Genomic DNA, 71,877 nt, shown 5'->3' on the forward strand with positions numbered 1-71,877 from the left:
CTATGAGATGCTATGACAGGATGGTGTGAGGGTATTGACCCTGCTTTCTTCTGAAACTAGGGGAAAGAATTTCATCACCTGTGTGAAATTTAGGAGAACACTTGAGGAACAGACCCCAGCTGTACTGTCCAAGGAATTGTATTGTAATATTAAGGTACATCTCCATTAGGAGGGTTGATGCTGTAGCTCTTCAAATATATGAAAGTGCTCCCACAATGGCATCCTCTTGAACTGAATACATTGCCATTCAGCACAGGAAAATGAAGAGTAGCAACAGAAAGTGCCTTCTTACACCCATCAACAAGCAGGGCATTCAAAAAGCTCTTGCCAAATCCCTCCTTCTGCTTTCACAGACAGGCCTCAGAATTCCTACACTAGAAGAAGAAGAAGAAAAAAAATGGATCAGGACCTAAAGAATTGTGAATATCTCATTCACATAAATTCCTCCAGCCCAGTTTTTAACAGCAACATATATCAAACTAGCACAAAAAAAAATTTCTTATGTTGACTAAAGACACTCTAAACATACCAGCATGAGTCAAGCAGAGGATCCAAGCATTGCCACAGCAGACAATGCTGGAAGTAAGCCTATTGGCACTGCCCGAATGAAGCTCCTGGTGTCTGCATCCAGCGGGTGTTTTAAATCACACACTGATGCATTCTGTTCTTCCCAACCAAATGCACCTGCCCTGATGAGGAAGCATGGCTGTGCTGCAGAGGAGAAAATCTTAGCTCTGGCATTCCCCAGCTCAGCTTGCCCAGCACAGCAGCCTGACTTTGACCTGCATGGCACATCTGGTTTCCTAGGCTTTGAAAGAGCAAACAGAAGGACAAGGGAGTTCACAGAATCGCAGAAGGGTGGAGGGTGGAAGGGACCCTTAGAGACCATGTGGTCCTACTGCCCTGCTCAAGCAGGCTCACCTAGAGCACATTGTCCAGGACCATCTCCAAGGATGGAGACTGCACAACCTCTCCGGGCAACCTGTGCCAGTGCTCAGTCACCCTCACCACAAAAAAGTTTGTCTTAGATTCAGACGGAATTGCCTGTGTTTCAGTTTGTGCTCCTCGCCTCTCTCGGCCTGTCACTGGGCACCACTGCAAAGAGCCTGGCTCCATCTTCTTTATGCCCTCCCTTCAGATATGTACGTGCATTGCTAAGATCCCCCTGCAGGCTTCTCTTCTCCAGGCTGAACACCCCCAGCTCCAGTCCCTTCAGCATCTTTGTAGCCCTTTGCTGGACTCGGTCCAGTAGCTCCACATCTCTCTTGTCCCAGGCAGCTCAGCACTGGAGCCAGCACTGCAGCTGTAGCCTCACCAGGGCTGAGTAGAGGGGCAGGATCACCTCCTTCGGCCTGCAGGCAATGCTCTTCCAAACGCAGCCCAGGGAACCTGTGGCCTTCTTGGCCATAAGGCTGCGTTGCAGGCTCCTGGTCAACCTATTGCCCACCAGCACCCCCAGGGCCTTCCTGCAGAGCTGCCTTCCAGTTGGTCAGTGCCCAGCCTCAACTGGGGCCACCCCAGGGGCAGGGGCTGGCATTTCCTGTTGTTGAACTTCCTCTCTGCCCATTTCTGCAGCTCGTCAATGTCCCTCTGAATGGCAACACAGGCCCCTGGTGGGTCAGCCACTCCTCCCAGTTGTGTATCATCAGCAAACTTGCTGGGGGTGTGCTCTGCCCCATCATCCAAGTCACTGATGAATAAGTGGAACAGCACTGGACCCAGCCTGGCCCCCTGGGCTACATCGCTAGCTACAGGCCTCCAACTAGACTTGGCACCACTGAGTACAACCCTCAGAGTGGAGCTCTGCTGCTCAGCCACTTTTCAGTCCACCCCACTGTCTGCTCATGTAGCCCCGACTTCCTCAGCTCTCCCCTTAGAGGAGACGGCGCAGAAAGCTTTACTAAGTCAAAGGAGACGACATCCACTGCTCTTCCCTCTTCCACCCAGCCAGTTCTTCCATTGTGGAAGGCTATGCCATTGCAAAAGCATGATTTCCCCTTTGGGAAGCCATACGGACTGCTTCTCAGCACCTTCTTATCCTTTAGGTGCTTGGAAATGGGATCCAGCATCAGCTGCTCCATCACCTTCCCAGGGATCGAGGGCAGGCTGACTGGTCTGTAGTTCTCAGAGTCCTCCTTCTTGCCCTTTTGGGGGCAAGATTGGAGGCACATTTGCTTTCTTCCAGTCCTCAGGCACCTCTCCCCATCGCCATGACCTTTCCAAGAGGATTGAGAGTGACACTGGCCAGTTCCCTCTGCATTCGTGGGTGCACCCCATCAGGGCCCATGGACTTGTGGATGTGCAGTTTGCTGAAGTGATCCCTGACGTGACCCTCCTCCACCAAGGGAAAGTCTTCCTTTCTCCAGCTTTTCTCCCTGCTCTCTGGGGCCCGGGATTCCTGAGGGACGGTCTTGCCTAGAAAGACTGAGGCAAAGGCGGCATGCAGCTCCTCAGCCTTTTCTGGGCCCTTGGTCACCAGGGCTACTGCTCCATTCTGCACTGGGCTCACATTGCCCCTACTCTTCCTTTTGTTTCAGACATCTTCAGAGAAACCCTTCTCCTTGTCCGTGATGCCCCTTGCCAGATTCAGCTCCAGCTGGCCTTTGGCCTTCCCAGCCCTATCCCTGCATGCTCCAGCAAGGTCCCTATGTTCCTCCCACGTGACCTGACCCTGCCTCCACCCTCCCCGTAGGCTTCCTTCTTTGGTTGGAGTTTGGCCAGCAGCTTCTTCTTCTACCAGGCAGGTCTCCTGCCCCCTTTACTCAACTTCCTGAGCATTGGCATGGACTGCTGTGCAGCTTGAAGGAGGTGGGTGATCCTTGACCATGGACCAGGTTTCTCGGGGCCCTCTTCCCTCTCGGGCCCTGTCCCATGGGACACTTCCTCCTGGAGCCACGCACCCTCATGCATGTAAGAGACCATTAAGGACATACGAGTTGTTAATGTCTCAAACATTGTCACAAAACAAATGTTTGCAAACAACTGTGAGCCCACGTGCTCCCTTCTCCCAGGCAGCATATGCCTCCCCCCGGGAGCCACCACCAGCACACGCAGAGGCAGCTCCGCGTCTCTGAGCACGTCTTCTAGACCCTCTCCATGGCAGGAGCCGGCGCTGGGCATGTGGGGCCCAGGACTGGAGAGCAAAGGGGGCATGGCGGGAGCCAGCAGCGGTGCCCGGCCCCACCAGCTGCACTGCCACATCGCAGACGGGACAATCGCACGGTGCTGGAGATGCCGGGGTGCCGGGCAGAGTCCCCTTTGCGCCCGCAGCCCCGGCCCACACCCCAGCGCTGCCCCACGCCGCCGCTGGCGCATCACAATGTGCCACAGTGGCATCACAGGGACCCCAGCCATGGCCGCCGGCGTGTCCCCATTGCGGCACTGTGCCATTGTAGGGCAGCACGGGCAGAGGCAGCTCTCAGCCCGGTGGTACTGCTCAGCAAAGGGACACGCGTGCCGCTTCGCGCAGGTCTGTCCAGCCACAGCAGCATGGGACAGGTGAACTGCTGTGGCGCCCGGGGCACTCCCGCTCCCGGCACCCAGACACAGCCCGGGACCCCCAGCCGTGGGGGTCCCGGCGCCCGCCTCGGGCTCTGGGGCAGGGCGGCCTCCTGGTCCCCAGCGCCACTCGGCGCCTTCGTGTCACGCAGGAGCCCCCAGCTGCTCCTCAGCGACCGTGTGCAGGTGACCCGGCACCAGCGGACGAGGGACAGGCACCTGCTGCTCTTCCCCGACACCCTCGCCGTTGCCAGGTTCAGGTAAGAAGAGCAGCCACAGCCGTCCTTCCCCCCCGCCACCGCCCCTGCCACCCGTCCCCGGGCACCGCTGCTCCCCGGAGCTGCTCCCGCCGGAGCACAAAGTGCCTCCTTGGCGCTGCTCTTTCCACTGCTTTCTCTCTCAGCAGCATCCCTCCACCACCAATAGCAATACTGCCAAACACTGCTGGTCAAGGCCTCCAGCACCCAGTCGCCTGGAAGGAGCCCTTCCTCCTCTGCTCACTGCCTCGCCCGGGCTGGATGCCCTTTGCTCCCGACAACGACTTGTGGTCCAAAGCACCTGCAGTCCCCTGCGTGGGTGCACCTGCGCTGTGGGGAGGGACACCCTTTCCTTTAATGCGCAGAGGCCTGAGAGGAAAGGGGCAGGCTCCGCGTGTTGCCACCATCTTTGGCAGCCCCTGAAAAAGCGCCTGCCCGCAACACTTTGCAGCAGCGCCTTGTCTGAAGTGCCCTGTGTGCCTGCGGTGAGGGAGGCTGCTTTCTGCCACCCGAGCCCCGCGCTGGCTGCCACAAGGCTCTGCGCCCAGGACGTGGCTCTCCCCGGGAGGCCTGCTGGGGCTGCCCCCACCACGCAGCCTCCAAGGCGCTCCCTGCTCTTTGTCCCGGCAGATGTGGCTCCACCTTCCTGCTCAAGCACCGGGTGCCTCTCAGGGAGCTCTGGGTGCTGTGCGGGAAGGAGGAGGCGGCGTCCGGGCGGGAAGATGAGGAGGAGGTTTTCGGCCTGAAATGCACCAACAGCCTTGTCCTCGTGTGGCCCGCTGGCCTCTGCGTGGTCACCTTCCGGTGAGTGTTGGGGACACGTGCAGGGCTGGGGGGGTGCAGGGCACCGTGCTCGCCTACTGTCCTCTCTGGGCTTGCTGGGGCTCAGCTCAGGCTGCGGGCAGAGAAAGCAGCGGCCCCGCTTGGGCTTCAGACGCACCCCCAGGCGTGCACAAGCCACGTGCCGCCGCCACGTCCGTGCAGCTCTGCTCAGCCCAGCGACGCTGCGGGGGGACACCGAGCGGGGGCTCCGGTGCCTGGCGGTGTGGAGCGGTGCCCAGCGGGAGAGAGGTGTCCGGGACCTGTGCCTCTCCGCAGCAGGAGGAGCAGCGGGCTCTGAGGCTGCTTCTGCTTCTCGCTGCAGGTCGCGGGAGCTGCAGGAGCGCTGGCTGAGCACCATGCTCAGGTGAGCCCTGCCGGGGAGCTCAGCCTGCCTGCGGCGGCGGCAAGGCTGCGGGCGGTGGAGAGCTGCCGGGGCAGCTGCCCGCAGCAGAGCAGCACTGGAGGTGGGGGAAAGGGAGGGAAGGGACACCCCTGCGCAGGGCAGTTCCTGCCCCGAGCGGCGGCAGCTGCTTCGCCCGGGGGTGGCCAACGGCCACCAGCGCCCTGGAGCCGGCACTGCAGCTCCTTGCGTGTGTGGACGGGGAGCCTGAGCTGCTGCTGCCCGTTTTGCCACGGAAGAGGCCCGGAGGCGGCAGGGTCGGGCGCTGCAGAGCGGTGCTGCCAGCCAGCGCTGCGGGAAGGTCTCCTGTGCCAGGGTGGTGTGGGGGCGCGGGGCTGGTGTCGGGGGAGCCAGCAGAGGGGCTGGCTGTGACTGAGCTCTGCCTTCGTCCCTGCCCTGTGCCCAGGCCAACCGGAGGAGCCCAGGAGACCCGGGTCACCCGACTCACCTCCCTTCGGCGCCTCGTCACGGCCGTCGGCTTCGAGGGTCCCGTAAGTGTGCCGGGGGTTCCCACTGCACCGCGAGCGCCACGGGGCTTTGGGGAGCAGCACCCGCGAGCAGCTGCTCATGGGGCCTCTCTGCTCTCTTGCCCAGACGGCGTCGCTGACCACCCGGACTGTCGAAGCCTGGAATATGGCAGAGGTGAGCAGGGGCTGCCTCTGCCCCGGCCCTTGCTGGGGGCTGGTGGGAGGCATCAGGGTTTCGGGAGGGGACGTGGCAGGGCCCCAAGCCCTGCAGACACCAGCCGCTGCCGCACGGGGCTGCCTGGGAGGAGCTGCCCAGTGCAGGGGCAGCGCACCTGGGAGGGCGTCCTGTGCAGCAGCAGCCTTTGCCACCAGCTGCCCGTCGGGCAGAGCGGCAGGGCCATTTGCGCACCCCAGCGTCTCCCCCGCAGGCGTCTGACGCCCTCGGCTGTTCCCTGCGCCCGCTCACACTTGTCTGCGGGGCTGGAGCACCTCGCTGGCGGCCCTTTCTGCTGTGGGACGGCTCCGTAACCGGCACCCGTTTCTTGCAGGCTGGCAGCAAGCACTGCCCTGACCCAGTCCCATCCGCTGCTGAAGAGGCACTTGGCCACTCGAGTGGTGAGTTTGCAAGAGAAGCTGAGGAGCTGCCTACTTGCCTAGCGCCTGACAGCAGCTGCGAAGCGGGGCCCCTCCGGCCCCTCTGGCCAGCCCTGGGGCAGGGGCACGCTCAGACTGCGCAGCCCAAACTGCTGCCACCACAAGCTGCCCAAGCGACACATCTGCCTTGCAGGGACGCCAGAAACCTCTGCCATGCCCCAAAGCTCTGCACGTGTGCAACACCCCGCAGCTATTGCCGTGCCCGGTGTGTTGCCCCGGTCTGGGAGGGTACAGTCACGAGAAGGTGCAAAAAGCAGCAAAGCGGGTGTGCCCAGAGGGATGGTCCCAGCTTTACAGCTGAGGCTCTTCTGCCCTCAGCAAGCCCTTGGCTGTCTCTCCATTTGCCCCACCGCAGCAGAGTCGCTGTTTCCGCACCCAGCTCTGCTCTTCATTGGGCATCCCCCGGCCCTGCACACACACGACAGGCAGCAGAGCTCTCTGCTCCCACTTCTTTAACCCCATTTCTGCTTTCCTCTGGCTTGCAGCAGTTGGGACTAAGACAAGGAAGAGGCTGGTAGCATGGCCCTTTGCTCGAAGGTGAGCCTTGGCCAATGGGGACAGCCCAGAGCAGCCAGCCCCTGGCCTTGAGAGGCCTCTCTTTGGCCAGCCTCCGGCTACTCTTTGCGCTGAAGAGGAGGCCCTGCCCCAGGCAGTCCAGGTAGGCCAGCCTGGCCATGCAGTTCATGCAGAGCCAGGGATTTCTCTATTTCCCTGAAGAAAGTGATCCAGGGGGAGACTTGGGGACAGACAGGTTAGTCCCAGTGCCATCTGCCTGCCGTGAGAAGTAGATCCAAACCAAGGCAAAGCAGAGGGCGCCGGCCTTGGCCAGGCAAAAACGTGCTCGTGTCCCCAAACAAGTGCTCCCCTGCTAAAGGGCCTTGCTGCACCCCAGGAACTCTTCTGCCACCCCTGCCTGCTTTTCCCTGCAGGATCTGCTGGGCCACCACAGCCCAGAGCCTGAGGCTGCGTGCAGCCCGTGAACCTCTGAGATGTGGCAGCCCAGAGGCAGAAGCCCTAGTGGGAGGCAAGGAAATGCCACATGCGTCTCTGCCCCTCCACTGCCTCCCCTGAAAAGTTACATCAGCGCGCTGCAGAGGAGCCTCTCAGAGCCAGCCCTGTCCTTCCAGGAGCACTCTGGAGGCAGCAGGCAACACCACACGGGCACCAGCCATGCAGGCAGGGTTGCGGTTCAGCAGCAACAGCTGATGTTGGAGAAGGAGGCCCTGGCAAAACCACCTGCCATGCAGCCTGCACCACTCTCAGCAGGCTCTGCACCCACAACATCCTCCGGGTGCTGCCTGGAGAGCTGCTGTCCTGCTTCCCAGTGCCCCTCCATAACCATCCCGGGAGCTGCTGCCATTCCTGCTTGCAGGCCGCAAGAATCGCAAGAAAGAGAAGGAGAGGGAGAAAGAGGAGACGGAGAAAGAGGAGACTGAGCAAGGGCAAGAGAAATTGCAAGAGAAAGAAAAAGGGAAAGAGAAGAAAAGGAGATTAAAGAAATGTAGGGAAAATAAAGGGGGAGGACAAGAAATGGAAAGCAAAGAAATGGCGAGAAAATCCAGAGAAAGCACAGAAATGGACATGAGAAAAGCAAGGGAAAGAAAAGAGAGGGGTGAGAAAAGGAGGGGGGGAAGGAGGAAGGAAAGAAAGTGAAAAGAAAGCAGGGGTGATAAAAAGGGGGAGAAAGGAGTGAGGAGCAAAAAGGAGGAGAAAGAAGGGAGAAGCAAGAGACGGAGAAAAAAATTGGGAGGAGAAGGGGGAGAAAAGGAGAAAAAAAGGAGGGAGAAAAAACAAGCAGCAAAGGAGGACAAATGTGCAGAAAGAAGTGGGAGGAAAGAGGGAGATGAAAGAGGGAAACAGAGGAGAAAAAGGGGGAGAAAAGAGAGGGATAAAATGGGGGAGAAGAAAAGTGGAAGAAAAACGAGGGAGACTAATGGTGCTGAAAAGGGGGAAGAAAAAGGGGAGAGGAAGAAAGGGAGGATTCCCCTCTGTTAACTTAGCAGCTGTTGAGTCCAATTCCCCTTAGTATTTGATCAAGCCAATTAGTTCTTGAAATAAGAAGTAAACCAATTTAAAATCTCTTAAATGGAAAATACTGGTTAAGCTATATTTAGCTGTGCAATCCTCTACCTTATGAACCAAGAAAGTCTTTTATACTGAGGGTTGATTACATAACAAGAAATCCTTATTTTTTTACTTTAGTGTTTTGCATTTGCAAAAAACAAGCTTCTATTGAAAGATAACTATCAGAAACAGCCTTGAATTGATCATGTGTTCTTGAAAACGAAAATTAGTAGGTATAAATGAGTTACTTATCCCATTCACTACCACACCAAGTCTAAGCAAGGGGGCTGGGTCTTGCCTGCATCAAATTTAAAATGAGTCATATAAATCTTTTTCTAACACATTTCTTATAAGTTTTGTTGAAACTTAACAATGTTATGACTCAAATGTCAAATGGTATCTAAAATATTTTTGATGTTTACATCATGCCTCACAATTTTATATATTTCCTGTTTGACAAAATTTTTTATGGTTGAATGCAAAGTGGATATAATGCAAATCAAACATGACCTCTTTTTCTGCCAATGACCTGTTAATATATTTCTTTGACGTCATTAGGAACAAACGAGAAGGTACCCAGTTATCCAAAATGCCAGGATTGGAAGGGAGAGTAAATGATCCAAGAGTCGTGGTACCAGACGTCTTTTCTTCTGCCCACACGCACAGGAATCACCTGCATTCTGCAGTGCAAGAAGTCCATGGTAACACCTATTCTTCTGCCCTCATTCATAGAACAATTCCTTTTTTCCGTAGCAGATTGAAGTCACCGTTAACTTGCTTCAGATGGTATTGCTGTACTGTGTGTAGCCATTTCTGGTTTGCAGCATTCACCTCTTTATCAAGCAGGAAACACTTACCAGTTTTGGGATATCATGTCATCACTCCTTACTTCAAAGGATTTCAGAGCTTCCAAAGTTTCTGGGCTGGTAAGAGCCTTTAGGCTGCAAAATACCTTTGCAGGAAAAGAATAGATTTTGAGGGGATATCTTTTCACCCTCAGTAAAAGTCTTTTGAATATTTCAGTGATTCTTTCCCTATTTCTAGCCATGTTTTTTTCCTTTGTGGAGCTCTTTGCAGACACTGAGATACAGACTGCCTTTTGTTTTTCTGGATAGCTCTTGATATCACCATCTCAAGAAATAGTAAGGGACATATATTAAGGAATATATATGAATATATATATATACATATATGAATATAGATATATGTATACAAAATCTTTCTGATTCAAAATTATGAGACATTGAGGAGGCTTGCTCATCTGGAAGTCCAGAGTTAGATGAAGCCCTATCGTTCTGGGAATGAAAACCTGCAAACCCAGATTCATCACAATTCCTTGTGTCCAGCAATTTTACATAGGTGGCTCTTGCTTAGAAGTTTAGAAAATCTGATGGAGAAGCCTGCTGTGAAGGGTCCATCACAGACAAATCTGTAATACTTCTATCCTCTAGTTTTGTTAATTACTTTCTTGGTTGCTGGTTGTTCAGTTTGTAATCTTAGTTCCATCTGAATGTCCTACTGATATATTTATTTTGGAATATGGCACAGGAATCCCTCTTTTGATGAATTGCATTCTCTTTGCCAGAAGGAGTCTACATTTTCTAGCTACAATTTGGCTTTGTGGTTTTCCAACAGAGTGGCTGTTATAAGAGTTTGTGTAGTATGTTCTGCAAAGCACACAGCTATACCAAGGACATTTATTCCAGCAAGAAGGGTGTGGAAATCATACCTAGGTAGCACAATTATATTCTAGTACATGTACAGTTTTAATAGTTTACCAATGGGGTTATCAGTGGCTTCTTTTTCCTTGACTATCTCAGTCAAGGGTTGTGGCTCTTCTCATTCTTCATTTACTTAACTGGCCCACAGAAGTCAATGGGGGCAAAAAACTCTGGAAAACATCTAGTTGTTTGTTACTGAAGAGTCTGTGGCAGTAAGAATTCCAGAAGTCTCACTTTACACCAAAGTGAGGAATTTGTCAAAGGGACAAAGGCCTTTCTGGCCTCACTGCATAAATGTCCACACCATGGCAGCTGTGGCGGATCTAAACCTCTTCATTGGACTTGTACCCTCCCCCTTTCTTGTACGGCACTCCTTAGGGCTCCTGCAGCCACTGACCAAGCTGGTTTAGGAGCTGAACAAATACAGGACTTATCTGTCAGGTCAGTTTTTGGCAAGATGGCCTCCCTAATCAGCACAGGGTGCAGCTACAGGAGGACTGGTGCACAGGACAGAGCAGAAGGGGGAGGCAGAACCTTTTCTGATCTTTCTGTATGTTGGCAAATGATGGGCAGGATAAAAGTATTTTCACATGATTATGCAATGCCTTAGCCCCTATCAGTTCAGCCACTGTTGTAGGGAGCATGTGCACTTTTAACCTTCTTTGATCACTTAATACAATGCTTTTACTTCCCTCTTCCCCCTGCCTCAGTGACCCATGGTCCTTTCCCCTGTTGCAGCTGCAGTTCCTGAGCTCTGCAAAGTAGCCAGCAGGTCAGTGCTGGCCCATCCTCAGCACAAACCAGATGCCCATTGCATTAGCCAATCTACTACTCCGCCTATAATTAAAGCTCTGTAAATAGGAGGCTTGGGAAAAAAGAAATCCCACCAGTTTTCCTGTGTGTCAGAAGGCTGCATAAAAGTAATTCAGTCTGTAACCTATCTTGGTGCTAGTCCATAGGTCTCATTTCAGGGTATGTTCATGCCACCCATCAATGAACTGGGCAGAAAGAGCAGAGCTGACTGGCATGGAAATGTCCATTCTGGAAGCAATATATCTACAGCAGTACAGCATTCCCCTTGGGCCTAGTATATCTTCCTTTACAGTTCATGCATTGCACTCTGCTGCCTGCTTCTTCCTTGCCAGCTAGTCCTCACTCTGCTATTGTCCATGACACTGCATTTCTCTTTACTAAGCATGGTGTTTTGCACATTTCTTTAGCAAACTTCATCTCCCCCATTTCCTACCGTCTCTCCAAAATGTCAGGACATCTTGAGGTGTGACTCTGCTTGCTCCTGGACTCCAAACACTGGCCAAATATTGTATAGACAATACTCTTTCTTTGCTCTGTCCCTTCTCATAAAGGAGAATATCAGTTACAACTAGGACAGACCTCTTTATGATATCAGTTAGAAAAGTCCTTCCCAGAACAAAGCTTAATCCATGCATCTGTTCTGAACAACAGCACTTTTCCTGAATTTCCGGACATCTGGCTTAGAGACAAGTGCATTGCAAACATTTCTTCAGAATAATTAATTTTCTAAACTAGGAACACAAATATAGAACGTCCATCCAGTATTGAAACTCTCTATCCCTATGAAAGCGCCACTTAGCGCCACCTGCTTTCTTCCTAACTCCACATCTAACATCTTCAGTCCTTTTATTAATCACATCCTAACACAGAGCCAACCTCTGTGAACTTAATGGGAATGCAATCCTGGGACACCTCCATATCTGAATTTCAGCAGGAACTGAGGGAGCCTAGGTAGGTCAGAGAGAGCTCGTGGGGTTCATGAGCCAAGAAGGTGGACCAGCCTGTGGCACATGGGATCACCACTGGGGCCAGTGCGTGGTGCCAGGGCCTCTGCCCATGGCCACAACCTCACGGCATTGGGCTGTCTCCCTGCCCGCAGCCCCCAACAGCAGCCTGTTTGCATGTACCCTCCTCGTATACAGATGTTTGGGGGCTGAGACTCACACCACAAACCCACATCGAACTCATTAGATCAGGGAGGAGAGGGGCCTCTGAGGGGCCTCACCCAGAGCACAGTAGGAGCCTTGCTTGCTGTCTCTGGCTGTGAAGAAGCCAGAGGCACCCCACCATGCGGGTGCTATGACACCCATGCAACATCTACCTTCTGGAATAGACATGAGGCACTCGTTGAAGGCTCACACACATTTTATTAGGTTGCACCAAGCAAGGCCCAGGCTCCAGTGCCAAGCACATGCCTAGGAATTACTCCCCAGTTGCTTGGTGGTGCTGGGAAGATCTCTGCATGGTCCCTCTCTTTCTCCAAAGGCAGGAAGCTTGAGGACAGGTCATCTTTGGAGAACCACTTGCTGTTGGGCTGCTCATCTACTTTTCAGGTCTTGCAGTACACGTCATATTTCATCCTTGCTGCCAGCTTCGTTGCCCTTAGGCAGTCATGAAATTTTCGGTCCATCTCTTCATTCTGAGCTTTAGAGAAACAGTCTCTCCAGTTCCCAACAACCCCTGCATACAGCAAGAAGTAATAAGGATTGAAGGTGGCCACTACTGAGAAAGGATAATAACTCCGCAGACTCACCACCATCATGTGGAAAGGAGCTGCTTTATGCCCCAAGAGGCCTGATTGCCAGGGCAAGGCAAGTCAGCAAGGACAGAGAAACAATGGCTGCAGCCAGGTTGCAGAGAGCACTGCTGGCTGGCTGGCTGCACACCTTTCCTCCTTAGGGGAGCTTTCCAAGGGGGTTTTGTGGTTTTGTTTTCCAAAGGTCTCCTGGAAGCTCCTCTCCTAAGGCAGCAAGGCTCAGGTGGGCCTTTCTCTGCACATCACACTAACCTGGTCTTCTTCTTCTCCAGATCCAGGATCAGCCTCACCACCCAATTGCCCAGGAGAAGGCCATGCCACCACTTGTCCATGAAGAGGAACCATCCAGTGCAAGCAGTGGTGCATAACTGTTTGCATAACCTATGCCAGTGGGTGCTGAATGCTAGCCCCCATCTTCACAACTGCACTTGCTGACTGACCAGGGCTGCCACAGGGAAAAGTAGCAACACAGTTTGCCAAGGGAAGCAATAGCAGAGGACTTTAAGCTGGGATAGCTGAAGCACTTCTGTATGTTTCCCTCTAGTAGCATTAAGCTCCTGCCAACAGCAGAAGCTCATCGTACAAGATGACCAGGAGAGACCTCATCTGTGCCTGTGCTTCCCCACCAGCCCAGTGGGCTCATGGCTAAGTGACAGGGACTAATTAGAAAGACTTATAAGGCAGTTTCTTCACTTGCAGACACTTACCCCTCCGGAAGAGCATATCCCCAATTTTACTGTGGGTTTCCTTGGAATTCTCTTTCATGGCTTGGAAGCTGGTCTTCTTCACAATTTTGGCAAAATCTTCCTCACTGAGGGAGAATTCAAAGAAGGCAGCAATCTTCTTCATTCCCACTGTCTGGTTCTGGCCAAAGTAACGAAGCACAGGGGTGAAACCAAAAGGTTCAGCACCTTGCCTCTGGTACCTAGCCAGCTCTTGCTGGAAAGCCTGACAGAAGAGGGCTTCCTCCCACAGCATCACCCAGGAATTGTAACTGCACCAGAAATGATTGCTTCTGAGGAGAGGCAAAGCTCCTCTTCTCCTACCCCATGGACCTCCCATAGGCGTAAGAGAACAGCTCAGAAAGGCTTGCTCTCCTCATGGGGCACATATGTTTGACCCAAGGCTTTCTTCCTCCCCATAGCCATATGTATCAGGGGGGCAGCACAGGGTGTGCATGAAGAAAGAGCTGGGCAAGACACCCCATCTGTTTCAGTTCCTCGTAGCTTATCACCATGATCTTCTCGTTGTCGATATACTTATTCCATTCCACTAAATGGTCAAAGTAGGATCCACAACCCACTGTGGACAAAAGCAAGAGTCATAGCCATGCAGGGTGAAGGCCCCCCACCCCCCCAAAGAAAGGGCCCTTTCCCAACCAGGAGAGTTAGCCTAGACATCTCTCTAAGAGGGGCACCAGGATCATGAAATGAGGAGCAGAGCAACAGCTCTGTTCTTCTGGCTGAGATCTACATGGGATGCCCTGAGCTCTGGCTGTTAGGTAGCACTGAACCGCACAGTGCCCTGGGAGATGCTTGGGAAGGGATTCTGGACTGCAATTCCCAGGCCCAGGGTGCCAGGTCCACCCTGAGGTGGAGGAGAATGTCTGAGGGAGGAAGGGAACATACATCTCCCATTCAGGAAAGCTGTGAAGAACTCATCCCAGGAGGTGAAGGAGGGCAACATGGGCAAATTATTGCTGAAGTGGTAGTAGGAGACAGCTGTGTCTTTCGTGTTCCGAACCAGCACAAGGATCTGGCAAAAGAAAACACATGATTTGATTGGGATTTGATGACTGGGCAAAACACTAAGTTCCCAATAAGTCACATAGCTATGAATACCCACTCACATTGTGTGGTGTGAGCAATGCTGGTCTAATTCATTCTCCTGAGCGAGAAAGGAGAGCCTTGGCAGGCTGCTTACTTCTAATGTGAGCATCAGGCTGCCCACAAGAAACTTTTCAGCAATGCCCTTGGGACACACCTCTGAGCTCACTCCAATCAAGAGAAATGACCTCATGTGCTACTGATCAAGAGACACATGAGCAGGCTGAGGGTGCACCCATGCTTCTCGCTGCACCGATCCTATTGAAGAGGGCCTTAGCCCCAGCCTGTGGTGGGCTTTACACCAGTACCTGACTCTTAAGAGGCAGGCTAAGGCCCTGCTCAGTTTCCCAACACAAATCTGGAAGCACTTTTCCATGGAGATCTGAGGGGGGCAGTGACATCTAGCTGCAAGCACAGTGACAGTACCCTCTTGAGCCAGCACCACGGCTGCTGAGAGAGGACGTGTGTTCACGGCCTCCACACACAGCACGCTGCCCCTTCGCCTTTGGAAATGCCCCTGAGCATTGAACAGCCCAGGTGGAGCTAAAGGAAACACATTTCACACAGGCAGTAGAAAGCTAAGTTGGGGTGGAAATGCTCTTGCAGTGTGATGTGGAGAGAGTCTCCTTAGCCTTGCTTTCCTAAAAGGACCTTGGCAGGAGATGAGGTGGGAGATGGGTTATTATAATTCTTCTGGAAGGCAGTTTCTTCATTCTCTTTAAAGCAAGTGGAAAGAAAAAGGACAGAAGTCTCTTATTCAGTGGAAGTGTGCCATTTCAGGAATCATGGGTAATGGGGAAATGTGAGACCAGAGAAGAAGGATCCTATCCTTCGGAAAATCTACAGGGACACATTGGAGGGGTAGGCTTCTGCCAGCCTCTGCCACAGACCATCACTTCACAGGCGATGGGCCTGAGGACACGACACCCATGAGAGTTCTTACTCATTCAACCTGTTTGGTCCAGGTCTGCAGGCCCCTGTGGCATTTCAGCATTGTCTGTGCTCTGAGGCCCTGGGGATGGGACACGAGGGGCAACAGGACACACTACTTGTGCTGACTCTAGCACTTTTTATGGCTGTAGATCCTGTGCATCATCTCTGAGATCACTCATGGTCTTTCAGCTATTTCTACTTTTAATAGGAAATTTGACAATATCCAGTCTCTGCCAACCTCAACATTCCCAGGATTTCCAAATTCTAGACGTGGGAATATCTGTAGCTCCTTTTCAATATTTATTCTCTCTTTCATTTCTTCTTCTGTATATTTGGCATCTGCTGATTCCAATTCCCTCACAATTTTGTTGAGCCAGTTTGTACCTGAAATGATAAAGACACATGCTGACCTGTTCCTGTTTACAGCCTTGTTACAGTCAACAGAGTTTGACCTCACACCTTGCCCCCAGCTAGGTTTATGTAATTGGCAGGAGAAGGCATCATTGAGCAAACCACCAGACCGCCAAGCTCTTCACAGCCTTTGCACCAGTCTCAGCTCTCTCGGGCTCTGTAACCTGGCACAGCTTCCATATGAGGTGCTGGGCTTCATAAGCCAACCTCAACTCACATCTAACATCTTCAGGGATGTGTAGGTGGTACCTTACATCTTCACACCATTTCTGGCTGTGCACAGCTCAGCAGACTGCACACAAAGTGAGTATGATAAGGATCAACAGCTCCTCTTTTTCTGCAAATGACCTGTATACATATTTCTCTGAAGGGATTAGGAACAAACATGAAGGAATGCAAAACGCCCATATTGAAGGGGAGAGGAAATAGCTAAGAGTCCTGGTGCTAGACATACCTTCCGTCCAGCCAGATGCACAGGAATCACCTGTGTTCTGCAATGCAAGAAGTCTATGGAAACAATCATACTTCTGCCCTTGCAGCAAGAAGGCTAACCATATACTTTCCTGTTTTAGTAAGAGTATAGTCAGAAAATCAAGGGAATTATCCTGCTTTACCTAGCACTGGTGAGGCCAACACTGGAATATTTGAGCAGTTCAGTGCAAGAGATATCAGCCGTCTGGAGAGAGTCCAGCTGAGAGCCACTGAAATCACTGGGAGCTGGAGCAACTGAAGTATATGGAAAGGCTAGGCTTGTTCAGGCTGGAGAAAAAAGAAAAAAAAAGAAAAAAAAGCCGAAGGAGATCTTACTGGAGTCTTCCACTACCTTCAGGGAGGTCATTGAGAAGACAGAGCCAAACTCTTCTCAGAGTTGCTCAGGAAATGACAAATGGAAAATATTACAGACTGTAGCAAAGGGAAGTCTGACCGCATAAAAGTTAAGAAACAAAGCACTACAGAGGGAAAACTTTGCTATAGGTTTCCAGTGAGATCTGTACCCTCAAAGTTTTGAAACTGTGCTGGACAAAGCCTTGAGCAACCAGACATAACTTTGAAGTTACCCCTGCTTTGAACAGGAGGTTGGATTACATGACCTCTAGAGGCGCTTTATAATCTAATTTTCTGATCCTATAAACTCCTCAGCAGATTAACATCACTATAAGCTTTCTTCAGGTATAACTGCTGTGTTAAATGATGGCACACACTTCTGGATTGCAGCACTGTGTATTGACTCTTTATCAAGCAAGCAGCACTCACCTGTTTTAGGATAGCCTATGAGAATCACATCATCGCTCCTGGCTTCAAAGGACTTCAGAGCTTCCAAAGTTTCTGGGCTGGTAAGAGTAGCAAGGAGCAAAATGCCTTTGTAAGAAAACTGCAGATCTTCTGGGGCCATTTTTTCACTCTCTGAAAAAGCCTTTTCCACTATTTCAATGACTCTTTCTCTACTTCTAGTCATTTTTGTATCCCTGTGGAACTCCTTGCAAACAAACTGAGAGTAAGGCTGTCTTTCTGCGATCCAGAAGGACTTTGTACTGCAAATAATGAAATCGTAAAGGGCATTCACTCAGGAATGAAAACACAGGTTACTGATTAACTCCATTTGTGCTCTGTTAACTCACTTTGAAATTATGGTACTGGAGACTGGCGGTAGAGACAAGGAGTTTCCAGTGTAGCTGATGGCAGCAACAGTAGTCTCTTTTCTACAAAGCACTGCTATTGTGACGACAACTGTGACATTACTGCTGGCATTCAGAATGTTGAATGAAACTCAAGAAAGAGCTATAAAGTATATTGCCTAAAATGTTTTTCACTAATGAGCTATGCAGTGCAATGCAGTGCAAACTAGACAACTAGAACAGTGATCTCAACCTTTTTTTACTATTGACTCCACTAGTGGATTCATTTCCAAGGTTGCAGCTTTCTTCCAGGTGCTGAATCTTTCCTGCAGTCAAAATTTTACTTGACTCAATCATTTCAACATCATCACCTCAGAAGGCCTCTCCAGAGCTAAGCACAAGTACCATTTAAGGCTTACCTTTCATGATTAAGTAGTTATATTTGGGACATTATACTTCTCCAAATCCTATAGGAAGGTTACTTTCATGTTAAGCTTTAAGACTCAGATTCTCCATTAACTTGAAGCAAAGTCCATCCATATGATTTGAGTTCTGTTCCTCTCTGCACCTGCCTGTGGTTTAATCTTTGGGCTAAATTGTTCTTGAGAGGGTTATTAGTACCCCGGTTGATGCCTTTTCAGAAGATAATGAGTACTAAGATGGGTAAACAGGCATCGCAACGGGTTAATTCATTGTATCCCAACATATATAGAGAGAGAGACTTGCAATACAGGAAGGCTGAATTACCCTGTGAAGGGGGGCTCTCACTCTTTCACTCTTTTTCACCTTTAAATACAATATGGGCCTCATTCACCACACCAAATGTAAGGAGAGGTCTGCACTGCTGTGCATCACATCCTTACCTTTTCCTTCATAAAGGGATGTTAGGCACTTAGTAACCACATACCCAAGCTTAATTAACCAACCAGTGCCTGGAGGGTGCTGGGAGGCCCATTCCCAGTGTTGTCTGCCCAGGAGCCCGATGCTCGGGCTAAGCGGGTGACCCAGCAGGGAGGCTGTGCAGCTGTGGCACAACTCACATGGTCCCCAGGGAAAACACTGAGTTGTTCAATTCATCTGCATGAAAATCTGCCTTGGAGTGGAAATGCTGTTAGCAGGAGTAGGTACAGTATAACACAAAGAGAAGACTCGTCTTAGCCTTGCTTTGGAAAAAGGACAGGGGCAGGAGATAAAGTGGGAGATCCATTAGTATAATATAATTCTTCTGGAGGCAGTTTCTTCATCTTTAAAGCAAGTGAATAGGAATACAGTGTAAGTCTCCTATTCAGTGGAAAGGTACCATTTCAGGAATCATAGGTAAAAAGAAAAGATTAGATGGGAGAAGAGTATTCTATTTTTCTTTTCTTGGACAGGTGGCCCTTTCCTTCTCTCTTTCCTACTCCCTTACCCCACTGAATGCATGGGCCCATAGAGTGCCTCTGATGGAGAAGCAGCACCTGAGATTTACTGCTCTGAATAGCTCTGTCCTTCAAGGGGAGAGCATAAGGGCTGAAGGTGATTGAACCCATGGTCCTGGGATAACACTGGAGAGGCTAGACTGCAGGAACAGCTTGTTGGCTCTTTTTCCATCAAATTTGCAAGGACATGTGTACAGTTCACATGAAGTTAGGCATACCCAAACTAGTTTTAATCTAGCTGGTTCAATAGCTTGGAACTGAGTTGCTACGAGGCAGTATTATTATCTGACGAATTACCGGAGAGCTTGCATTTCCCCTGTCAGCACTGTAGCACCCAGTCTTCACAGCAGTTGTTCCCAAAGCCAGGAAGATTCAGTCACCACTGCTGACAAAATCTCTCATCCAAAAGTACTGCAAGGGTCAGAATTTAGGAGCTAACACAGGGATACCTGTAACAGTTCTTGAAGATCAACCACCTCCCTTCTTGACTAACATAAATGTGCTCCTTACAACTGGCATTTCTGTAAGAGAGTCCTGCTTGCATACTGCCACCATTACTTTATCAGCCTGCCCTTACAAAAAGAATCATTTTGTACAGTTTTTGTGGTACTAAATCCTCTGGTGTTATCCAGCATATTTTTCTTGCCATAAACCAACCCTCAGCCTCTGGGGTCTTCTGCTGACCAGCTGTTCCTGTTATGAGCCCTCTTACTAGCCCTTCAAAATGATGTCAGCTGTTGAGGATGTGGGTGATATATCATAAGGTTGTTCACTGTCGTGAGCAAGAGGAATGAATGAGATCCGGTTTTAAAAAGCGCTTTTCTAGAGGCAAGGGCCCTACCATCTGATATTTCTCATATTTCATGGTCCACTAAATTGCCCATTACATTACCATTTACCTCTGAAAAGTTCCCTGGAACCATCACAACACACATTTTAACACCTTCTTCTGACACATTTAATTTATAGATAACTGATAACACAAAAAATCCTCAGAGGAGAGTTTCACTCAGAATAACTTATATTCACACTGGGGACTTAAGAAGGATGCTGACTGAGTCAGATACCTTCTGTTCAAAGCCTGGGGGGCCTGGAAAGCCTCACTGCAAGTGAAGGCTCTCTTGCAGGACCTGTGTCTAAAAACCCAAAAGCTGCCATGAAATCACAGTGGGATTCAACCAGTGAGAATGAAGAATGTAACTCTAATACTCATGGTGGATCTAACTGGGGGAAAAAAATCACAAAATGAAGGCAGACTTGACAGAGTCTTGCCTGCTTCTTGAACTGAAGTGTCTAGTGGCAACGATCTGATTAATTCAAGAAAAATTTACACAAACAATGTTCATGGTTTTCTTGAGTAGGGGATCAGTAAGAACATGGAAAGCTAATCTACTGCTTTCCAAAATGCCTCAAAATTTAGACTGGGAAGGGACTTAAACTGATTTTCTTGTCCTCCCCCTGTACTGCTGAAGTATCAAGTATGCTTATGTTATCTCTGCAGATTCCTGCCTAACATCTCTGCTTGCTTTAACTTTTCTACAGCCTCCCTAGGCACTATGGTCCAGTTTAGGATGACCTGCAACCGTAAACTGCAATAATTACTGCCTGTGTCTTACATGTGATCCCTTTATTACTCTAGATCAAGATAGAATTTGACCTTTGTTTTTTTCCTTTTCAGTGCCCTCACCATGTTAACCCTTGCTGAGTGTGATTCCTCAGATCTTTTTCTGCACACTGCTGCTTGACTGGTTTGTACTTGTGCCTTTGGTTTCTCTTTCCTAAATGGAGCATTTTACACTTACCTTTACTGAACTTCATGACTTCCAACCTTCTTTTCCATTTGTTGTGTTATTTTGAATTATATGCCCATTTTCCCCTGTATTTACAGCCCTCTGTTCTGATTCCCCAACCTAAATATCAGTCATGTATCATACACTATGTAGATGTTATTCTGTCTACCAGGACATTAAGAAAATGCTGAATATGACCAGGACCCGCCACTAAAGAATATTTATTGGATTTTCCTCCCAGTTCTGCAATGATCCAGTACATGCAGTTGGACCATGAGTGCACTATTGCAACCAGTTTCATAAGAGCTGTGTAAATAAGTGGATACCAAATTTTCCTGCTGGTCACCCTGGTCACAGTTGTATGAATTTCTAGGAACACAACTCTACTTTCAGTGCTTTAATTTAATTTCTGTTTGTTTCATAACCCCACTGGTAAGTTGCCATCTCCACATGTCATAGAATCACAGAGTGCCTGAGGTTGGAAGGGACCTCAAACTCACTCTATTCTTCTGAATCTGTTGATCTAGACTATGTCTCTCTGGCCACAACTTCAGAACCTCTCTGTTGCTGGGATCTATCACATCTTCTGCCTATGCTTTATTGAAGAAGTTATCTTCTCAAGGAGGAACACAAAAGGGTTTGACAAGGTTTACACTTACTACCTTACTGTCCTCAAAATGTTTCAAGGTTGATTGCCTGATAATTTCTGCTAGTAACTTTCCAGGTATCAAGTTAAGGTGACTGGTCTGTTTTGATTTTTCTTCCTCTCATTTTTAATTGTGTATATATAATGTATTTAATTATGTAAATATTATGTAAAACCTCCCCCTTTCTGAGTTTTCTAAATAATTTCTAGTGGCTCAGAGACAGCTTGAGCCAGGTTTTTTACATATTCTATAGCAAATTCAATTAAATTCTATTGATTTGAATCCATCTAATTTTTCTAAATATTTTAATTATTATTATATCTGCATTCCTATTCCTTTGTGGAACTCTGCATTCCTACACATCTGGGCAGAATTTACCACCTTTAGAAGAATGAAGCAAAAAGACATTGAATACTTACTTTATCCTTTCCTTTGGTATCTCTTATTTTTACTTATTATCTGCTAGGTGATGGATATATATATATTTTTTTTTAACTTCAAATATACTAAAAGGATCTTCTTCTGTTTTTCTATAACAGCTGCCTGAAGCACAGCTGATCCCTGGGCAGGTCTGAAATAGTGTGTCCACAGTGCCAAATGTCAGTATCAGGACAAAATAGTTTAATACATTAATATCTCACACTGTCACCCATAACATTCCAAATTTCAATACAGGCAGTTGCAGAGAATTTTGGCATCTTCCATTTCAGGGAATTTTCAGTTTGAAAATTAACCTAATTCAGTGTTTAAACATTAATTAAAATTAAAGCTTAACTGAGGGCACTTTTGTTAATTCAGGAATGAACAGAGAGAATGCTATCTGTAGTTTTGTGGTAAGACTGCTCCACTGGCCAGAATAGTGGGGAATATCATGTTCAGGTCTGTATTTATTACATCTTATCTTTCCATTTTATGGCTTATCATGGAAAACATAAAAGCAGCCTTAGAAAAGGCATGCAGGCATATAGATATATACAGAAATCTCTTCAAACCCAAGGAAAAGACACGAAGGTCATGATTTTGCTTTTTATTAACCTTTGTACAGGTAAAAAGTCATTGTCTTCAGTGGAGCAAGTGCCAATTTATATAATATTAAAAAGAGAACATTTGGGAATTTTTCTGATACAAAGATATAATTATTTGTGCTTAGGTGTAAAAACAATGCATCTAAGTGTATCTTGCCTCTTAACATCAGTCTGTAATCTGAAATCCAGCTTGAACATCTTCATTCAGAAAAATTTAAATCCTTAAAAATGATCCTCCCTCCATCTAGCTTTGATCCTATTTATGATGAAGTCATGGGGAAGACTGACATCTTCATTAATTAAGGTTGTGTCAGATCCATATTTTTGCTATTGATCTTTTTTGCAAAGGTATTGCCTGATCTGAAACATTTTTGCATAAAGACCTCCACATACTACATAATTTGTGTAGTCTAGAAAGATTAAGTTTGGCTGGAAAGAAAATGTATATTTCCTTCCAGGTGATAGCTACTGCAACAGGGCTATTAAGTTTATTTGAATATGATTCATTACGATCTTATTCAGCAAATGGATGTAACCAAAGCAAGCCAAAGATATCACATTTAAACCAAAAGCCTGTTGTTATTATTGTGCTAGTTTTCTAGTTTATATCATTCAGATGATCAGAGAGCATAGTGGAAAACTCTTGTGCTAACCACATCAGATTTTGCAGTATATTTCATGCTTCAGGTTTTGCAGTATACTTCATACTTTAACTTTGTACCCAGTTTAGTTCCTGCTATGTGTTCTTCAAATGCTTTGTCCATTTCCTGGTTCTGATCTTCATTGAAAAGATTCTTCCAGTCACTTACACCACCTTCAGAGAAGCAAAGAAACTCTTGAAAAACAAGAATTTGCATTCTTTTTTGTTAGTTAGATCTGTTATTTTTGTTCTATTGTACATTAAGTGGAGTTGCTCCATTTTTCAAGATAAAACTTCAGTCATTTTTGCACCAATATAACTTTGTGAAGTCAGTGGAGTTACAATTGTGTGAAACTGCTATAAAGGAAAGGGATCAAACTACTTAAACTCTTTTTCAGGTGCCTGTATCCAAAAAAGCGACTCAAAGGACTATTTCCGGTGACTTTTCACTCCAGAGTCAGTTCTGACTGACAAGGTGAAAGATCATGAGCAATTGATTTAGACTTGTCACCTGGAAGGAGGCAGAGCTGGGTTTCTGTTCACTTGGCAGCTTGTGTTTTTATCCAGCAACTCTTTTAATGCAAAATGCAGAAGTAGATAGACTCTGGCACCTAGGCCTGCCCGGGCTGCCATGACTGAGTGTCCTCTACACTAGACTGCGAAAGTAGTTCCCTTTTGTTTTCCTTTGGCTTTCTTGCAGGTTAGAGTGAACAGGGGTTAGCAGCAGCCCTTTTAGGAGACCCTACATGCTCCTAAAAACTGTGATCATACCATTCAGGCTGAGTTTGGCCCAGTTTGCCTGCTTTTAAAGAGTTAGTCATGCTCAAGTAAGCACCTAACAGAAGAAGATGATGCAACGGTCTTGGACCAGAGAAGGAGAAATTTCGAACACAAGACTATTCTTTCAGTCGGCATTTCTCTCCTTCCTGACATTCATCTGTGGCCCTCTAAAATTTGCATTCTCCTTGACTAGTCTTGTCAAGCATAACCGTGACAACGTGATTGATGCTAATGTGTAGCTACCATCATGTCTGCAAAAAAGATGCTGATGATGGGTGAGCCAAGCTCTTCAGAGACTGATGTTTCCACCTCTTGGGGCCCCCTACCTTTACGAAAGAGAACATTGCCCAGCGCCCCATGGGTCTTCAGTGAGTTCTCCTTCATAGACTGGAAACTGCTCCTCTCTACAACACTCTGAAGCTCTTCTTCAGTCAGGGAAATCCCAAAGAAAGCAGCTATATTTTTCACTCCCAGGGCCCGATTCTGAAAAGAGAAAAGTAACACATCACATGTCATTCAAACAAAATGCATTGTTTCCTTTTAAAGGTATTTTCACTTCTCTACATCTCTCTGCTGGCTACATATATAAACTATTTGTGGGGTTCAGTAGGACTGAAGCAGTACTTAGTGTTTCTCGTTTCTACAGCTGTTACAGAAGAGATAGAATCTGTCTTCCTATAGATCACAAACAAGTGTATATGATTTACAGCTGAGACAGATCAGCAGTGTTGCGTATATAAAAGCTCCAAAAAAGAATTATATGGGATTTAGATTTACAATGATTTTGGCCTAAACCACAACTTACAAGAAAACAAGAACTATTTTCATGTATAAAATAAAAATGTCTTTTAAATTTGAATTTCATTCTGCCCTCCCCAAACCCAAAAATCTATCTCATATTGTATCATACAGTATGAACACACTATTTGAATATAATGGTTAATCAGTTTAGGAACAAATGCTCTTTGAAGTAAAAAAATGTTTGTTAAATATTGTTAACCTCACCTCTTTCAGTTCTTCATAAGTTATGGTCATAATGTTTTCATCATTAACATGCTTGTTCCATTCAGAAATGTAATTAAAGTAGGATCCCCAGGGCACTAAATAAAAGAAAATAATCTTGAAACAAAGAATAAATGAAGATTAGACAACCTTCTTATAATATAAACCAATTTTTACTGCTCAGGTTACTCCCTCAGGCATGGGCATTATTAATCACATCTATGCCAAAGACTTTACCCCCTTCTGTGGGAGTTATGGGGTTGTGCTCCAGACTGTTCAGATTGTTATCATTGCCCCTAAAGCCAATGCCACCAGCATAGGTCTCCTTACCAACTCAGTACTGCTCTGAAGGACCTGCCTTCATGGGAAGTCAGCAGGGAAGGCTCAGCACTTCTGTGAGCACCGCCACAGAACCTCCTCTCAGGTGTGGGGTTTTTTTAAGCAGCTCACACCCTAGCTGTGTGTTTCCAGTTTCGTGTGACCCCTAGCTGTGCAGACAGAACTGCTGTGCAGCCCACTCCCTTTCTCACATGTTTTGCAGGACTGTTTTAAAGCCAGATCTGCTCCCTGAGCTGGCTCATCGTCCAGCCCCACAGACAGTCATACTGGAACAACGGGGGGAATAGCATCAGGGCAGGAGCATGTGGCTGGGAGGCCAGGACCCACAGTGGGAAGGACAGGGAGCCAGGGAAAAGCCTACAGAAGCCCAGCCTAGCAGCTGCCACCTTCATGCGCACGTGCCTCGGGCACATGCTACCATTTCTGAGTCCACACGGTGAAACTTGTCAGTTTGTCAGTGGATTCTCAGCTGTGAGTCCACCAAAGAGCTATCAGACTCAAAACACCTTGCAGAGTTCCCTAACCCTGAGACCCTGCTTAACCCTCCTTCTGCTGGCCATGGCATATACCAAACTGGAGAACGTACACAATCTAAAACTGGGGTGGGAGGGTGACTGTCTTTTGTAATACACTAGACTTGGCCCAAACAAAGTCAAAACACTGAATAATTGACACAGATAGAAGAATATACTGTACTTTTCCCAGTCATGAAAGCTATGAAGAAATCATCCCAGGTCTCATAGGAGGGAAGAGGAGATAAGCCATTGGAAAAATGGTAAAAAGATGTAGCTACATCTTTCGGATTGCGAATCAGCAGTAATATCTAGAAAATTAAAATATGTTATTTCTAGAGCAAGACATAACAAACCACTATATAAAGATAATAACAATCTACTTTATAACAGCAGTTTGGGAAATGTATTGTGCCTCATATATTACTTGCAAAAGTACCAATTTTATTCTAAATCCAGAAGGTGAAGTATTTCATTTTGCTTCATTGCCTTGTGAAGATTATTACCTATAATTTTTAAATTATCCTTTCCATGTTAACAAATTAATTATGCAGAATCTAAGCCTGGTTTGTTTGATACAAGCACCATTCATTATTTAGGTAGATGGGGGGAAAAAATGACACAAATACAAATTCTCTCTAAAACTTAACACGCTGAAACCCTCACTTCTGACAACACCTTAAAAAGCTTTCTGTAGAAAACCATGTAAAAATACATTTCAAAATTGAAGTTTTCCCTCACATATCCCTTGTGGAGACGAACACACCACTTTCTGTTGTCAGGATTCACTGATATTTGGTAAGATGAATGGCAGTTATTTAGCACACACTTAGAAATGGCCCAGCTAAGCACTTATTAAGTGTAGTAGTGATTTTGAAAATTAGTAATAAAGTACTAAATTGGCTTTGAAAAAATCTATTAGGATGTATGCTTACAAGACTTTAAAATCAGCACTCACCTTGGCTTTATTTTTGAAGACTGACCTGGGGAAATTGTCAGGAAGGAGATGAGTAAATATAACTCTTCGAGAAGGTAGTTTGTTCATTCGCTTTGTAAAGAATTGGAAGAAGGAAAGTGGATAGTTCAATTAATAGAAGTATTCTCTTCCATGATAAAATCTACTATGGTAAAATATTACTTTGTTAAATTTATCAGTGGGTTTTGGCTAATAGAAGTACTTATGCTCTCTGGGTATTATCCTGGGATCTTAGAGGACTAGTCTGAGTAGCTCTAATCTGCAAAAGCCCTGGAGAATGAACATCTGGAAAGAAGATTATCCATTGCTAATTCTTTTCAGAGATAAATGAATTTTGTGTGTTCTGCTACATGAAAGATCAAATCTAAAGAAAGGAAGCAGACACTAACTAGGAGGAGGTGAAAGCTAAAGGATCCTAATGAAAGAAAGGATGAGGAAGAGGAAGTAATGGAAGAGACAAAAGCTATTCCTATGTTACTTGACTTTTTATGAAACTTCTTAAATGTAAAACATGCTACAATGAATTTCAGTAGTCCCTGCTTTCTCTGAAACCCTCTATAGTGTGTATTTATTCTTCAGCATTTGCAAGACATCAGATTCATCCTGGGCAGATGCAGCCTACAGAGAAATGGTCAGAGATCTGAACAAAGAGTGGAATATTTCACATACCATGTATTAAGTATTTGAAACACCAAATTTTAACAACTTTAATAAGCATTCTGTGCCCACCTCATATTTCTCAGTATCTCCAATTTCAAGGTAGGGGAATTCTTCTAGTTCTTCCTCATTCACACTGTTTTCTTCATCTTGATTTTTCTTCTCAAATGTTGCTACCAGATCAGTTAAGATCTGACCTACCCAGTTTGTACCTGAAAGGGGAAAAAACCAGAATTGTTCGTAAAACCTTTAGAATAGGCAGAAATGGATTTGCCAGGAGATCCAAGAGCTAATGAGTACTACCAGGTGAGTTGCCCAATTCCTTTTCATATGATACAATCACAGCTGACTATCTGAACAATTCCCCTCAGGAGTACTGAAACTACCTTCTTCCTTCACAAGGGTACATTTCTCCAACTCAAATGGCTAAGTAGCAGCTGGAAAAACTTGTGCATCATAAATTAACTAAAAAAAGGAGAAGAATCACTAAGGTATCAATGTACCAAATTTTTTTTTGACAAATACAAGGGGGGATTGGGGTGGTAAACCTGTACGTCAAAACCTAGTATATTATATATGGTTTCTCACATGCTATATAGGATTATTTTGGGAGGAAATATGAGTTACAAAACTTCAATATACTGCCCCACAGTCATAAAACCACATAAAGCTGAGTGAACCCTGAACAACTGACGTTATCACTCCTATGTATATGTGTATATATATATGTGTGTGTGTGTATATATACACACACATATGCATCTTCTCCTCTTACAGTTTAAAAAATGAGCAAAAACTAGATTCAAAAATTGTGCTGTATGATCATTTTCTTTACTAATATGTAGGGTTGTATTTAAAAATTAGGTTTCTACAGTGACATTTCCTATGTATATAAATTATATTTTATTCATAGCATAGAAGAGGGCCTGTAGAGAACTCCTACCTTTTGTTTACCATTTCCTGACTTCTGGACCTGGAGTTTCTACATCTTTGTTATTACAGTATTAATGGCCACATTTTGGTGCATAGCACATCTTAGAAAAGAGAACATGATAAAGCGGCAAACACTTTTCAATTTTTTTAAATGTTACTATTTACCATAAGACACTATGAATCCTACTGCACAAGGAGAGAAATAGCTACACTAAAAAAAGATATGTGACTCATCTAATCCAAACCTGTAGCTCTGACAGAGACCAGTTTAGTGGTAAAAGCAGTTTCAGATTTAAAAAAAAGTTTCAGGTAAAAGCAGCAAAGATGTAGTGTAAACTAGCAACCCCAGCAAAGATCTCTTGATCTCCTCATAGTCAAAGATCAGTGTAACCCTTTCAGACTGTTATAAAAACAATTTTTTCATAGTTATGGATTTAAGATGTTCTTGACATCCGTGTGAAAAAACCTAAGGAATATGCAGCATTGCACATGAAGGCACCAAAAGATCAGTTCTATGTAGAAATGTAAAGCTAGGAGCTTTACAAATATAACTGCAAGAGCAGGACCTGCAATGTCAGGAGATCTAGTTATTTCTGGTATGAGAATTATATCTTGATTCTCTCCAATTTTTATTCATAAATATAAAATTTAAAAAATATTACATGCATTAGCAATCAGATGTCATTTTCTCATTCATTTGAAAAATTCCCTATATGATGTGTTCATATTTCATTATGCCTTTTTGAGAAAAAAAAATAGTTTTACAAAATTTTCTGAAAATTCTAAATACAACATACTTCTTTCTCATTACAGAACTTTTTTTCTTATGAAGAAAGCAAACTGTATTCACCAGATTTAGGGTATCCTGCCAAAATGACATCATCAGTTCTGGCTTCAAAGGACTCCATGGCTCTGAATACTTCAGGACTGCAAACAGTAACAGGGTAGAGAATCCCCTTGTAAGAAAAAAGCAGTTCCTCACGGTCCATTGTGTTAGCAGCAACCATTGCCTTATCTACCAGATCAATAAATTTCTTCCTCGGTTTTTCCATTCTCCTGTCTCTCATGCACAGGTTCTTTCACAGTATGAAATGCTACACAGAGAAAGAGAACCACAGATTACCTTTTAATAGCCCCCTCCCTTTTTTTTGCATTCTGTGAACAACAGTTTACTACTCTTTCTGAAACCGTAAAGAAATACATAACTCCGGACAAAGACCTTAAGTCACTTGAACCTTTTGAAATCAACAGAAGTTGAAAGTAACTCAACAAGAAAAACAAGAAAATGTAATTGCATCTTAGGTTACAACTCTCACCTAACTTCAAAGTATCATATGTCAAAAATCTGCAAATAATTACAGCACAGAGCTTGTGAACATAATATTTCAAAATACAAGAAGGACACACAATATAGGCTAGGATTTAAATTGCAAAATCAAATTCCTCATGGTAGTTATGTTCTTTTCAATATTCACTCTACTGGGATTTTTTATTATATAACTCATCATTCTCACTAAACTGGGGATCAGCAGTGTTGAGGTTGGGAGAGAAAGTGTTCACTGTGTTAGTAAGCTGTGGACTGCCCTGTGATAGTGGCCAGCTGCTCCCTTCAGCTGGTGGCAGGGAAGGCACAAGGACAAATACACTCTTTGCCATTGCTATTCTCTAATTGACTGCAATACTGAGTTTCAGCCTTCTGGAGTTTACCTAAGAATGATGAATTTAAATACATTCTTTCCTTAATGCTCTCAGTCATTGTTTAACAACTGATTAATCATTGCTGATTTGATAACAGCCTCAGTTATCATGATCAGCACCTATAATGTATGTCAGGTGATGAACCTCTGACTCCACTGATCTCACAAGAAAAACTACAATTAGTCCCAGATTTAATGGTATGTGTCTCACATGAGAATGGGTTATAAAGAAGAGAGGAATGGAAAAAAAAATTCCCCTCTGAAATTCATGAGAAGCATCTAAATTTCATTCTTTCTTATCTCCATTTTGCCATTTTAGGTGCTCTAAGCAGGAGGGCTAGCAGCTGAGCACCTGCATGCTTTTGCCATTTGCACACCCCTAGGAATTCACATCTGGGCACTGAGGCACACTGCAGTGCTGGCAGGCTGAACGAGCTCTACATATGCTGCATTTTGACATCAATTTTCATGAGTCCATAGAAATCTTATGCTTTTCTTTTTATCTCTTTTTTTCTGTAAAGCTTTGTCAGTATATAAAGACTTCCTATATACATGGGGTGTCTGAACCAAGTGGGCATCATATGACTCCTCCCTCATCCATTTGTAGAACAAGATGGGTTAGCACAAAAGTGCAGCCAGTTGGCACCATCTACAATTGCTTGACTGGCATTAGTAGGAGCTGAACTGGCTGCAGTGGAAAGAAACTAAAGGACTAATTTGCTGTTTAAAGTGTTGGAAGAATTTGTACAACATTTTGGGTAATGCAAAGTATTTCTGCTAGAAGTTGCTGTATCATGAAATATTCTCGTGTATCCACATTTGCCGATTCTTTGTGAAAGCAGCCACACCAGCAAAACATGAAAGCCTCAATTTTTTTACTTTTATCTTCTCTTGATATGAAACTGTCATGGACTAAAGCTAAAAAAATCTGTTTAATTGAGAGATTTTTACCTGCTGGCAACAGAAGGATAGGGAGAGTGGGCATTCCCTAATCAAGAACAAAAGGAAAAAGACATATATAAATGGTTGATCTATCTCAGGCAACAACATGGACAAGGGTTGCCATGATAGAAACAGCTCGTTTCACTCCCACACTCCACTCCTGGCAGAATAGTCTGGAGAAATTTTGAGAGAGAAAATTCAGAGGATTTGCAGTGTATTTTTGCCAGAAAAGGCAGTCAGGCCAATTATTCCTTGGAGGTATGTTTCATCTTTAGGAGCCAAGAAAACAGTATTAGCAGAGAAAAACCAATTAGAAGACCTAAGTCATGAGAAGAGATTTTGAGGAGAGTTAAATTTCTTGGCAAAAATAGCAGGATCAAGATTTAGTAATGTAAGCCTTTGACATAGCCATCTGTTATGATACCTTAGCTGAGAGATGGGAGGACTGTATCTTGCACTGTACAGGTTACATAAGAAAGAACCTTCGATCCTGCCAAATACTGAAAGAGGAGACTGCAGGAAAACATCAGCTGGTTTAAAGTTTCTGAGAAGCAGCTTTAAAAACATGGAGATTAAAAATAGATTAAAGGATTTGGGAATCTCCAGATTAACGGTGTTTGCTATTCAAGTGACCACAACGCCTCTAAAGGTTCCTGACTTCCCATAAAGTGTCAGACCTGAACTCTCCTGATTGTGGAGCTTTGCAGAAAGAGGCTGGTGACCTTTCCTGTGATAGCTGCAGCACACTGCCAGATGACAATTGCCTAGTGAGCTGTTCACCTTATGTGGATCCATTTTCTGTTAAACACCAAAGCAGCCCCCAAACATACCCTCAAGACGTTTTACACTCAGATGTTAAATGGGAAAAAGTATGTCTCTGTAATTATTGCTATGTACTGCATTCATCTCAGTCAGACTCTGGAAAAGGCTTCCGTAGATCAGTCTTCCAAAACGACCCAATCAGATTTAAGATTTGGACCTTGATCCATTCATGAAGCTATCCTAATATCCTTCCAATCATCCATCAGCCTTGGGGGGACATTTCCTGGGCTCCTACAACTGAGTCCATGAGAAGTAGAGCTTAAAGTGGAATCGGCTCTGTCATGAAAATGCCAAATGTGGCAATTCTTCCCCCTGAATAATTTAGCCTGTGCTTGATCAGAAGGGAGTCAAAGCCTCCAGACAGAGACGGGGGTGATAGGATGTGATTCTTCAGCTGAGGGGATGGGATTTACTGGGAGTGGGATTACAGCAAAGGAAGGGCTATAACCATATTTACTTCTCTCTTCTGTTACTCTGAATGAAGTCCTGGTCCTTCAAAAAGGTGTTTTCTTCTGTTGATTTCAATAAAGCTGACTTTTCACCTTCCTTGTTCTTTTTCTATATCGCAGAACGCTACTTGCCTTAGATAAACTGATCATTGAGACAACATGAAGAATAAATCACTGTTCATTCATTTGGTGAAAAAAGCTAATATTTCTTGTTAAAAATCAGCCAACCTCACCCAATTACACTTCTAGATGCAAACACTCCAGACAAGTGAGCCCTGAGTGTATTAGTTGCTTTACCTTGAAGGTCTGTAAATGAAGGGCTTGGTAAACTCCCATCACAAGAACCATGCTCAACTCTATACACCTCAGTTCCCTAAAACTGCAGTAATTATGTAAAGAAAGACCCAACTCAAAAGCTTAAGCAAAATAACAGGGGATAAAGATATTCTAAGGATATCTTTATTTGGGTATGAACATCTTATTTGGTGGCTGCATAATCTTTTTACTATTATTGTGCTATATACATGTACTCTTATGTTAATGCTATAGCAATCTACATACCAGATTCAGAATTAGATAAAAATTAGCTTAAGAAATTTTCATAGCTCTCCCTATCTTGATATTTACCAGTTCTGATGGTTCAAAAGATTGTTATACCTTCCAATTTTAAGAGAGTGTAGAATTAATCTCGGTCTACATATCCATATTCCACATATCCAATACACTCTCTGTTAAAATCTGGGGTCCATGGATCAGTAGTATGTCCATGTGAGCCTTGTTGCTGAATTCTTGATCTTATCAATACCTTACACATATATGCTCCCAGAACATTAATTGGGTGGACCCAGAAGGGCTACAGTATGACTCCTCAAGAGTACATGACAGTAGTGAGCAAACAGCCACAAAACAGATTATTTACCAGACTATAAGACACTATTGTTATTTTCTTGAAACTGAAGGAAATACTGAAATAGAGATGAAAAAGAATTAACCCTCTGTACGTGATCCAGGCTCATTTTATTTACCCTCTAAAATACTGTCTGATCTGGGATATAATCCTTTGCAGAATTATCCAGGATCCTCTTTTTTGATTTTTCTCCCAAACCATAGAGTCTTCTCAGTGAAGCTCACCTTCCCAGACCGAGGCTTGTCACAGCGTCAGGTTAGACAACAGTCAATACACAAAAATACAAAAGTATATCCAGCTCTGCCTTTCTCCTACCCAAAGTTTTCCATTTGTCTCTTCTAAACTCCACTCTCACAGCTCCTTTTCAGCCTCAGCTCTGCTGTCTCTGGAGAGTTTCCATTTTCTTAATCCCTTTGCTGGAACAAGGTAGGAAACAAGCAATTTTCACCAGCTTTCAACATCTCAATGCATTGGCTAGTGGCCAAAGTACAGATACAAAGGTTAACTGCCCTCTCTCTGTTATTAATTCTCTAATGGGTACTGAGGACAGCTGTGCCAGCAGAGACAGAGCATTTCTTGTCACAGAATTCTGGAGCAATCACCTTCTCATACTAATCTGCACATTTAAGCTGTATGTTAACAAACTCCTCAAACCATCACCAAAAGAGATGCATTTCCTTGGGGGGAGTGGTTTGTTTTGTTTTGTTCTTATCCCATAGACCTGATCTGTTTTCCATCAGTATTGGTGACATTAATTAAAAAAAGAAAAAAATAGGAGATCTTCTTCTGGAACTTTGCTATTAAATAAATGTGCAAAAGGAGGAGTCAGGCCAGTGACCCGATTCACAATGCCAGTCAAAAAGTAACCTGTTGCTCCATTGGGTATCCACAGAATTTGATACTAAAAGTAAAGGAGGAAGGGGGAGCAGCAGGAGACAAAAAGAATGTCAAAGCCTTACAAAACATTCACTGATGTTTTGGAGGACCTTCTGAGTTTTACTAAACCAGTAAATCTCCTGTTGCCTGCAAACCCAGCATTAATCCCATTATGCTTTATGCCCCTGAAATAGTCAAAGCTCTGGAATCTTTAATATAGAAGTAATTATGTCATACACACAAAGCATATGTGGCCATATCTAAAACACAAATCTACTAGATGTTAAACAAAGCTGATTAAGTAGATATCTTGAAACAGGTTATTCAGATGCCTAAGAAAAGGAAAAAATTACTCATGTCACATTCTTTGCAAAAAATAATTATCATTCTAGTTTTAGATATATGAACTGAAATGCACAAATCAGGATTATCAAAGCAAATGTAACTTGTTCAGTAGGGCACATGAGACATGAGTGGATATATTCCTAGAGGAGCTGCAAATGTCCAGCTGGGGTCATAACCATAGTCAAAAACATGTGTTTTCACAGAGAGAAGATAATTTAATTTCATGTCTAAAGATCATATTTTTACTGCTTCTTTCACTTAACTTGTAAAAGATATTTAGTTTTAATCAAATATTGTAATATGAGGATTGGAAAGCCACGTAAAATAAATCACAATGTTTTTCTGTGTTTTTTTTTAAAAACATGCTTTTCCATGGATTTTGTTAAGTCTCTATCAATGACACTGTAAATTAATCATTCGGAAAGTTTAAAGTAGAACTGCCTGCTAATAACCTGTGGGCTAATTCAGATGCTGAATAGCTCGTCACCAGGCCAACACATAGGCACCACCAGCCACTTGTCCTACTTACTCTTGGCCCATGCCCTACCACTTTTTTTCACCTCTCCCCGAGTCCCTTAGACCAGAGGACTAAGCAAGCTGAACATGCTCCACACCATGCATCCTGGAGTAGGACAAGGGCTTTGTCATGTACAGCTGGGATTGAGGTTTGGGATGTAGGAGGAAGACATAGGGCTCTGCCATGGAAGTCATAGGCTATGCAGATAGGGGTACAGGAGAGACGAGCTGATGTAAGGAAACAGGGAGGAAAACAGTAATTTGTACATCTCTCCCCTAGAAACACCCAATTCTCAACTATCTATATGCAGTTTAGTCAGACTGAAGATTAATGGTACCTCATATTGGAACAAGAGTTACAAGCTCAGACACGTCACTGAGTGATAAACACTCCTGAGTTGTTTCCAAGATGATCTTAGCAGCATAACCTTTTTTGGCAGCATCATATCTAACAAACCCTGAGAGATATCAGATGGCTCCCTGAGGACACCCCCAGATGTCTGTCCTGTATTTCCTAGTCCTCTGCATGTAGCGCTGGACCCAAGCTGTCTTGGGTCATACTGCTCTCTGCCTTAGCAAAAAGATTTTCCCAGAGGAAATACGTGAAGAGCTCATGCATCATTTCCTCAGGGGTCAGCTTAGAGGAGCTGATGCTGAACAGACACTCCAAGCCCTGCTAGACACAGGCTAGCAAAACTAGTGTCTCAGTATTGGACTTCCTAGTATGTCATGCAGTAGCCACATAATCAGGCTTTCCTGTCCTGAACAGTTACCTCATAACTGCCTGTCTTTCCTCTCCTGCCTCATGCAGCACCTCATTACTGGCAAATGAGAAATTCCTGTGGTGCATTTTGTTCCCAAGAAAACCCAGTGCTCATGAATAATGAAATATTTCTGTAGAGATCTATGTACCAGATTAACTCATGTTCCCTCCCAGTGCCCAGGCAGTGTTTCTCAGCCCTGAACCAGGGCACGCCCTAGAGCAAAGTGATTAGACCACTTATGCAGCCACTCTGCTCTTCTTGGCCTGTCTCCTGGGAGTGCTCAGTTACTGAGGGGCTCTGCTGAAGACATTCCACTGTGGACCAGATGTCCAGTGCTCACAGTAAACTTTGTGGAGAATTCTTTCTCCCCATTTCTCCTTTTTCCATGTTCTACCATTTTCTTACCCTCCTGTTCTAATAAAAAAATGTATATTCTTTTTCCCTCATGATTTTCATTTCCCTTTTTCTTATGGTCAGCAGGTTTGATTCATCTTGCCAATCTATATTTTGAGCAGGACTCCAGCAGGACTCATTGGCTCTTTTCTTCTAATTAGATTCCATTCTTTACCTCTAGATTCATTCTTAGAGGGGAAAGGCAAACTCATATTTCACTTGATGTACCTGGCACTGGACAATTTTCTCTTGAAAACTCCATTCTGGGGAACTTTTATAGCTTAGAGTTAATCAAAATGCACAGTCCCCTTTGATCCCAAGAAAAACACAGATACAAAAACATGAAAGCTTCTCCCTCTTTCTATTTCCCCCTCCTTCCTTCTTAGTCTCAAAGGCTCCCTCATTTTCACCACTGTCCTTTTTCATCCTAACAGTATCCCTTAGCTTTCATCTTTCTTTTCACATTTCCTAATTCAAGTCCATTTCCTATGTTGAGATTTGTTTCATTGTGTAAGGATGAGGGGGTTTTATCTCCAAACACATAAGACATAAAAATAGTCAGTAACAGCACAGCTCACCAGACATACTAAGATATGTCTGAAATATATTTCCACACGGGGCTTGGAAAAGTCAAGACTTTTATATCTTTAGATGATTAGTTTAAGTCCTTTTCTGCCAATACCTATTACTGTTCTATCCTCCAGAAACTCCACAGTTGCTGCCGTCACACAGTTAATGATGAAATGCCTGAATACATCCAGCTTTTAGCATCCTGCTTTAAAGTATTCTTAAAATGATGACAGTTTTCTGTATGCACCAGGGATACAGGTCAGGAACTGCTTCAGGAGCTCAGTCCTCCTGGCCATCCCCTGTCTCTCCCACTACCTCCAGCCTGAGATGGCAGAGTTCTTCAGAGTGGCTAGGGAGGGTGGACACCTGGGACTGGTCCAGTTTTGAGTCCATTTCACCATGTCTTGAAGCCTGTATAGCCATTTGAATAGCAATTTTGTAACAGCTGTAACTCTGCAGACTTTATCCGAATTACATTGAGTAAAAGTCAGCCACAAGGCAACAGGACTCCTGCTAACGTACAATAACAGCGTAACAAATTACTTTTCACTCCTGAATATTTCCACTGCTGTTCCCATGCTGGGACTATGTCCTGTGATCAGCCACAGAGGCTGTCTGGTAATTGGGATCCTTGACTCCCTGTGGAACAGGGGATGCTGAGACTAGCTTTGCTGGATCGCCTAGGCTTTCCCACACCCTATCACTCAATGTATTGGTGACATTTCATTGTTTACGATGGTTTTTACTTGACTTTACTTGAAGCTTGGAGGCCTAGAATAAGAATGGTTACTAATTCATACAAAGAAGTCTGGTCTGAATAACACGTTTTTTTGGTGAAGGGTTTATCGTACACAGCCCAGATCATATTGCGGGAAACCACTGTTTCACTCATTAGGCTTTAACACCCCACACTTATCTTTCCTTCCAGGGGAGTTCCTGCTAACCTTCAGTAGTTGTCAACTTGGAAAAGAGCAAAGTGATCTCCAGTTAAGTTGACACTTACTGACTAAAAGCAAGCTGTGGAAGAAAAGTGGTAGAAATGCAAAATATTACCCGTCTCCAAACCTATCAGGTTGGAGAACTGTAAGGTGAGGGAGAAAGGGACAACACTGCTTTGAAGAGTGGATAACGAGCTGGTCACATCAGGGAAACACCTTGATGAGAAAAGAGTACTGAATGTTTGAATAGTTGATTCCTGAACTATATTTACTCTACAGAAATGTTAATGCAGCACATTCATGGAGCAGGGAGTGGAAGCAATCAGCTGCTATGTAGGGAACTGACTTGCAGTAGAAAACTTACTAAAATGAACTGTGGATTTGTTAGAAGCTCTCTTTCCTAGTCTGGAAGTTTAAAAGAGATTTAAAAACATCCCTATTTTGCAGGGGGAGTCCAGCACTTGCACTCTCTGCATCTGAATTATGCAATTTCCTTCCCTCACTTCTTGGGAACCAGCAGGAGAAAAGTATTCCTGGGACCACAGGTGAGACAGAGTTCCCGTATTCAGGTGCAGAGCTTCATCCTACCATGGTCTGCAGCAGTCAGTAGCAGGGAAAAATCCTTCTCAAAGCCTTTGATCCAAAAACTATGCAATTCAGACACTGCAATGAGCATGGGACATACTGAGTTTTGTCAGCTGCGTAAGGTTGCAGAGATGCTGCTCTACTTCCCAGGGAAGGTGTACGCCCTGTTTCAGACACATGTAAGGACTTAAGAAAAGCTAGAGAATATAGTTGCCCTTGGGGTCAGCACACAGGCTGCCTGCGCAGTGCAACTGACGGTTACAAGCCTTACTGTGCTCGGGCAGGGCAAGTTTCTGGAAGGTTAGCTGAAGTTCAGCCGAGAAGTTTCTTTGGAGCTTTTCTGGAAGTTCTTAAAGACTAACGTCCGGATCCGATCTTCACAGAGTTCCACAGCAAGAGCCAAGACACATCCCTCCCACAAAAAATACCTCCTGCTAATACAACATTGCCAGGTGTCTTGAGTTTCCACAACCCCCACATGAAAGTCTGCAAGTTTGAAAACACTGCTTCACTTTTGACTTCAGAGAAGACCTGCATGGACAGAAAAAGTAGCTAGGACTCAGGGCCTGACCAGGAGCTTCTCCCAGTCACTTTCCCACATTCGGGTCAGTCAGTTCTTCTCCTTACAGCAGTGGATTAACAGATAAAGCAGCCATTAGCGATTACTAATATTCCCTGCATTATCAGAAAAGCTAATACTTGCAGGTAACCGAAAGACATCACTCAGTGATGTAATTTGAGAAATTATGGCTATGGATCAGCCTCTTGCTTCTCCGACTGTCACCTCACAGCCGACTCATGGCTCCTCTCAAACCAGGACCAGACCTCATGGACAGGTGTGAGAGGCATTGGAAATTCATGAAACAACTTAAAAGGCAGCTATAAGCTGTAGCTTTATTTTATTGTGACTAAAACAATAAAAAAAGTAGTTCCTAGGAATAACACACATACAAACATGAACTGTTTGTTTTACTACAATCATCCTTGTTAGGTTAAAAAAACCAGGATGCTCAAGCTGACAAATTATGGGTTAATAAGATTCAGGTGCAAAAAAGCATAACACCTAACAGAGAATATACAGAGCAAACTTTGGCAGTAGATATGCACCAAAATTACCCAAAGCTATTCAGAGAGAGGCTGATATTCTGCTTATAAGAAGATAATTACACTTTTAAAAGACTGAGCTACTATTGTTTTAAGTGCTGCAATGCCTCCTTTGTTTTTGTCAGTGTTTCATATAGATTTAATTCAATTTCTAATTCCCTTGATTTGAATTACGTTTGGATCAGAGCTCAGTTCTGGCAGAACTCTTTCTGCCAAGAAGTAGCCCGAACTGAAACATTTTTTAACAAAGTTTCCCGGTATCAAATACTCCTAAGCTGTCTAGCAAGACTGAAAAGCTTGATAATAAAAGGGGAAATAGCATATTTCCTTAAGATGGTATATTGTGAAGCAGAGCTGTTAGACTCATCTGTATGTGATTAATTATATTACTATCCAGTAAATGAACACCATCTCAGTATGCCAAAGGTCTTACGTTTAAAATTAAAATCTGATATACACTGCTGTCACTATAAAGACATCTGTGGTCTGAATAAAATTTATCTGCAGCATCCGCTTGTCTCCTGTATGTCATGGAACTGCACTCCTGGTCACAGTTCAGGAAATGTTTGCTTCAGAAGTTCAGTTTTATCCTTCAGGCTTTGCAATACACAGCATATTTTAAACTTGTTCCAAGAGTGGTTGCTGCTAAATATTCCTTGTACATTTTGTCCATTTCCAAATTATGCTTCTCCTCAAAAAGTTTCCTCCAGTCATTAACAGCACGTACAAAGAAGCAGTATTGATACTATATTGATAGTATAATGCTCAGGTTTTAATATTTGTTGTATTTATTTTCTCAGAATGAGTCATTTATATCCCTTTGCGTGTTAAGCAGTGTGTTCTTCTCACTTTCTAAATTATTACTGGATTTGATTCCTTTCCAAGTTTGAGTGGTTCTGCTAGTCTGCAGGACCACTGGGTAAGGTGCATTGCTCCCCAACTTTCTGCTTTACTTACTCAATAGATGGTACCAGCCTTAGGGCAGGGATGAGCAAATAGACACAGAGTAACTCCTGGGTTGTGATATTAATGAAATAAAGTTAACTGGCCTGATTTTTGTTCATCTTAATACATCAGCTAGACAGTTATTGCAGTTCAAGACCTCTTCACCAGCTGCTTAGTTATTCCTGTCATGAAGGCTGTTAATGCTGGAGTTACTTCAGTAGAGGATGACACCGCCAGCCAGGAGGAAAAGGCTTTCAGAGAGGCTCATAGTCTGAAAAAACTAGTATTTTCTTTCCAGAAAGCTGATGCCTCCTCAAAAAGCTCCCATAGATTTTTCAAAAAAGTGAATGTCTCCTTGAAAAAAGGACTTAGTGGTCCTAATGCTGCCCCATTTTACCCATGACGCCAATGAAGCGGACTGACTTGTCTGCCTTCCCCTCCCCAGCCTGTTGAGAGTGTTATTCTGAAGAGCAGCAGTACCCCGTCATCCCAGATGAAGAGCAAGTAGAGGCAGTGCTGTCTACTGCAGGCTGGACAGGCTCTGTCATGCTAAATGTCACTTGATTTCTGCCACTGCTGCCACAAGACTAGGTTTCATTTCCTTTTAGCCACAGAAGAGGAAAGAACTCATTGCCACATCACCAGCTGTCTGACTCTCCCCATCTCAGGTTACTTGACTTTGTAAGTCAGATGCATACAGTTATAAACGAGGAAAGGTGTCCAAAAAGCTGTGTGCTAAGCCAGTTGAAAAAATATTGTGAAATAGCCTTTAAAATTAGGAAATTCTATTGAAATACTCATCACTATACAGTGTGAATATTCAGCTAATATTTATGAAAGGAAAACTTCTCTGTTATTACACTAGCCAATGAAGCTATAGTATACCTAACAATAAAAAGGCTGAAAACAATATCTTCAGAATGGGTGGAAAATTCATCTTCATGGAAGAGAACATCATCAAATGCCCTATGAGTGTCCTTGGAGTTCTTCTTCATAGATTGGAAGCTACTCCGCTGCACAACAGCATGAATTTCTTCTTCATTCAAAGGAAACTCAAAAAAAATCAACTATTTTTTTCACTCCTAAATATGTATTCTGTTAGGAAAATGTAGCACACTGGATATTATCCAAGGAAACACACCGGTTCCTCCCTGTAGCCTTCCCACTCTCTGGGTATCTCTTTTAGCTCCACATTGTTGTATAAAGACAGTGATGCATAGAGGTGTCCCTAGGATGAATTCAACTAATTGCTCAAATCAGGATTTAAATCATTAAAGCCCTGTGAAAAGGAGCATAGTCCATTTACACATGATGAACACATGCACAGAAGAATATGTGCATCAGTTCAGTCCAGAGTTAACTGAAAATTACATTAAAATGTTTTAGGTTCATATTATAAATGTTAAGAAAATAAGAAGGGAAGAGAATTATTTATATGCAAAAAGTTGCCCTTTCTTTGTTATTGAAATGTCAGCAAAAAAAAATTTCAGGAAATACATTTCTGAGAAAGGAGAGCATTGGAACATTGTCTCATGCAGTAAAGTAGTGTGTAAACCTGTGGTGCATTTTTTTTCCTGAGATAGACAGTTGCTTTATTTTAGGGTAATTCCTCCACTGTGGTCCCTCTGCCCTTTACAAAACACTATCTTTGTCCACTCTGTGGCTGGATATCCTTATCCCATGATCTGATATGTGTGGACGTGCTTTGCATGTAGCCAAATGTGCATCTAATATATGACCTCTTGATATCCAGGCATCATCAGTCTGTGCTTTCTGAATCATGTATGCAAACAGACATGACTCTATGAAGTAATTATATGCCAAGCTCATAGCTGCAGGGTTTCAGAAAGAAACAGCTGGGCCAGGCTGAAGGCCATATGAAATGCTGTGGTTAGCAAATCCAGAGAGGTGCATATTTGCCCATCCTGCTTTGAAACACTGCTAATGTGGTATTCGTACAAGCTTTGTATACAGTTTGTATAGTTATTTAATCATCCATACACTCTTCCAGTCATCTGTACTACCTGAATTCTAGAGCTTGGACCCCAAACTGTGGTTTGCAAGCTGAAGTATTTCATCTTACACGTTTTCAGAGTTTTAGCACACCTACATCATTTCTGATTACAATGTAGACAATAGGAGTGCGTAACAGTCTGCAAAAAAATAAATACTGACAACAAATTCTGTGTTTGAAAGATGCAGGAACCACTAGTGTACATCAAACAGTGCTAAACTTACCTCTTTTACTTCTTCAAAACTTTTAGGCATAACATTTTCACTGCCAATGTATTTGTTCCATTTAGAAAGATAGTTGAAATAAGACCCCCATAGCATTGTATAAAAATAGAGAAGCATTTATATTAATTTATAATTTATATTCATTTATAAGAAATGTTTATATTAATTATAATAATTACTTGATGACATATTAGTAAAGACTGAGTGCATGCTTTCCAATCTAGAATCCATATAGTAACTACAGAAAGGATTCTCCTCCAGGTAAAACCATGACCTTATTCTACATGAAAAAGGCTTTAGAAATGAATAGCTCCTTAACACCTACACAATGCAGCACAGATGATTAGCCTACGAAATAATTATGTTCATTTGATCTGCTGGATACTTTGCTTTGGAAATAAGTATCATACTTTAGCCACATAACAGAGTTAGAGATACAGATACTTACGCTTTAGCTGAGTTTTTATTATCACTGCTGTTTTCACTGCTTCCGCACCCTAAACCATGCTATTATTAATTTTTAGTATTATTTTTACATTCAACAATAATAGAGAGACACCTTGAATCACAAAAAGCCATGGTGAATAGCGAAGGTTTCCTTAGTGACTCTAGAGTCTTTCTGTAAGTATGTCTTCATTGCCCAGCTGAGATGAATGAACTACAGGAGGTCCTCAGAATTGGGGTTAGCTTAGTCAAACGGAGAGCATCCTCAGAGAAAATCCATTTTCTTTTTATGGCACTGTGAAAGGGCCACAGTAAGCATTTGCTTGTTCATGCCTCCATACAAAGACCCTCTAGTAAAATCACTCCCAGTCAACTGAGGCAAGTGTAGGAGGAGCTGTGAGAAAGCCATTGTGAAGGCCATATAGTGTTTGTTTTAGAGATTGTTCTGTGTTGATGATCAAGACAGTGAGACCAAAACATGAGTAACTGTGAGTGAATATTTCTATTAAGAGAGAGTACAATACATTTTCAGCCATGAAGTCTTTAAAGAAGCCATCCCAAGATTCCTAAGATGGAAAAGGAGAAAAGACTAGGGAAAAAAATGGTAATAAGATGTTGCTAAATCTTTTGGATTGCAGAGCAACAGCAGTATCTGGAAAATGTAAATGCAAATATATATACAGGTATTAGGAAAGGACTGTAACAGAAAAGTAGCAATTTTCAATTTAACTATCCCAGCACTGATTTCTTGGACTATGTAGCCTTGAAGTATTGATTTCACATTATAATCAGTGTCCAAATTATTTCAAATGATTTATTTTGAGCCATTTATGATGAAAGGATGTTTTTATCAAAATAGATCAGATAAAATGATAAAATGAGCAAGAAAGGTCAAATTGGGGTAAAATGATGGTATTTGCAGAATGAATTGCGCTCACAGTCCACTTGTTCTTGTGATACTGCAAGAAAACAGTCCCAGTAGAAGACTGGTAAAGAAAATCTAAATTGGCATAAAAAGTCATTGAAGTCAGTATGTCTACAAATCATTAAAATGAGCATTCACTTTGGCTTTGTTCTTGAAAATGGACTCAGATAAATTTTGAGGAGCCATATGGATACGTATAAGTCTTCTTGGGGGTAATTTCTTCATCTGCCTCAATAAAATTCAAAGAGGAGAGAAAGTTAACAGCATAATTAACATAACATTATTAGTTTGAGCATCTTATGCATCAGCTTACCAAAAATTTCAGTTGGGAGAGGAGAAAGTGTAAGGTTTTTCCTGGGGCCAAATACTGTGTGTTTTGAGTAACCCTAACCCTAAAAGCTCTTAATAGTAGTTGTTCAGGGGAAAAAGTTTTCTCTGACCTATTTCAAAATATGAGTTCATGCTTCCTCCTTATGTGGTGAGAGACATCAAAAAGTAATGGCTGGGATCTTGGTGAGGAAGATGAGAATGACATAGCCCTTTGTAATCAAAATGGAGAGTCCATTGAGACTAAGAAAAGAGAAGAGAGGGAATAGCAGAAGGAAGGAGTTGAAATTAAATTTGGAAGGAGAGAAGGTTAGAACAAAGCAGAAATTTGCAGGAAAAGGAATATCACAGAAAGACCTGAGCAAGCATCTAAACTTCAACATATGGTGGCAGAAGTTTCTGACCAGCCCCATCTGTATTTAACCTCCTTGTGAGCTGCTCCAACAGCAAGGTCTCCTTAGACCTGGGAATCAAGATGTCCGCTCATCTCTAGGGCTTGTCAATCTGAATAAAAGCACATTAGCCAGACAGCGCAGAGAAACCTGAACTAGTCAGAAGAATGCTGTACTTCCTTATGAAAAATATCTGCCTTTGGAAAACAAACACATATATGTATTTGATGCTAATAAGTAAATGTTGTGATGGTAAGGAAGAGAGCAGCGGAGCAGCAATAGATTGAATTGGCTTGTTGGAGAGGCTACAGAAATTCCATTTGGGACTATCTCTGGCATGTCATCTTGTGCTACATGACCTTTTTGTTTGTCTTTGCATGAATCTTCTGCTTCATAACTGCTACAGAATAAAGTTAGACTGAATTTTGGAAAATGTCCCACACAGACCTTCTGAACCTTTTTTCCTTACAGGGCTACATGGATATATTTTGTTTAGAGCATAGTTGTCCATAGTACTTACTCTGCAAAGATGTATTTCATATCACATAAGTTCAGTTGTGAAATGACATATAAGCGTCAATGCCCACCTCATATTTCTCAGGATCTCCAATTTCAAGGTAGGAGAATTCTTCTGGCACATCATTGTGATGATTTGCTTCATTTTTATTGTTCTTTGCAGCTGTTGCTATCAAGTCACTTAAGATTTGACCAAACTAGTTTGTACCTGGAAGCACAAAGAAAGGAAAACTTTGCATGGAAAACTTTAAGCATAGTCTTGCATGCAATGTATGAAATGGTGCGTGAGAAGGACCAGTAAAATCTCATTAGGTAAACAGAGAAAATACTTTCCAGCGTAGAGATTCACACTCACAGAAATGAGATGCTGGACATTGAGCAGTACCCAAAAATATGCCTAGTCTATGGTATTTAAAACACTGCTGAATCCTATAAGGAAGTAATTGTGGTCTCTTCTACTTTGATTAGGATAAAAGAAAGGACTGTCTTACTGAGTTTGTATGAAATCATAAAATATGAAGAGATTAAAATGTTGCTTATTGTTCTAAACAAATTTCTCTGGTTCTTTGTTTCACTGCTAATTAACAGGACATTTTTAAGAAGGGCATTGACTAGCACAGTACTGGATAAAAAGAGTTACTTAGTTGGATTGCACAAGAATATTAGTAAAATCCATCAGTAAATACTGTGCTTTTGCCACAGATCAAGTTCTCTCTCTGATCTTTTTCCTACTCTGTCAAAATTCCTCTTAGCTTGAACTGACCCGGATGTAACTCATAGTCAGTGGAAATTACCATAAGCTTGAATTTTCTCTTTTGTCAGGTCCATTATTTGTATGAGCACATGTAAATAATTAAAACTTTAAAGGAGTCATGCAGAGACTTATAACAGAAATGTTAAGACCGGTGTGAATGCAGTAGGAATGGATGTGTGTCTGCAGGCACCAGGAGAAACAGCAGAGCAAGGGTTAAAAGGATGACCAGTACTGATAACAAAGAAGGACACTTCACAACAATGCAACTGAGGAATGTGTTGCTTACTTCAAGCCAGGAAGGCCTGTGCTCTAATAAGATCGCAGCACTACAACTTGTCAGCAGAACACCTTGTGCTGTGACAAGAAGAGGAAAGCAGCAAGGTTACAGCATATCCCGTGTGCCATTCCTTTTCCTCTTAGCCCAACAAGAAAACAGACTATAGTCCTAAAAAACTTGAAATGCAGATGCACAATGGGCAGCAGACTTGCCTAAAGTTTATGGAGGCTGAAATAAGAATGCAGCAAAACAAAAGGATCACACTGAAATAATGTCCCTTTTCAGTCTGAGTTTCTGTGGCTTCTGTGATTTCCTATGATGAAAAATGCTAATATTTGTATTTTGGTAGGACTGAAATATTTCATATCGCCTATAGGAAGGGGAATATACAACACTGCACATGAAGAAGATTTAGACAGTTTTATGCCAGACAATTTTGTTGAATTTGCAAATAGAAATGTCACTTTGCTCTCTCATCCATCTCAACACAATCTGAAATAAATATTTCATTGTTCTGAATGCAACCCCATTACTGCAGTAGTAGTAGTAGTATTGCTATTATTGTTGTTGTTGCTATTCTTACTACTATACCTGTTCTGATTATCATTATTATTATGGCATCCTGCTTTGCGCAGCAAGCAAAACATGCCAGATTTAGGAAAACCTCCTAGGATGACATCATCTCTTCTGGTTTCAAAGGACTCGATAGCTTTGAATACTTCAGGAGTGCAAAGAGCAGTGGGGTAGACAGTGCCCTTGTAGGTAAAGATCAGGTCTTTACGTTCTAATGTGTCAGCAGCAATCATCAATTTTTCCAGCACATCAGCTAAAGCTGTTTAAGGCTTTGCCATTCCCTTCTCTTCCCTTTTTCTTTCTTTCTAAAAGTCCTCATTGAGGTGTAATCCTGGGCAGACAGAGGCAGGCACAGGTCACGTATTTATAGGATATTTGCGTCCATGTACTTTTCTTAACTCCTCCTTTCCAAGCCATTTGCATGCAAAAATCTTGAACCAGCTGCAACTTGGTCATTTAAACGTGTCTTCTTGAGCTCAGTGAGAAATAAGCTGGTCCTAAAGGGAAAACAAAATAATCTATTTGCTTTTATGATGATTCAAAGACCAGCTAACAGGCAACATACATTTTCAGATTATTCTGATTCCATTACTGTTAACATGGCCTTTAGCATATGTTCATTGGACATAAGATAATTAAGAGCAATTAACTTTCATATTTTGACTATAAATTAATAGGATAACATGGTTAGCTAATTCTGGGAGAATGTGGGGTCTTTTCCAAACATTCTGGAGGGAGGAAATTTAGAATACATTTTGCAAACAGAATACAAGACGAGTGCATGTGAAATCAATAGTAGGTCTTCAGTTCACTTTGGCAATGCTAGAGATTCATCCTAGCTATGCAAAGTAAAATTTTGAGGGCCCAGAAAAATCAGCAGGAAAAGCAGCAGGAATGCCATCATGTTGACAGGGCCCTGAAAAGAGATTTGATGGCCAAGTCATATTTGAGGTCAAATATTTTGTTTATCCATTACAGGATAAATATTGATTTTGGCCAGACTCCCTTGACATGGGTCCAAGTTAAAATGAAATCTTTAAAGAATATGATAACATAATGTCCCATTCTAGAACAGACCAAAGGTACATTTAGCTGCATGAACACATATTGCAATGATGCAGAGGATCAGATCAATCGGCTCAGTGTGATGAAGGGGGCAGATCAATGGGCTCTAAAAACAGTGAACATCTGTTGGTAGGTCTGATACAGAAGCATAGGATAAGTATTTCAGTAGTACTTTGATCTCAGAGGTAAAATAAAATATTGTCATGATTCTCTCCTGCTGCACAAAGGCAGAACTCCATTAATTTGAATAAAACTGTGATGTGCACTGTGTAGAGATTCATACTCCTATTAAGTAACAAACACTTTCCAATTAGGAACTGCAGGAGATTACACAGGAACACTGATACAGTGCAATAATCTGGTCCTACATTCCTAATGACTGCAGGCATAGATTACAATATTTAACAAAACGTACAAATGTCTTCCTTCCCAGTGTGGAATAGCTGAGCAAAGGATATACCTAGTTATACTGACATAACAGGAGTTAGGAGACCAACCTGAGCACATTCTGTAAACAATGTTCTGTACCTATGTTTTTGAAATGGTGAGCTAACAATTTGGACTGGCATTTTAACATGCCAGGTGTTACATAAACTAAGAACTTTCATGCTCAAAGCAAGAGTAGCCATAAGCTCTTGATTCATTTTAAAAGTATCTAAGCAGCTCATAGTTTCTTGCTGCAGGATGTTGTGGTGCTGAAAGCTGACAAGTGTTCAAAGGACAGCAACAAGTTTATGGAACAGAACTTCTCAGAGGGCTGTTAAATACAAATATTTCCAGATTCAGGAGGTCCTTAAGCCACAAATTGTTGGAGACTAGGAAACTTTTCTGAGGAATAATCATTATTTGCTGGATCTTCCTATACTCTTCTCTAGTTATTGTCTGTTGGCCACTTCTGTACAAAAGACACATAGCTAAATGCACCCTTGGTCTGTTCTAGGAGGGATCATTAGGCTATCGTATTCTTCAAGGAACTTGGACTCATGTCAAAGGTGTCTGGCCGGAATCAATATTTATCTTGTAATGGATAAATAAAACATCTGACCTAAAATATGACTTCAGCTTCAGCATACATTTATATTATGCAATATTTGTTTGAAGTATACAGCTAAGCTCTTTCTTGGGTTGCAATTGGTGAAAAGGATCAGTTTTCAGCTTTTATTTCAGTTTTGTTTGCTTAGCTGACAATTATACTTAAAATTAGAGTTTTAGCAGAGTCTAGATGTATGTACTTGTAGTGTCTGTGAATATGGTTTCATATTGTTCTATGAAGAATTAATCATGTCAATACTGTCAATCATCCCAAAGCCTTTCAGGCTGAGAACATGACCTGTTGCCAAGGCTATATTTTTAAGAGAACTTGAGTGAAAACCATCTTGCCACTTCTGAGTACAAGAAAAATGGTTGGGAAAATAGTTTCTTCCCTCCTTATTATGGCCATTGTGACTAGGTCTGAATTACAAGTCATGGCTCAAGCCTTGCCCTAGTCAGACCTTTAACAGGCATAGTATAAACCACATGAGTTTTGTTCAGTTGTATTTTCTTCTGCATGCTCAAAAGGGGAAGATAACATAACAATTTTCCTCTACAGGAAATGTTATAATTACTTACTATATAGATGATAAAATATTAGCAGAATGGAAAAAACAGCTATTACCAGCCCACTGTTGCCTTACCTGCATAGGTAGCTAAGCCAAAGTATATTACTGAGGTAAGGAGCAGAAATTTGACTTCATTGCTTGCTGTCAAACACAGAGCATTAAATAAAAGCACAGATCACAAAGGCTAAAGGAGCAACCAGGAGCAGATCTGCTCACTGCCTTGTTGGGCACAGAGTTGCAATCCAATTGGAACTAAAATATTCCGTCACGCACTTGGTTCTTAACTTCGAAAGGGAGTCTTTATTTCAGCATTTTGGCTGCTGAAATAACCAACTAGAAGCAACAAGGAAGCAGTGAAGCAATTTTGTTATGACAGATATTTAAGCACATGCAATACAGGAGAGTTTCTTTAGCCCCTCTGGGCAACCTGCTCCAGTGTTTGCCCACCCTCACAGTAAACTTTTTGTATGAAAATCAGGGAAGCACCTTCATGGAAACCTTGCATAGATAAAAAGAAATCTTCCATTTCAATTCTAGAGAATGCAAATTAAACCTTTTGTAGTTTCCAGTTGGGTGGGATAACTACAATGTCATCATTGAAGGAATGTAATTAGTTGTAGGCTGTTGCTAACTGTTGCACCAAAAGGTAGATACACTGATATCATTTAAGCAAAATAAGAAAAATTAACACCTACAAATAAATTCAGAGTCAAAAATATCTAAAGAAAATGTGCACAGAAGCACTATTGGAAATGTGTTTCAATAGCTGCATTTTAGCTTCATGTTTTACATTAAAATTCATATTTTATTATTATTTTTGCTCTCAACTTAATACTTCTTGATTAGTCTTCCATTTTTTGACCATTTCATCATTCTGAGAATCAGTAAAATATTTTTTCCAGCTATTAATACTGCTTTCAAATAAGCATATATTTTACTTGCATTTTTTTGTATTGAACTCACATATTAAGGAACAAGTAGTTTTAATTCCAGATCATTAATTTTTCAGAATGGTTTACTCTTACTAACTACACCAATGAAGGCCCACAGTTCAGAACTTGCCCAAACTTCAACAACATTTCATAGACTTTGATGCAGATCCTTCTAAAGAATATTACTTTATTTCAATCTTATTTTTACCCATTGCTAATATCTTTTAAATAAGGCATCAATGAGCTAAAATGTGTATAGGGAGGCCATTTTGACTTAATTAAATGTTTTCATTAAATTAAATGCGTCCTTCATCTATCAGCAACGAGATCATATGCAATCCTTAAAATCAATCAGTTTATGTGGTTAAATGCTCACGAGCTGTTCACACACAACGTTCTGGCATGTCTCATAGCCCAGTACTAGACCTGGTCGCTTCCAAGATCAGGGCATCACCATATGATGTATATAAAATATATTTTAAACATCATATGATGAACATTATCTTACTGCCTAGGAAGGCTTAGTGACATGATTCACTGCAGATTTACTCAGTGTTCATAGGAAATATAGAATCTGCCCCACGGAAAGTATATATATCTCATTTATGATAAATGGTTTGGAACACAAAACTAGTGACTTGGTATTGATGAGTTGGTGTGGAAAGACAGAGGGGAAATACTATTATTATCAGACTGCTCTGTAGTATTTCAATGTATTTCCTGATTAAACTTTGTTTCATTGGAAAAGTTCTCATCAGCTGATAACAGGTATTGCCGACACCTAAAAGAAAAAAAAAACAGTATGGATGAGATATGACATGAAACTCATATTCTTCAAGGGCAGATCTATCTGCTCTCCTCCAGAATGAAGAATATGAGATTGGGGAAAGTTTTAGGCACTTCGGCTTTAAAGAGAAGAAAAATGGAGTAGTATTGAGAATACTGTCTGGTAAATTCCCCAAAATCAAATTCTGATGAATGTATTCTTATGAGAGGTGAATATATTTACTAGGCCCAGCTGATATAATTGGACTTAGAGCCCCTTCACTGACTGCGCTACAGTCTGGGAACCAAATCAGCTGAATGATTTCATGTGCACCCATTATTGCGCTGAGCTGATATTGAGGAAATATCAGGAGAAAATATTTATGAAAAACAAAACTGTCTCCTCATTAAGTAAAAAAAGTGTTTAGTTTCTTTTATTTCATCCTTTTTCAGCATTTTTGCCCTGAGGCCCAAGTTCTTCACACTGTATATGCTAATTCAATAGCAGACCTTCTTCTTCTTACAAACATTCTTCATCTATATATGTAGAACACGATAATAACAAGACTACTACTGATCTTTTCAAAATACCACATCTATTAAATAAATACAGTCCCCAAAACTTTAATATAATTAACATCTTTACAAGTAGCATCATGTGTTCAAAATGACAGTTTACTTGTATGCATCGACAGTTGTCTTTGGAAATTTGCCTTTGCGGAAGACAGTAGAACCTTAATCTTTCTTGGCATTTTTTCTTGACATTCTTTTTCATAGTCTGGAGTTGCTATTTTCAACAACAGTTTGAATATCTTCCCTTGTTATTCAGAACTCCAAAAATTCAACTTTTTTGACTCCTAGATTCTTGTTTTGAAAAGTAATAGGCAATACACTGCAAGTTATCGGCATAGAACATACCATTTCTTAGACTTTGGACTAGCCTCATGCTGGAAATGTCTTTGACAAAGTTACAGGAAATTCAGATATGCTTCCAGTTATGGGAAATTCATATATGCTTCCCTAAGCATTTCAAAGTGGTTTGAATGCCCTCATTTGATATCCCCACTTTCATAACTGGCTAAACAAAGACTCACAGAAATTAATCAGACAGAAGCTCAGAAATGCTGAGCACACAGAGTGTTTGTTTGCTTTACTGGCAATCGCAGAGTGTCAGCGCAGTTTTCATGAATGTGTTGTGAATGACAGGATTTTGGCAAGGCTGGTACGACCTTATGACATTGTGCAAAATCCTGTCTGATCAGCTGCTTTTCCACTATCTGTAAATTGGACTCAGAGCAGACACCTAGGCTGGAGACTGCAGGAAGGAAGAGGTAGAGTAGGGGCAGTGAAGCAAATTCTTAATAAAAGTTTTGTTATCAATAAAGATGGGCACGTTCATTTCTGGAGTATATCATCTCCTTTCTCATCAAAGACTGGAAACTCTTCAGATAGAAGGCCAGTAGTCTGGAACTGACTTCCAATGAAGTGACTCCTTTATTTCACGCATATAAACATAATTCACTTTCAGCTGGGACTACTCACAAAGAGGAAGTCACTTACAGCCCTGAGTATCTGGATGACCCTGGGCAGCTAAACCATTTTGTGTGTTCTACAAATTTGGACCAATGTAATCAATTTATATCACTGAGTCAGACTTTGCACATGGCAGGCAAGGAAAGGTGAGGCAAGGCAAGGAAAAAAAAGGAAGGGACACCCTAAATGTTAAGTCTTTTCTGCCCTTCTAATCATCACAACTTGAATGCTAGAAAAGACTAAAGGATATGATTAACAGGTCTGATGCCCTGCTCAAGACAAGCCATAGAATTCCATCTGATAATTCTTGTACCCTGCTTTATAACTCATGTTTCAGTCCCATATGCCACACACATCCCTCAGCATAAACATGCAGATTGTCACCACAAGAACTTTGAAGGGAACTGCACTCAAATGGCAGGGGAGGCATTCCTCCAAAAGCATACATGGTTCTTCATCATCCACCTCTCCGTAAGTTTCAACAAAGACATTCGTCCTTTTGGAAACTGTCTTGCTAATCCACAGTTATTCTGAATTATTTTGGTCTCTAGTACCTTTCTTTGGCAGTCTGACACTAATTCAAAGAAGAGCAGTGTAATTTATAAAAGTTTTAGAAAATAAATCATTTATAATAAAAGACAAAACTTTTCTTAGATATTGTTAACTAAACAAAAAATCAGCTTAATAACTAACTGTCCTATAGTAAGAGGAGCTTCATTTGTTAAATAAAGACAGCTGCAAATATCTGTATCAATTTAAAATAGATGCACAACTTGGTGTTATTCTTGAGCTCAGAGGTAGGTAGATAATCAGGATAGAGATGTATTCCAAAAATCTCTTTGAAGGAATTTCTTCAAAGAGGGGAACGCAGATACAGATATTCAGTTGAAATTTGTCTTTCAAAACATTTTTCATGAAAACGGATTGAACAGCATCCTCTAGTGCAGAAAGCACAAAAGCAACATGATCCTTTTCATAGTCTCATGACTGGCTTGTCTGTATAGGAAAAGTATAATAAAATAAACTAGGATGTGAATTTAAAATATTTTAGCTACTTATGCATGAACACTTCATGGATACTCTTATTCTTCTCATACTGTACATCTAGACCTCACAAACCAGTGCCACACAGAGTTAAGGGTCCTAATTAACTAGCAGCAACATAGGCGTGTTAGCAGGTGCATGAAATAAGTTACACAAGAGCAGCATGTTGGCGAAGAGAGAGACCCCTGGTTCTTGGAACCTCAGAATATAGTTGGCTACATGATGCCACATTGTATAGTGAAAGCATACCCCAGAGTGTCTTTCTGCAAGTTAGCAGGAGTAGACCGAGTAAAACTGCAGACATATGTGCAGGCTTCGTCCTCATGCAGAGAAGCCCTGTGCAATAAATCTAAATTCCTGGGGGATTCTCTTTTGCTGACAAAATACCTTAGTTCCATTCCTGCCCATCCAACATGGATGTTTGCAAACTGGACTCTGATCCACTGACCTAAACATGATCTTGTGTCACACACAAACAAGCAAGAGGCACATCTAGCTTTTAGATGTTTTTTTGCTGTCCTGCGAAGGGGGAGTGTTGCCCTTACGAATGACCTGTTTCAGAGTTTTTTAATCTATTGCTTTTCAGTTTAATGGTAAATTGTGTAAACACATCTGTCTGATAAACACAAGGAAACAAATGCAGAAACTACTTGCGATGCCTGGAATTATCTATGTTCTTGGTAATGCTCTTGCTTTCTCTTCAGTTCTTATTGATTTGTAGTTTCCCCAGAATTTATTTACTCATGTATCAGTTTTTTGCCTGCTATTGTTTGATTCATTCCACCAAGCAATGTTCATTGTATTTATTCCAAGACAATGACTAAGTGAATGGCAGTGAATCTTTCCAATTTACCTTATTTTGACCATGTATAACAAAAGAGAAACAATACTGATTGCAATAACCTGGAACTTCCCTGGATCTCCCAGTTCAAGATATGAATATTCTATCTTTTCTTCATCACATTTCACTTTTTCATCTGTTGCCTCTTCATTTTTCTTTGCATCTAATGTAACAAATCTTACAGTATCTGGAAGATTCAATTATTCTGTGAACCAGATAAGAAATAGCTTTAAAAATAACACCAAGCAACTGCAAAACCTTGTGCTAAACTTTTTGAAAAAGAGTGTCCAAAGAGATAAGAAAAATTCCTGGCATTTTCCTATGAAATGATTTATGGGGAAAAAAATGGAGAATTAGAAATGTAGAACTGGTAAAAAGCAAAACAGAAGAATTATCTTGGCTGTTATTGCCTGGAGCATATAATTCCAACCATTCTCAAAAATACAAATATTCCAGCAAATAGAAAACCTAGTTTCACATACCTCATAAGTCTATAATTTTTAGTTTCCCATAATTATTTTAAAGAGCAAATGACAAAGTTTGAGAGAAGTGGCCAAATGAGTTGTTATGCAGATCAGAATTTCTTTCCAGTAATGTGGGAAGAAAAACCTAAATGAAGTTCAGTGATAACACTTTGTTGAAAAGTATCTTCAGGGCAAAAGCAGATACTGAATTTTCCAGGGAAACAGTTTTCATTAGAAAACAGCAACTCCTTGAAAACAAAACTTTTCTTGGAAATGTATATGTATCTTTCTATAGAAAACTCTCTCTAGAAGGGGAAAAAAGAAAATAGAAAAAACATCTCTGCTAGTGACCCAGCAATACAGGTACTCCATAAAGACCTAGAAGTACAAGCTCAAGCCTCAATGTTGCTGAATCAGGGCAGGGGATTGAACCTTTCCCTGCTAGAGGATGAGACCACCAGGATTTTAGCTTGGGTAGCTCTCAAGCTAAACCCACACTGGCTGCATGAAGATGGGTACAGTGTGCTAAAACATTAGGCAGGGAACAGCAATGAAAACGTAATGTGACTGCCTTCAGAGGATGCCGTCAATACCATAGGATGGTTTATGTTTTTGTTACCAACACAAGCTAAGGCTTGTGCCACTATGGCTGTGTTACCACTGTTACCTTGTCCAGCTAGCAAAAGTAGGCCAGCATATGCCACAGGCACAATCCTATGCCACCCTGAAACTCAGTCGAGGCCAGCCAATTGGCCACTGGTGTAAAAATTAAATTGTGTCACAACTTTGCATCCATACAATCACTTTATATAAAAACAATCAATATAAGGGGATGCTGTTCTTCTCAGCCTATGAACATGAAACATAGTCAGTCATAGCAAAGTTCCTGAGGACTCATGCATTTCAACATGAACAGCTTTTCCAGAGCTCAATTTACAGATATCTGGGGAGGAGGGAAAGAACTGCGAGAAGATCTGCTCTGCCAATATTTGGCTTCATTTATAGCAGAATAGGGAATGATACTTAAGTGTTAACCAAAAATATCCAGCAATTTTCCTGCAAGCAAATTCAGCTTTAAGTTTACCTTAAAAATAATTATTCTATATTTTAGAATTATCTATATTTAATAGCATTGGTAAGTACTACATTATTATTTATTTAAAATAATATTGATTTAAGTCTGTTTTTGTTCAAAGCTGCTTACAGGTCATATCATTTTTTTTCTATAAGCTGTTACAAACAACTTGACAGATTGGTGAATCAGAAAAAAAAAGAAAAGGGAAACCAAATGTCAACAGCACTGGAATACTTTTTGAATCTTTGCAATGGATTCAATTCATGCTGAGGTTTACAGATTGGCCATTTATTCTATGATCCTACTTATGTCTGCTGAAAGTTTTTTCCTGCTGTGCAGCATAGCTACTAGTTAGTTCCTGACGAGGGCACTTGTCCTTCTTCCACATCAATGAACTTACTATCAATGAACTTTTCACGTTGTACTGAACACATACCAAGATGGAATTTTGCATTATTACATTGATCCCTCTATATAATAGAGAATATGACTCCACAGATGTTTTCAAAGCTACAATGGATGTTTTCTTGGATGTAGTATTTTGTAGAAGACAAAGTGAGGCATTAAAGTAACCAAATTTCTCATTATTATTTCTACTTTGGTATCTATCATCTCATTCTTCTGAATTTTTGGGTAGCCCTGGATGAAATTACATTACTGTATCCACTGCTGCTGCCTCCAATGGAGAAATTTTCCTAGTCTTTCCCCTTGTAGACAAGTCTTGCTAAAGCAGGTACAGCAGATGCAGCAGTTTGAGACTCATGAAAGGTAGGATTTTCAATGCAGGAAGAAGAATTTTTTTAAATAATCAAAACAAAAATGAACGCAATAACATAGATTTCCACAATGGTATGTTCACAAGTCCCATTGTCTCACATGGGGATTATGGTGCAAGCTGTCATTCAGAAATTGCCTTTCAGAGCTATAAGACTGACTTACCACTGCATCAACACCCAACTCCTGTCCTTTATGTCTCAGAGCTCTTGCTGTATTTTAGCCTGGAATGCAAAACTAGAATTTTTAAAAAAACTTCACATACGGACACCAGCCAAGTATCTGGGGGCTGTTTTTTTAGCATTCAGATGTGTATTGTGCTGTTTAGCATACTGATTTTCTTTATAGTCAGCACACACCCAACATTTCCTCTCCAGATGGTAATGGGAAGAACCTTAAAACAACTGGTATGGTTACCTCATTTGCTGCTCACTTCGGGAGACATTTAGTTATCATGCAAGAGGTATAGCATGCGAGCATGAATCACAAAAAGCAGCCCTACTCCTCTTGCTGGCAACCAAAGCTAATAAACGTAGAACCCGAGAAGTAAGATTTTTGAAAAGCATGAAGAAATTAGGTGAAAACTCCTGTCAAAAATCAGAGAGTAACACATGTGAATCATCCATTTTCTGGTGTACATAAACTTCCCTGCTTATGCAAATGTTGTGTAATTAGAGTTATTTTGTATTACTATTACTATGTTAGAATGGCCTGTTCCTTTCCTAACCTCTTTAAGTGTACAAATTCATATTCGCAGCATTATAGTACCAGAGCTTTCTTTTTTTTTTTTTTCCCCTAGAGAGAGAGAAATGTAGAAAGGTATGTTTGATAGGCTGGCTAGCTTTTTTTGTATTTTGTTTTATAACTTGCTGTCCTTCCAGCTTTATGTCACATTGGATAATCCGCATTTTAACCTTTGTTAACACCTGAAGTCTTCGGGGGGGGGGGGAAGCATTATCTTCCTTCTTAACAAGGAAGATAATCATTAATGTTTGTACTGTTATCTAACAATCTGTGCAAGTAAAGGTTTAACGTTCATTTTAGTATTGCATTAACATAAAGTAAGTAGCAATATTTGAAAACTTGCCTTTGTTATTTGAAATGTCAGAGAGAGTGCATTTCTACCAGTACTTCAAAGGGTGAAAAATGTTCCTTACTCCAGTCAGATAACCATTTTGCTTTGAAGCTGCCACCTTCTACACTTGTATGTGCTTCTCCTAACAATTGCTTTTAATGGGGAGAATCATGCCCTCCCATTCATAATCTGAAAAAGCCCATTATGTCAAAAATGACAACTGTGATATAGAAGAATTTTATTCAAAAGTGATCAATGGAAATTCTGGTTCACTGCTTTCTGATCACTTAAAGAGACAACTGTACCTAAGCTGAAATCACATCTCTCAGGTTAATTTATAAGTGTCTTAACCACTTTATTTCAAAACTGCATGTGACTCTTTGTTGCACCATATCTAAAATTACTCATATATGGGGCTAGACTATGCTTTCTAGAAGGAAAATTAGCAAGGGGAGGTGACTGAGGAGAAAAATGCTGGGTAAATTTTTAAGTGTATCTCTACAGAGCAGACCATAGTGTGCAATGGACCACAGTGCTGACAAGCTGAACTCCTGCAGAGTTAAACCTTTAAATCCACAATGCTAAATTCAGTAGTGTATGGGTCCACATGCACACGTATAGAAGCAGGATAGCTATGTCATGAATACAATCTCCCAGATCAGATCTGACTGCATTTACAATGTAGCCCTGCTCTTAATTTCCTCCCAAACCTTCCACTCCTGGAGACAGGCTTTACTGGTATGGAGACTCCCTGTTCTTCTCACATCTTCTGCAGAAAGCATTTCCACAATGAACCTAGTCCCACTAGTATTCAGAATTCTTGGATTTCTTTTAAAGTCCAAAATGAACAATGAAGTAATCCGGCTGAGCACCTACACCACCTGCAGAATTTTTTCACCTGGTTACCTGAGAGAAGACCAATAACTTGCTGTGAACTGAACTGCAAGCAGTTGTCACCTAACTCTAATTCTGTTTGCCAAGCTGTAGTTTTCAGGACTTTTTTCTGGACTTCGTGATGCTGGACTTTAACTTCTCTCCCTCTTTACTTGGCAGTTCTGTGTCAGTGGTTGAGAGGTAGCACTAGCTGACTCTCTGAGAATGAATGTAGTTGTAATTAACTTTTCTATCTGCTTCCCAATTTATAAGTATAGCGTACAGCTAACTGTTGGTTACTAAGAGCCAGATTATTCATGTTTCCTTCTTAATTGTTTCAGAAAAACTAGGGGCAAGCTCTATTAAAAAAATAAAAGTGTACTTCCAATAAAAAGAAAATGAGACATTTTACATCCACTGAGTATCACATACCGCATGAAGGTATGGAGGCCAATTTATGATTGCTTTGGGTCCAGTAACTTTTTTTTTTTTTTTTTGCTATTTTTCCTCTGCTTTACATTAACTATGAGTTAAAGATAATCCATATTACTCAAGATGTTATCCAAACACACACACACACATGCAATTTCATCATACATATTTATTAGCACTCACTTAGCAGCAGATAAAGTTTTCTCTTTTTTTTCTTCTATTTCATTTCATTTAAAATACCTCCTGATCATTTTATAACACTTTCACTTGAAACAGAGAAAAATGACATATTGGCCAGATTTGGGATATTCTGCTAGTAATAATTCATCACTCCTGACTTCAAAGGATTTAAGACCTTTGAAAATTTCTGGCTGCTTATCACAGCAAGGTACAAAAACTCCTGGTAGGAAAACACCAGCTTCTTTCTAGGACAGATTCTCACAGCAGCTATAACCTTGTCCAGCATCTCAGTGAACTTCTTGTTGGTAGCTTTCTTTTCCTGTGGCTGCGTAAGTCTGTGCAAGCAGTAATATAAAGGGATGCTTAGGCTACTTGTTTCTCAGCAGTTAAGTAAAAAACTTCCCTGGCATGTTTATAAAGATAATGATGATAAACTAAGGACAATTCTGAGAACTTGCAACAAATTCAAATGATTTTGACCCCTGCAGCAGGACTGCTGGAAATGACACTACTCCTACCTTGTACAGTTTGCATTGTAGCTATGCAAACAGCTGTCCATGACTGCTAAGCAAAGGATCTATCTTGCCCAATGGAAAGGGGTGACCAGCTGTGTAAATGGGAGAACCCAAGGGCAGAATTATCAGCTCAGATATGGTCCTGCACAAACAATTTTGGACACAGTCTGTTGTGTCTACACAGCATTATGTTGTACCAGGTGGATGTGTTAGCCTCAGCCAGCACTAGTTATAATGTCTTTCCACAGTGCTCCTTTACTCACTGTAAATGAGGCTGGCATCCATCAATGCTACACTGTGGATACAGTAGCTAGAAACATCTGGATAGCAGTGCTGTCCTATAGCCACAAAATCCAGAAGGCTGAGTTTGCTTCCAGGTGGGCTAGAAAGGAACTACCTGCATTTTATCAGAAGTTTGTTGAAGCGAACACATTGTTAGAAAATATTTCCATTGGAAAAGTTGTTGGTTTTCAATGAAAACTGTTTCATCAGACAATCTCTGACAGTTTCTAGCAGTTACACAACCCCTCCATCCATGTACCACACAGGCACCAGCTCCTTCAAGGCACCGGCCACATCTGTCGGCAGCTCAGTATATCCAAGATCCTTGAAGCCTATTTTCCCATCCCCAGCTAGTTCCTGATGCACAGACAGTCTAGCACACTCTATAATGCCTGTCATCTCACTGCCACCCACCTAAAGAGGCACCTACCCTTCAGTGTGCATGCAAAATCACTAACATGCCTAGTTCTCCTTCCACAACTGCTATTCGTAGTAGTTGTGGAACTACCAAGATCCCTCCTTCCTTTATAGCAAACCTGTTTTCTGGCTCTTTCAAGCCTCTGTCCCCAAGTCCTATATCCATGTCTGCTCCCTACTTTGGCTGAAATTTGCCTACTCTACAGTCTCTGCAGGTGCCTCTTCTTGAAGCTCTTCTATCTGTCCCAGAGGTACTGCCTGCTCCCGGCTTTTTAAAATTTCCAGCCTCCCAAATGTTTTCTCTCCTCGTCCCACCAAGCTAGCCAGGCAGATGGGTAGCACTTTTGGGGGTATCCAAACTTCACCATTTAGCACCACCCCTATCTGCCCTCTCCTCCCTCCATCCCCTCCTGCGCCCCAGGAAAGCCCTTCACACCAAATGACAGCTGCTCCCCTGCACTTCATGGAGAGCCTCCTGCCCCAGAGCAGCAGCTTATGGAGCTGTTGCCAACCCCTCAATTGGAGCACAGAACACTCAGTGTTTGCAGAGCATGGAGAAGAAAATGATAGGATCAAATGAATTTGGGGAGAGTGTTTCGATCTCCTGCAGAAAGTTGCTAAAACCCTTTGCCTGGTTTTTTTTCCTCTCCCAGCAAGCCAGTGGTGGGAGATCATTTGGGGAGCCTGGTGATCATTTCAAAGTCATACATGTAAGGCTGTGGAGGTGGCAGCAGCCGTGGAGACAGCCAGAGAGATGTCAGGGTAAATAAATAACACCCCCAGCTTGATGTACTTGAGCCACGGGTAAGCCATCTGTTACTTCTGCTTACCCCCAGCTCCATGGGCATGGCACTGGGGGCTGCAGGGGGGCTGAAGTGCTGACTCCAGGGCCCACAAAAGCAAGGGAACTCTGCACTGCTCCGAAACCTTGTGTTGGGAAACGCTGGGTCACCACCACTTCTCATGAGGAGTCACTTGCTCCACCGAAACATTCACCTAACTTTTGTTAAGGAAAGTTTCTCAGCTTCAGAAGGAAGGTTTTATTGGGGAGAGGCAGAAAGAGACCAGTCCTCCTCAAACAGGCTAATAATTAGAGCACCCAAGGTACAGAGCCTGGAATAAAGATAGGGGGAGATGAGGGACAAAGGAGTTAGATATGCCTGAGAGTGGGGAAGCACTGCGTGGTAATTTATTGATTATTCTGGAAGTACTGATATTTTTCTTTCTAAATCTTTTCTGAAGGTTTGGTTTCATCTCAGGGCAGACTGGAAAAAGTCCTTAAAGGACACTAGAGCAAAAAAAATAATACTGGACAAAGCTATAAAGGTCAAGTGGGAGTGTAATGTTTTTAAAATACTCTGTAATTGAAATACTTTAGCAGATAGTATTTCCACACAATCCATTTTAAAGTTGCTGTGAGTGGCACCACTATCGGTTTACTTCTTTCATTTTCTCCCAAACATGATCCTCGTTGGATTTTGAAACCTTGGACATTGTCTTACATCTTTGCGCCATCTACTGTCTTCTACAGACCTTAGCATTCAGCTCATTCAACTTTTCGACTGCTGCTGAGCACTGATTAGATGTTTTCATAGAAATATCTATTGTAATTGCATAATCTTGTTCCTGAGAGGTAACAGTCAGCTCAGAACCCCCACTCATATTTTTTACATCTTTTTTCCTACTGCTGATGGAAGGCACTATTATGACAATCAGATTGACCTCGAACAGGTCACAGCCTATTCAGGATTTCTCTGAATTATTTCCCATCTTTTAATAAAACACTTCCATTTGATTTAAAAATTTTCTAATGCTTAATTACCCCACCTTAAAACAAGTATGCCTTATTTGTAATGACTTTTGTCCCCAAAATAATATACTGTTCTTCTCTGAGATGGAAAGGGGTCTTTATCAAGCAAGCACAATGAAAAGATAACATTCTTTGTCTTTCCACAAAGACAGCCTACAAAGTAGTGAATGCATTCCCAGACTACTTCTTCGAAGTGAAACAATATATAATTAAACACCTTCTTCAGAACTGAAAAAAGGACCAGTGTGTCTAAAAATGTAGGTCTCCAGCTGCTGGATACCAAATTCTTTGTGAGACAAAGGCTCCTTGCCTAAAGGCTCTAGGTGTTCAGCTGAAAGCCCCTTCTGAGCACAATCAATTTACAGAGAAAGGAAGCGTGAGGCTACCAAAAACATTACACTTACATATTTGCTAGCTTAATAATCTTCCAAGACACTGGATGCTGGGTTAAGGTGAAGTGGCCATAATGGTAACTAATTTACATTTAAAAAAATACAGCCCACTCATTGTCTAAGATGACTAAATGCTTTCCCAGAGTGTATTAAAAGGTTGGGGATAGTTAATTGTTAACAGAAAACTAGCTTATGTTCAGCTCGTGTTTTTTGGTGGGAACATAAAAAAAAATTAAGGGAAAAAAGCACTTTCCATCTTTGTTACTCAAGTTTCATATGAGAAAAAGTCAGCCATTAGAACAGCCATAGGGGAGAGAGCAAAAGTGCATCTAGCTGAAATGCATTTCTGACAATAACTAATACTGGATGCTAAGGGAAAAAATATATGAAATGATGCAGTCAGAGAGTGATCTTTTCCCTGTTTATACTCCTGTTTTCCAAAACTCAGCAGTTTAGAGCTCATGAGGGGATAGATGCACTCCTGCTACATTTAATAGCCACCAGTGGACCAATCCTTCACGCATTTTTCTAATTTCCTGTTGTCTATCTGCACTTTTGTCCCCACAGTATCCTGTAGCAATGAGTCCCACAATTTGATTGTGTATTGTGGAAAAAGGACTTTTTTTGTACTGCTTCTCTAGTATCACAAGCCTGATAAAATTTCAATCACCCTATGAGGACTTTTCGAGAAAAAGGTAGATAGAAACCCAATTTCTTAATGTAAAAACCCATAAGGAAAATAATCCTTTGAAAATAATATATATGCCTTTTATAGATCTCTTCTAAAAAGGCAAAAACTCATTTCTTAGTCTTGCTAGGTCACCTTTTTCATGAATTTGTGAGTCTAGGTGTGTTACAGGAGCATGTGGTATTCCAATAATATATATTCCTGATATGTACCTATGATTATTACAGTACCATATGTTTATACAGTGAACCTCTACAGCTAACTTAAAGCTCCACTGCCTTTATGCTGCTGGACCTAGGTAAGTGCAGGATGTTAAAGAAATTGAAGCTTACAGGAGGAACATGCTACCAAGCAGGCCATGACTAAAGAGATCTCACCAAAGCTACCCAAGTCCCTATGTTCCCCATATGCTGCTCAGGCTTCTTAAGGATGGAACCAATGTGAATAGTTATTCCCACAACTTAACTGTTTGTAGGTGTCATTTCGCTTTAGGTATTCATGCTAGAACTGAAAACTTGCCCACAAAAGATGTGCAATAATGCTTTTTAGGCATTGACACTTTTAAGCATTATATACACAACCAATTAACTGCATTTTATATACCAATATACACAGACATAGGTATACATACATATGTATATAGGTATAATATAGTTGTTAGATTTTTCCTTTTAAATTTGCAGTTCTGAAGATGTTCCACCTGAATTTATTAACTGAGTTCATTAGCCTTTGTTCAATGCTCATTTCTGCAAATAAAAATCAGTCAATCTAGAGCAAGGAGGTAAACTGCTATTTCCCTAAAAAATTAGCTCAAATAATTCTGAGGCTCCTCTTGATATTGTTATCCCTTATTTGGGATTACACATTTTAAATGCCAGACTCCTAAACCTGAACACAATACATGAAGTATTTCTCTTGCAACACTAGTTCATCATGCAAAATTTCCTTTAAAATGCACCTAAAAGGCAATTCATACAGCGTATGAAAATGTATTGTCATATTGGTGAGATTAGACAGACCTCTGATCTACAATTTGCACAGTTCAGAACAGTGATGCCATGACACAACATTGGCTGAAAATATTTGAAGGGTCATCTTTTCTTCAAAACAAACTGCTTTGTAGGAACATGTCAATTTTGATAAAAGCAGTTATATCTGAAAAGATTTCATCACATGAAATTCAAAATAGAAATTCAAAATATTTGGGATTGACTTCTTTCTGGAATATTGCCCTGACTTTCTCATTTCGTATTGCTTTCCTTCACTAATATTTCATTAACCTAACATATTATGTGAAATATTTTACATTTTTACAGGCAACTTAATTCTGCCACTTTGTAACTTTAGACTACTTGACTTACCAGCTTTATTTATGTGTTATAAGTTGAAGCTGTAAACAGAGCATTATGCTTAAGTTTTGTATAGTCTATTTATTTTTTTGCCTTGACTGAATTTACCTTGCCCTTGTCACTTGGTGAATAATTGGCCACTATAACTTTTTGTCCACTTAACTCTCCACAGACAAGGTGCAGTCTGGTACTGTGCCATTAGATGTCACTCTGGACCGTGCAAAAGAAGACCAAACTCGAACTAAGCACCCTTCAATGAGATGATGATAATCACAGTTTTACAACAGGAGATACATCTTCCCAGACTGCACCATTCCTGTGTATGCTCTCCAGTATTTATGTCTTGTCCACCATCTTCACGTTCCTCTCTGGCAGGCAGCTGTGCCGACATGACAGCACACACACACAAAGCTAACACTGGAGAAAGCGGGTCAGGCCTCACCTGCAAAAACTTGGTGCTCTGCTCCTGTTGTTTCAGGAAGTAACAATTTCTAAGGCCAGTAGTTTTCAGTCATATGGAGGTGGAGAACCCTGAAAAAAAACACAACTGTGGGGTGTCACTGGGAGGGCAATGCTTAGCCTGATATCTGAGTTTAGAGCAAACAATCAGGCAAATGGGGTGTGTGGTAGATTGGATCTGAGGCCAGCTCACTAACTGCCTTATTTCTTGCACTGCTTCCCACAGGTTCTGCTTCCTTTAGCCTTCTTTGCTTTGTTTTTTTGTTTGCTTTTTGTTTTTCTCCTGAGTTGTTCCCAGTGAAGAAGTTCATCAGTTTGTTGTGACTCCCTGAGGGGAAGGGACTGTAATTTTGATCTTCTGGATGAGGGGGTACAGTGACAAGGTGAGGCTCTCCTGCCTCCAAGGCGTGGCTTCTGCCCACACGGAAATCCCCGGAGCACACACTCATTTCTGGCAGCAGCAGGATCAGAGGCTTGCTGCTCTTACCAGGATTAATGTATTCCCAGCCCTCTTGTGTAGGACATCATGGCATTTTGTGCATAAAATGAAAGGTCAGCAGGGAGGAGCAGAGCTGTCACGTCGAAACAGGACAAATTAAAACAGTCCCCAGATTTCATGCTGACATGACCATATTAGAGACAACAGCGGTGGAGTCTTTGACTCATCCTGGAATTTTGGCCAAAGGGGAAGGCCTGCTCATGGTGAGACTCTTCCCCACGGCCACATGACTTCCGCTAACCCTAAGCAGTTCACAAACTGCTCTAGGTGGGGCATCTTTGAAGTACTTTGTCATCTAATCACATTTATGTCTTTTCAGGCAGACCACCTGATGTGTCTCAGCAAGACAGAGTTGGATTCATTTAAAAGGAAATGAAAGAGAGGATTATAAAAACCTAGAGGTCATTAAAGACTCTTCTGTCTGATAGCAAAGGCATTGTAATCTCTAAGAAACCATGCTACACACACACACACACACACACACACACACAGATGGAAAGCCAAAAGAACAGGGGTTTTGGGTATGAACCTCAACAGCCATGTAAGTAAAATTCACTCTGAATCCAAGTCCCCAGTCCAAGTGAGAAGGGCTCTGCATAGCATTGCCAGGTTGAGAGCTCATATACTAGAAATGACAGCTTTCTTTGGAGGGAGAACTTAGCCCAGAACCCAGCATTATCTAGGGAAGCCACTCTTCTCATTCCTGCACCAGAGATGGGCACCCAGAGCATGAACTCCAGGGATCAGCACAGCCATGTGATGAGCACTGTCTTGTTTTAAGGGGCTCCCAATCTGCTTGGGATAGACAAAGTGACAAGCCTCAAGTCAAACAGCAAGGATGCAGCAGAGCTGAGAAAAACACTAAAATATTCCAAGTCCAGTCTGGTGTCTAAATACTGACCTGCATTCCCCCCGGTATCCAGCATCAGTGGAGAGTGTTCTTTGGGATAGGAGCAAAGCTGTAGCATTTCAAACTGAGGTGGTCCATTTTCCAGAGGGATATCTACTAACTTTTGACTTCCGACTGTCATCCTCATACTCGCCAACACATGGGGCAAGCTGCTGCTCTGCACGCTGGAAGAAAGATGGCTGAAAGAGTTGTACTGTGACTGTTCTCCAGAAAACCTGCTGTGTGATTCAACTGGAGCCCTTGACGGCTCTGAGGGATTGTCTGGGATAGTTGTCCTCTCAGCCTCCAAAATAGCAAAGAGAGTTTCTCACTCTTTGTCCCAACTGAACCGCCTTCACCTCTTCAGCAATGTTAGAAGGAGAAAAGAGCATTTCCTCCTTCATTATAACCCAGCCAGTCTCATTTTCTTACCTCATTTTCTGATACTTATCCAGGGACAAAACAGAACCTGATCTCAAATATCTTTCATCTCCTATACATTTTACTATACATGATGGAGAGATCAGACACCCCCAGTCATTTCAACAGTGCTTCCAGAGCACTATATAGACAAAAAGCTTTCTCTTGCTACTTTAATCTAATGCCCTGGAAGGGGTGGATTATTTTGTCCCCTAGCCAGCGTGGGTCTGAAATGGAATATACTGATTAGCAAAAAGAAAGCAGAGCCAGTCTGTCCAAATTTTCTCTAGGAAGAACTTTACAGGATTTACACAAGAATTTACTTGTAGGCCAGCAGACTTGAGTGTCTAATTTAAAACATCCCGTTCTGTGAAGATGAAATATTTCTTTGGGTGCCCATGCATGTAGAGATGCCTTGTTTTCTGCAACTGTTTCTGCTTTAGTCCCTAATCTGTACTGCAGCTGGTATATCAGTGTTATTTTACAGGCATTAAAAACATCCAGCAGGGTGGTTGCTAGCTAAGGTTTCAGACTCCTGATGACAGATGGCAGATGTTCTTCATGGTAACAACAAGGATAGCAGCTGCCTCTGTTTTGGGAGAGGGAGCGGAGAAAACTTGATCCACATTGATGCTTGGACAGGGAGCTGCTTTTAGCTATTCTGGCATACTTAGTAAGGTCAAAAAAAGCACTAGTGTCTCTCTTATGGTCAGAGGAGGAAGGCAAAAAAATCAGCCTTGCAGCTAATGTGAATCTGGGCACTAACCTCTCCACCTTTGCAAAATAAGTTCTGAATAGAGATTTCTGCAGCAGGACCATGTTCCCGCTCTGCCAGGGAGACAGCTTTTGAAAGACTATGTCTCTGTACAGAAGAGAGAGGAAAAATGTAATTGCTGCAGGGAAGAAGGATCTGGGAAGAAGCAATAGAAACTACTTGATGGATAATTTCAGCTCAGTAAAGGGGGGAAGAAGAGTCTGTACTACTTCATCCTACTTCACTCTAAAGCTGCTGCAGGAAGCACAGATGCAAGACAGTGATGGTGTTTCCAAGGCAGGTTCACATGATGCATCTAGGCATGTCTCTATCACAACACAGAGCCACAAGCTAGCCCCAGAACTGCAGACAGCATGGCAGCAGGGCTGCAATGGCACTGAGGCACACACGAGCTCTGGGACACCACCACACTGACACTCACACTGTCCTGTGAGGCCCTGAAGGAGTGTCTCTGCACACCTACGGCACTCACAGAGCAGCTCAGTCCAGATCTCCAAAGTGGCACAGTGCTCCCATGGTCAATGAGAACAGAAATGGCAGCAGTCTCTTCTGAGAATGAGAAATAGCGTTATTTGAGAGAAGGACAAAAACGTGCAGATAGAAGAAGGACAAGCCATCAAATCAAAAAACAACCTGAATAACTTTTGGAAGTTCACATAATCCTTTAAGAGACTTCCTGTTAACTCTGTTTCTCTCCATGTCATTCAAGGTTCCTGATGGTGTTGATTTTTTTCTATAAACCTTCTTAAGTATCTAGCTGTGAAAGCACTTTCATACAGAAGCTGCATCTTCAACTCCCTTCTCAAGCTTCAGATTTAATTAATGTATTAGGATAGGCAGTCAGGCAAAGCTTTGACTGAGATCAAGAAATGTTTGCCTATTACTGACCTAAAAACCAAACTTACCTGGTGGCAGGGCTATACTTTTTCTGGTTCTCATGCAGATACCTTCAACAGTAATTGAGTACCTGGGCCTCATGCTCTGTAGTATTATACAGAGATAACAATTATAAAATCCTCCAAGTGAGGGGTTAATGCCCCCCTGAAAGTACTTTTCCAGCTGTTTGGCACAGGTATTTCAGAGAACACATGTGCCTGCAAACACCAAGGTGTGATTATCTGTCAGTGGAAGAGCAGAGCAATTCCAGTGATTGTGCTGCTCCCACTCCCAATGGCAGCATGTCTGCTGTGCTGAAAACCTGCCATCAGCCACAGGAGACTGTTTGAAAGACAGACTGTAATTGCTTGGATATTTTTTGAGCTGGACTTCTACTATGCTCAAAGAAAATCTAGCTCAATAGTTTTAATAGGCAGAAAATTTACATATAGGGAGTACTGAGTCACTTCCATGTGAAATTTTCTAGCACTGCCATGACTGGAATACATCCTAGAGTTACTCGTGCTGCCCCAGGAGTTGGAAACCGGTGTATTTTGGGAGAACGTCTCTGCTCTGTCTCAATCTGAAGCAATATTTAATCCGGCACCTTCTTCAGATAGGCCACTGTCAATTTTGTAAGCTCCTCAGTCCTGTCCTTTCCAGCAAGCCCTGTACAACACCACTGAGGCGAAGTTTAAGACTGTTCAGCAGGAATTAAACTCAAGGTGCTTATTTTCTATCCAGGTGCAGGCAGTAAGAAAGAGCACTTGATATTACTGTGGCCAGAAGAAGGAAAGCAAGGCAAATGCCATGTATGTTCATATTCTTACATCAGAGAGGCATGTGGAAAAAGAATGAGGCCATGTGAGTCTGTTGTGAAGAGGGATAAGATGTTATGTATTGTGGTACATACTTCACACAATACCAGATCATCTCATACCCTATCAACAGGTACTATGCTACATCTCTCTTTGCTATCAAATTTGATAAAGGATGGCTTGGATGTGGGTTGCTGATATTCATTTATATTATTTTAAGTGATTTTAAGAACCTACTATTTCATTAAAAGCTCTAGTTACAATTTCTCTTCTGCTCTCTTTCCCAGGTGTTCCTATGCCAATGTACTTTGCAACCAAAGCAATCTAATAAAAAATGCAATTAAGAAAGTAACTAAGGAATCTTCTTAGGCACTTGACAATAATCACAAATTTGACAAAGTGGAATAAGTTGAAGCAAAAACAACACGGTCAGGGTACAGATAAGTGTATGTGTGTGTGTGTGTTCACACCCTGTTCACACAAAAAAATTTGTGAACATCAATGTTAAAGTACAAACTCCACAGTTTCAGTAGTAGAGGAACTAGAGACCAGCTATGCATCTCCCATTCTTCTTCCCCAACTCGTTCCATTGCTGAGCACACAACCGCTGCCTCAGCATGCTTTTAAGTTTTTCATTTGTTTTTCGCAATTCACTAATGACTTAGAGCTGCCCCTGGTCACCACCCTGCTGCAAAAACAAGTGATGGATTAAGCAGACCCCACATACAAATGGCAAAACATGCAAGATGCTGATTGCCAGTACTGATATGCAACTGGAGTTTTGCAAATCTGCTGATGTTGCATGACATGTTGAAAATACAGTTTCTCACCATGAGCACCACCTCCCTGCCAGCACAGCTCTTCTTCAAGTGATGGGAGCGTCAACATACCTAAGAGCAAAGAACCAGTGTCTGTAAAGTAACTCTGTTTTATTCATTATCTGGCTTATTTAAGCTTTATAGAAAAGGAAGAAGTGAAAAACCAATAAATATATTTATTTTAGTTTGCCACTACTCTTTCAGATATGAAAAAGGAATCAAAAGCTTTGTTGATGAAAAAAGTTTGCCATAATGTTACTACACTGACATACTCAGCAATACTGCAGTGGCGTGATGTGCACCAGCAACTTTTGCCAGTTTACAATGCTGAAGCAACCTATGCTATGGTTTTACCACTGGCCTAGCCATAGGCCCCAAATATCACTTTGGAAAATGAAGACAAAATTGAATCTCTGTGATAAATTCTTTCAGGGTATAATCAGCAAGAAACATGCTCCCCAAAGCATGTTTTGGGTAGGGGTTCTGTTCCTTATAAATAGAGGTAAAGGTTGAAGCCCAGAATTCAGGATATGGGTTTCCGTACACTTTTGTCCTATCCAAATGAAAGGATTTAACATTACTGGAATGAAACAAGGAAGTTTATAACACTATTTCTCCCATCTTAGTTGTTCCTGACATCGACATGCTTCTGTGAGATACACAAATCTGCATTTTCTAATACAAGTCAGGTAAGTGAACACATTTCCCTGTGACCATGGTGACCGGTATGATTCTTATGCACCATCATATAAATCTTATTAGCTCACAAAACACAAAAATATTCACACTGACTATTCAGGTCAATGGAGCAAACTAGATCTGCCTTATTTTATCTTCCTAGAAAAGAGATGATGTTTCAGAGTGTGCTCAGTAAAATCCACAGTCCTCACAAGTCAGCTGGCTTGCTTTTTATTTTTCAGTGAAAGAACCCCAAAAGACCAAGCCTGTGAGCATCCAGCAAGATGAGCATGCATTATCTGACTGCATTCAATGCCTGCTAGTCAATAAAAGGTACATTACCATGCCATCCTCTGCATTGCAGTCTAACCCTCACTACCTGCACAGATCTCCAACTTAAAAAAATATGAACATCAACTAAAGCAGCGTGCTGTAAAATTGCAAGAGGAATTCCTATTTCTTTCCATGCTCCTCCTAGACAACCTTAAACTAAGGAAACTATTTTTACCGAAAGACTTTCCTTCTGAATTGCCTGATCCAGAATGTGCAGAAGTATTTGGGAAGATTGATTTCAGTGGGTCTTTAGGTTTCAGTTTAGCAAGATATTAGGGCAAGTGCCTAACCTTAAGCACAGAAGTAGTGCTATTGACTTCAGTGGGACCACTCACCTACTCAGAAGAGCTAGGTTCATGCTTAAGCATCTTGCTGAATAGGAGGAGCCTTGGGGCTTTCTAGCCAGATGTCTTGGCAGTTTTTGCTGCACTTAAGCTTGTCAATACATTGCCACAACAGGACCCAGCTTTCTTTTTTTTTTTTCTTTTTTTTTTTTTTTGGTTCCGGCATTGAGCTTTATTCTCATTAGAAGAAGAACCTGCAATTGTTTTGCAATAACTAAACTTTGAATTTCATCCACCCTTAAAAAAGAGAGTGCCGGTCCTTTATAAGATCCAAGATTTAATCAGTAGGATCCTGCAGCAGGGCAGAAGGAGTTCTTTACACTTCAGAACTGTACACTGACACTGATTTTTTCCTGTTGGAAACACATACTTTTTCAAAGAAGTAAGCTCACGCATAGCAGCTTTTGTTCTGTTTTTCAGGGAAGTACAGGATTTCCAAAAGAGAAAAATCATAGAGAGTTCCACCAAAGAAGGGGGGGGGGGGGGGGAAACAGAGCTGTATGGTAATGTTAGTTCAGAATTTTATATGAAGCATCAGATGTGAAATATAAAGTAACAGAATTCAATTCTCTGACTGAGGTATCTTTAAAGGCTTTGGTGGATTC

At 42.2% G+C, this 71,877-nt stretch overlaps 2 protein-coding genes, 2 long non-coding RNA genes and 1 pseudogene across 8 annotated transcripts; 2 read left to right on the forward strand and 3 right to left on the reverse strand.

Moving 5' to 3' along the window:
- The first annotated feature begins 4,477 nt into the window (after window positions 1-4,477).
- LOC135327708 (uncharacterized) lies at window positions 4,478-5,610 on the forward strand. The gene is made up of 3 exons (XR_010388096.1): window positions 4,478-4,559; window positions 5,384-5,468; window positions 5,572-5,610. It is a non-coding gene; the product is annotated as an uncharacterized LOC135327708 (long non-coding RNA).
- A 6,439-nt stretch (window positions 5,611-12,049) lies between these two features.
- On the reverse strand, window positions 12,050-17,149 carry LOC112993505 (sulfotransferase 6B1-like). The gene is given in 7 exon segments (XM_064509310.1): window positions 12,050-12,376; window positions 13,160-13,310; window positions 13,621-13,754; window positions 14,081-14,209; window positions 14,907-14,994; window positions 15,450-15,595; window positions 16,877-17,149. Coding segments are annotated over 7 exon segments (981 nt in total). The 5' UTR covers window positions 17,079-17,149; the 3' UTR covers window positions 12,050-12,245.
- Window positions 17,150-22,105: 4,956 nt separating this feature from the next.
- Window positions 22,106-33,245, reverse strand: LOC112993569 (sulfotransferase 6B1-like). 5 transcript variants are annotated; one of them, XM_026117329.2, is made up of 8 exons: window positions 33,090-33,245; window positions 28,808-29,051; window positions 27,097-27,236; window positions 26,350-26,439; window positions 25,576-25,702; window positions 24,544-24,638; window positions 23,865-24,021; window positions 22,106-22,932 (listed from the first exon to the last, which is right to left on the reverse strand). In XM_026117329.2, the coding sequence occupies exons 2-8, from the start codon at window positions 29,022-29,024 to the stop codon at window positions 22,802-22,804; spliced, it is 957 nt and encodes a 318-aa protein (XP_025973114.2). In that variant the 5' UTR covers window positions 29,025-29,051; window positions 33,090-33,245; the 3' UTR covers window positions 22,106-22,801. The 5 variants fall into 5 exon arrangements, with proteins under 5 accessions (XP_025973114.2, XP_025973115.2, XP_064365378.1 ...); XM_026117330.2 differs by having other exon boundaries at window positions 28,808-28,884; window positions 33,090-33,232; XM_064509308.1 differs by having other exon boundaries at window positions 32,893-33,228.
- On the forward strand, window positions 27,428-28,998 carry LOC135327901 (uncharacterized). Its single transcript, XR_010388473.1, has 2 exons — window positions 27,428-27,515; window positions 28,771-28,998. It is a non-coding gene; the product is annotated as an uncharacterized LOC135327901 (long non-coding RNA).
- Window positions 33,246-39,457: 6,212 nt separating the features above from the next.
- Window positions 39,458-66,358, reverse strand: LOC112993525 (sulfotransferase 6B1-like; annotated as a pseudogene).
- Between the last annotated feature and the right edge of the window lie 5,519 nt (window positions 66,359-71,877).

This window comes from Dromaius novaehollandiae, chromosome 3 (genome assembly GCF_036370855.1).
Source record: "Dromaius novaehollandiae isolate bDroNov1 chromosome 3, bDroNov1.hap1, whole genome shotgun sequence".
Classification (NCBI taxonomy): Eukaryota; Metazoa; Chordata; class Aves; order Casuariiformes; family Dromaiidae; genus Dromaius; species Dromaius novaehollandiae.

Excerpts from the sequence above, each read along its gene's own strand:
- LOC112993569 (XM_026117329.2), bottom strand. The coding sequence starts at position 29,024 with ATGAGAGACAGGAGAATGGAAAAACCGAGGAAGAAATTTATTGATCTG. Across the intron at positions 26,440-27,096 it reads GAGATACTGAGAAATATGAG|CGAATGAACAAACTACCTTC; the intron begins GTGGGCACAGAA and ends TTCTTTACAAAG. Across the intron at positions 24,022-24,543 it reads CTTATGAAGAACTGAAAGAG|AATCGGGCCCTGGGAGTGAA; the intron begins GTGAGGTTAACA and ends TTCTCTTTTCAG.